General features: G+C 35.2%; 3 protein-coding genes across 4 annotated transcripts; 2 read left to right on the top strand and 1 right to left on the bottom strand.

Moving 5' to 3' along the window:
* Positions 1 to 16,969: 16,969 nt before the first annotated feature.
* LOC102610667 (hypothetical protein) lies at positions 16,970 to 21,255 on the top strand. Its single transcript, XM_006493203.4, has 4 exons — positions 16,970 to 17,288; positions 17,405 to 17,487; positions 20,786 to 20,841; positions 20,926 to 21,255. The coding sequence occupies exons 1-4, from the start codon at positions 17,117 to 17,119 to the stop codon at positions 21,002 to 21,004; spliced, it is 390 nt and encodes a 129-aa protein (XP_006493266.1). The 5' UTR covers positions 16,970 to 17,116; the 3' UTR covers positions 21,005 to 21,255.
* Positions 21,256 to 32,082: 10,827 nt separating this feature from the next.
* LOC102610369 (dihydropyrimidine dehydrogenase (NADP(+)), chloroplastic) lies at positions 32,083 to 36,072 on the top strand. Of its 2 annotated transcripts, XM_006493202.3 has the most exons (7): positions 32,093 to 32,517; positions 32,784 to 33,047; positions 33,141 to 33,311; positions 34,779 to 34,891; positions 34,979 to 35,165; positions 35,541 to 35,650; positions 35,758 to 36,072. In XM_006493202.3, the coding sequence occupies exons 1-7, from the start codon at positions 32,251 to 32,253 to the stop codon at positions 35,912 to 35,914; spliced, it is 1,269 nt and encodes a 422-aa protein (XP_006493265.2). In that variant the 5' UTR covers positions 32,093 to 32,250; the 3' UTR covers positions 35,915 to 36,072. The 2 variants fall into 2 exon arrangements, with proteins under 2 accessions (XP_024949210.2, XP_006493265.2); XM_025093442.2 differs by lacking the exon at positions 33,141 to 33,311 and having other exon boundaries at positions 32,083 to 32,517.
* Positions 36,073 to 58,823: 22,751 nt separating this feature from the next.
* Positions 58,824 to 60,860, bottom strand: LOC127901006 (uncharacterized; the record flags this gene model as incomplete). The annotated part of the gene is made up of 4 exons (XM_052436771.1): positions 58,824 to 59,050; positions 59,297 to 59,653; positions 59,855 to 60,050; positions 60,777 to 60,860. Coding segments are annotated over 4 exons (864 nt in total), but the record flags the coding sequence as incomplete, so codon positions are not given.
* Between the last annotated feature and the right edge of the window lie 11,229 nt (positions 60,861 to 72,089).

The raw sequence follows: 72,089 nt of genomic DNA, 5'->3' as shown, positions 1-72,089 counted from the left end.
GTTTATGTCTAGGGATCTATCTTGGAATTTGGATGATCATTGGTATTTGATCTGATTCTGCTAACACCATGAGGGCGTCAGAGTGGTGCTCAGGTGAAGGAAGATCTAAGGCATGATTCTGGAGCCTATAGACTAATTGATGGTGAAGAGTTGCAATTTTTACAGAAGAGATTTGTTCTGCACCTTGAATTTGCACTTGGACTTTCAAGGCAGTAGAGAGATTAGTGTCTTGAAGAGAAAGGTTGAAATTAGGATAGAAAGTGAGTAAAACACTTCCAACATGAAGAGTGGTTAAGACAATACCAATAATAACATCTTGGTAATGTGTGAACCTAGTATCCAGCATAGCAATTCTGGCTGTGACTGGTAATCCTTTCCTTCCATGTAAGGTTATGATTAGTCTGACTGCTCCGATATGGAGATGAGTATAACCTTCTCTTTGCCAATTAGAAATCAATTCTGGAGGAATTTCCAGAGTGACATATTGTTCAGCTGTGGTAGCCTGAAAGGAACACTGATCCAATCTGGATGACTGAATATATTCTTTTGGATGTTGTCTTTTGGTGGAAATAAAGGTTCGGATACTGCGAGTAAAGGAGTATGGACGCTTATAAAGGTGATAAGGACTAAGAAGAGGAAAAGAAGATTCATTGATTTGAGTAGATTCAGGGATATATGAATATTCAACTAAATTTTCTATCTTACTAGCAGTGTGTCTGGAGCAAGATTTGGGTAAAGGAGAGGGTGGAAGAAAGGGAAACTGGAGTAATGACAGAAGAAATAGAAGCGTCGTTGGAGGAAGTTGATGCCATCAGTAGGAAATTCTCTCTGTCGTTGAAGGCTCGAACGAAAAAAACAAAAAGCAAACTTTAATCATACTATTTTGAGAATTGAAGAGCAAAATTTTGAAAAGGATAAGTTTTCAAGGAAGAAGGATGGCTCCAAATAGTCACTTCCATGAAATAGGGAGTCGACTTAAACATTATGGCCGGAAAATATATTATTTTCCTTTTTCATATACTTTCCCGTTTCTTGAGGAGGCTATTAGGGAATCAAATCAGTTATTTCTCTTTTAATCGCCTAGTTTCCATTTAATTGATGTAAGACATTTAAGACAATTAGAATCCTGATTTAGTTTAAATTCTTTCCTATTTACTTAGATTAGGATTCTGATTTGATTTAGATTATTTCCTATTAGGGAAGATTTAGATTTAGATTTGATTTTTGGGTTAGGATTTATTTCCAAAAATTCTTTATATAGGATTTTTTACCCTATATAAAATACTCATATTCAATAAACAGAAAAAGAAGTTTTGATGCAATTGGTGAGAAAGTTAATTCTCTTTGGTTCTTTACGAACTCTTTAAACTTATTGGATTTCCATCGCATTCAAATTCTTGACTTATCAATCAGACCATCCATAACTTATTGTGGCGTCTTCACATACCAAGGTTCATGTTTTCAATAAGCATTGGGTCGAGGTTCCATTCCAGGTTTAGATTCGATCTTAGGAACTAAATTGATTAGGGTCGCGCCAGTTTTTGACGGGGTTCGTATCAAAACTGAGATGGAAACATAATTTTTAAGCCAGTGGATGACATTCCAACACAGAAATTCAAGAATCTGGCTTTAATTCCAAGGCTCTTAATGCCATTTCCAATGGCATTGACATCAATCAGCATGACATAATCTCTATATGTACGACTGCCAATGCGGTAAAATGTTCTAAACTTAATAAACTTGCAACTGAATTTGAGAATCTTAAGAGCATTTACATGAAGAAATTGTTGACTTTAAAGCTAAACTTCTTAAGATTGATAATAATTCATATTCTCTTGGTGAAAGAATTTCTGACGAAGAATTGGTTAGAAAAATTTTGATATCTTTGCTAAATAGATTTCTCATCAAAGTTACAGCTATTGATGAATATTTTGATATTAGCACCATGACTAGAAATCAAGTGATTAGCAAACTTCAAATTTTTGAGACAAATCACTTGAAGAAAAAGAAAGAAAGAGGTATTGATTTTCAAGCTGAAATGCCAAATTCAGAAAGTGATGCTGATAATGAAGCTAAAGACGTGCAAAAATCCCTAGCTTTGATCACCAATAAGGTTCAAAATTTGACTTAACAAAATCTGAAAACAAAAAGAAGAAGAAATTCTCATCAAAGCCACAACCTGCACAAAAGGGTAAATTGATATGAACCCCTCCAAGAACTGGCGCGACCCTAATTAATTTAGCCTCCAAGATAAAATCTAAACCTATAATTAAATGGAATCGCGACCCAATGCTTAATGAAAGCATGGACCTTGGTATGTGAGGGCGCCACAATAAGCTATGGATGTTCTGATTGATAAGTCAAGAGTTTGAACGCCACGGAAATCCAATAACTATTTCACCAATTGCATCAAAACTGATTTGTCTTTCTTATTGGATGGGAGTACATTATATAGGGCTAGTTATAAGAAATTCCACCCCATAATTGCCCTTGGTATTTTCAGAAATAAATCCTAAACCAAAATCAAATCACAGTCCTAATCTAAAGCAAATAAGGAAAGAATCTAAATCAAATTAGAATCATAATCTAAAGCAAATAAGAAATGAATCTAAATCAAATCAAAATCCTAAATTGGCTTAAATGCCTTACTTCAATTAAAATGGAAATTGGGCAACTAAAAGAGAAATAACTGATTTGTCTCGCCACTTGCCTCCTTAAGAAATGAGAAAGTATCCAAAACTTAAATAGAATCTAAATATGCCTCATCCCATGTGCTCATGATAGTTTTATCATCAATCTCATCATTCCCCTGACTCAAACAAAAAACATTAAAAATAACACTTATGTTGTACTCACAGGCAAATATAACTTATATGCATTGTCATTGATCCGCTTCAAGACTTGGAAATGACCATCCCCTCGAGGTAATAATTTAAATTTCCTTCGTTCTGGAAAATGTTCCTTGCGAATGTGTAACCACACCCAATCGCCCGGTTAAAAGACTAGCTTATGTCGCATTTTGTTGGCTTGTATAGCATATTGTTTAGGTTTCTGCTCGATGTTGAACTTCTCCATCTTGTGTATCTGTTTAACAATTTTAGCCTTTTTTTTTACGATCTAAGTTAACACGATTAGAAACAGGTAATAGAGTTAAATCCAATAGGGTTAAAGGATTAAAACCATAAACAATTTCAAATGGTGAATACTTAGTAACAGAATAAACTAAAAAATTATATGCAAACTCAACATCTAGCAAACAATCTTTCCCAGTTTTGATGTTCCTTTTAATGATAGCCCAAAACAGAGTAGATAAGTTTTATTTACGACTTCTGTTTGACCTCTAGTTTGAGGATACCATATATACAATAATATGATAGCTTTTTGCCCACAAGCTAGAATATTATTGTATATCGGCGGGAAACCAGTGACATATATTTTGATGGTTATCCCGAATAGGGACTAGATCAGTTTGCACCACTGGTATAATAAGCAATGTACAATTATTTTCTATCTTGAGCATAATGCTTTTTCCAAACGAAGTGGTAAATATGAGATCTGTTTGTTTTTAATAGGAAATAAAGGAAAACCTGAAACAAAATGGCATCCTCATCAAATAGTTCGGACAATCTTGCTCCTGTTACTCTTTCTTCAACTCTCTCACTTCCCAGATCTTGTTCTAAACACTTAGCTTCAAAAATAAAAAACCTTGTTGAGTATTCATATGTCCCAGAATCAGCACAAATCAATGAATCCTCCATGCCCCTAATTAGCCCATACAAGCTATACCAGAGATCTAATTCTTTCACCAGAAGTATTAGGACTCTAATCTCAACTAAGAGACCAGCCCTAAAAGAATATATCCAGTCATCTCAACTGGATCAGTGTGCTCTCCAGGCATCACAGGTAGAACAATATGTCACCCTGGAAATTCCAACTGATCTCCTTGCCCAGTGGAAGCGGGAATGATACACTCACCTCCATGTTGGAGGAGTCCGGTTGATACTTACTCTTCATGGAAGAAAAGGCTTACCTATCACGGCCAGGTTAGCACTACTGGACACCCGATTCAAGGAATATCAACATGCAGTCATAGGAACAGTCCTGACTACTCTACATGCAGAAAGTGTTCTCTTGACCTTTTACCCAAACTTTAACCTTTCCCTTGATAATCCAAACCTACCCACAACCCTAAAACTTAGATCCAAATCTAAGGAGCTGAACAAATTGTTTCTTCAAAACTGGCAACATTACACCATCAATTGGTGTATCGGTTACAAAACCATGCCCTTTATCTACCAACACCTCAAACCACATCAGATGCACTAATGATTCTTGCAGATTCTTCGGAAAATATCCCATCCATAGTCCAGATTCCCAGGCAGATCCAAAAGCAAGAGCTTCTTAAGCTCATGCCCCTATAATGGCTATCCAACTATGAAAAGTTTCACCAAAAATCCCAGCCAGTTCAAACATCTGATGCTCATTTTGAAAAAAGAGCAGATGGAGTTGTAAAATTAACTTTTCAATCACTATCCACTTCTCAAACATCCATTATTTCTTATCCACCCTCTGAACAATCCATACCTAGAAACTCCTTTTCATATTCCTCCATGATCACAGTCATATCTACGGCACAAGAAAATCTTCCCATTCACGGATTTTCCTCAGATGGCTATCCGATCTACCGAGACAAAGTCAATGGTCATTTTTTATGGGATGTTCTGGGATCCCCTATGTGTGATCCAGATTGTCCTTGCCTCGAAGAAAATGAAGACAATGATGATTTCAATAGACGTCCTAAGCAGCGTAGAAAGAAAAGTCACAAATTGGATCCATGTCACAAAAAACCTCCTCTGCCTCCAGATGAACCAGACAGTCTAACACCTTTGCTTATCTACAGGAAAGGTCTAAGACTTATACAAAAGGAGTACAGACAAAGATCATGCATATAAGAAACAAACCAGCCTGTGTTTCAATCTACACTCATTCAGTCTTGTATGATGTTTTCATCAAGCTCTTACCAAGAGCAGTTTCCTCCTTTGGAAAAACAGACTGATCCACAGACAAAGGTCACCACCAAACCTTTTGCCCACTCTCCTGTTACACCAAATGGCCACCTGGAAGAACCAAAACCTTTTGAAGCCATTCTAAACTGGCAAACTCAAAATGCCAGGGCTCAGAACTCAGCCTTCAGATCTCTTGATGAAAAATTAGAGAAAGTTGCTTCTCAAGTCAAGCAAACCGACACAAAGGTCGACAGAATAACAACCCAACTTAAGCAGATGTATTTCGATATGCAAAATCGAGTCTTCCAACTTGATTCAGATCTTCGATCCATGATTCAAAACAGATATTGGGGTCCCGAATTTAGGCAATTAAAGGCTAAACGTGCTAGGATTTGGTATCAGAGCCCAACGCAGAAGTGGTATCATTTTATAATTCTAAGTAATATTATTTGATCTCCTAGAAGAAGATTACACAAATATTGAAACATCTTCATCTTCAATCTCAACTCCTTCATCATCTTCCTCTCATATTTCTCTTTCCTCTACTCTATCTCTTCCAAAGTCATGTTCCAAACACAGAGCCTCCAAAATTAAAAACCTTGTTGAATATTCCTATATCCCCGAGTCTGCCCAAATTAATGATTCTCAGTTCCCCATCATGAGTCCTTATAATCTATACAAACAAAAAACTTCTTTCACCAGAAGTATCCGAACCATGATCTCCAACAAAAGACCACTCCCAAAAGAATATATTCAATCTTCTAGACTGGATCAGTGTGCTTTACAAGCCTCTCACAGTGAGCAGTATGTCACTTTAGAAATACCCCAAGATCTCATCGTCAACTGGAAACGAGAAGGGTATACGCATCTCCACCTTGGCGGTGTAAGATTGATCCTCACCCTCCATGGCAGAAAAAGGTTTACCTGTTACGGCCATGATTGCTCTGTTAGACACCAGGTTCAAACAGTACCAACATGCTGTTGTAGGAACCATCCTGACCACACTCCATGCTAGCAGTGTCTTGTTAACCTTTTACCCAAATTTCAACCTCTCTCTTGAGGATCCCAACCTCCCCACTACCCTTAAGATCCAAATCTAACTCCAAGGAGTAGAATAAACACCCACGTCAAAAATAGTGTATCGATTACAGAATCATGCACTCGATCTTCCCACACCACACACCACATCTGATGCCTTAATGATCCTAGCAGACACAGACACAATTCCAACCATCATCCAAATTCCTAAACAAATCCAGAAACAAGAATTACTCAAACTTATGCCTCTTGAATGGTTGACCAACTATGAGCATTTCCACCAAAACTTTGAACCAATTCAAACAACAGAAGCCACGTTTGAAAGACGACAAAATGGTCAAGTCAAACTATCTTTTCAAACACCTAAAACCAAGCTTGTTTTATACACGTTACAGCTTTCCTACACTGCTATGATAACAGTAGTTCAAACTGGTCAAGAAAAGAAACTTCCCATTTACGGTTTCTCATCAGAAGGGTATCCGGTATATCCTGACAAAATCAATGGTCATTTTCTATGGGATGACCCTGAAGCCCATATGTGCAATCTAGATTGTCCTTGCTTGGACGACACGGACGTTGATGATGAACTAGAAGTTATGAGGAGAAAGAAAAAAAAAGAAGAAAAAACCTTCTTATCCAAAAACATCTTGCAAATCATTTTCTCCACAACCTCCACCAAATCCCAAACCTCCTATTCACCAAATAAGATCATGCTTTAATGTTTTCAAGCCAATCTTATGAGGAATCATTTCCTCCGCTTGAAAAATAGACAGACACACAAACCAGAGTTATCTCAAAACCTTTTGTCCAATCCCCAGTTACAGCCTTTGGGCAGCCTGAAGAACCAAAACAGTATGAAACTATTTTAAATTGGCAAACCAAAAATGCCAATGCTCAGAATCAACCTCTTCAACAATTCGGAAAGAAAATTGATCGAGTTGCCAGTCAAGTCTCTCAGACTGAAACTAAAGTTGATTCAATCAGCAACCGTCTTGATCAGATGTACATCCATCTACAAGATCGTATCTCTGAGCTAGATACCGATCTCAGACGAATGATCAATAACCACATATGGGGTCCAGAGTTTAATAAAAAAGAAGTAGAGATCAGAAAGCTCAAAGCTGAATTGACAAGAATTGATGCTGAAAAGACTCGACCTTTTCTTTTTACTCAAACACAAACCCCACCAGTACCTCCTCCGATCTTTGAAACTTATGCACCTTTCTACACACCATCCAAACCTCAACAACCTGTTTATAATCAGTTCTTTGGATTCTCACACCTTCAACCAACTCCTCAACCAAAACCATCTTCACCTAAAAAATCAAAATCCAAAGTCAAGATCTCATAACCAAAGTCAAAGGCCACTTCATCTTCATCTGTTCCTCCGGTACCACCAGAAGATTCACCAAAAGCCACTTCTAAACCTCCCAAAAAAGACAAAGGTCCAATGGATTAGTATCATTATCATACTGTCCAAAACACATCTTTTGAGTCCTCTGACCCAGAAACAGTCTATGAGTCAAACCCATCAGAGTCCAACCCGTCTTCTTCTTTTTCATCTACAAACTCAGACGGTACCTCCACTGACTCTGAATCCGAATATACTGACATTACAAGCATATTAATGGCCACCAAAACTGAAGATCCAAGCACTTCAACTGCCACACCTATTGTTGAAGACAATTCTTCTGATACTGAAAATAAAGCATCTCCCACAGAACCAGAGCCATCAATGCCTCCACCGATTTCTGATCACTCAACAAAACCATCTTCAGCATCTTGGTTCACATTTGATGACATTCCCCGTCATAAATTGCATGCTCGACTTTAAGAATTTACTGCATGGATTGACCTCCAAGGAACCAAACCTAATGCTCAACCTCAAGCTGTTCTCCATGAATTCATGGCCCGATCAACGGGTTCTTTATGTGATTGGTTAGAAAGCTTGAGAGAATACCATTAGCTCCAATTTATGCAATCTCCAATTGGCACAACACTCAATATCATTCATGAACAATTCATCAGAGAAAAAACTGCTTCTACTGATGCAGACAGAAAAGAGTATCATCAGATGAAGTGCTGCTCGCTCAAAAGACACCTTTTGGAATCTCGTTACAAAAGGATGAGTATTATTTTTTATAAGCTGAATGGGTTCAATGAGCCATCTCTCAAACATATCTTCATAGCCTCACTTCCTTTTGAGTTACAACCTGATCTTCAAAGGAAACTCACAGCCATTAATCTCAGCATCGCTGATACCTCTCTGGGAAAGATTTTCCAAATGGCAATGCTATGTCTCGACAAGATCTGTGAGCAAAAAGAATTTTTCAAGGATCTCATAGAAGACAAAAAATCCTTTTCTGAAGCCTGTAAAAAACCCTATCTCAGGATAGAGTGCAAAGATGAAAAGAAGTGTATTTGTCCAACCAGAAAAAAGAAACATTTCCAAAAACACTTCCATAGAAAATCATCCTCCAAGAAACCTTTCCAATATTTCAAGAAAAAGGATGCTTCCCAGTATAGAAAGAAAAAACATAACCGTTGTTTCATCTGCGAGAAACGCGGTCACTTTGCTCGAAACTGTCCTCACAAGTCTGCCAAAGCTGTTCGTCTCATACAGCATCTTCAACATTCTTCACTGTTATCTGAGAATGAAGATGTTGAATTAAATTTTTCAGAACGGTCAAAACAAGACGATCAGACTGCTTTCATTATCGCAGAATCTTCTAATTCTGATGATATTTCAGTCGATGATATTTCAGTCATTTCTATAGTTCAAACTGTCAACCATGTTTCAGCCATTCCTAGACCTTCTCCAAAAATGTCAATTCTTCCTTCCAAATTTCATAAACATGTTTCTGTCATCGGGTTTATTGACACTGGTGCAGATACCAGTATGATCGATCCTTTTGTCATTCCCTCTGATTGTTGGGAAAACCACTTAAAACTTTTCCGAGCAGTTAATGGAGAAACTTTTAAAACCACTATGATTACAAAAAAACTCATTGGTATCCAATTCTTTCCGAATTCCATAATTTGGAAAAAGATTGTAGCATCTTCACTCCTAGACAAAGATTTACTCATAGATTTTGACATTCTTCATTTGGTTAAAAACCTATTCCTCACCAGTTGGTATCCAATTCTTTCCGAATTGCATAATTTGGAAAAAGATTGTAGCATCTTCACTCCTAGACAAAGATTTACTCATAGATTTCGACAAACCTATTCCTCACCAGTTCTAGAGTCCGCTACAAACAAATGTTCTTGCCTTATACAGATGCACTACGTCTGTATGCACTTTCAGAAACACCATCTCCATACCATCATATTTCACAAAAGTTCCTAGAGTTTTGTCCAGAAAACCATTCACAGTTCCACCATCCTTCACCTCTTTGGAAAAATGAACACTTCTTCATTTACCTTCTTTTCAAACTCAACGAAAACATAAATCCCATAAAAGCATCACACCCGGGTATGTCTCCTTCCGACCTCCTACTTGCTAAGCAAGAATGTTCTCAGTTGCTTCAGCAAGGTTTTATTAAACCTACTGATTCAAATTAGACTTGTCAAGCCTTCTATGTTGAAAAAATATCTGAATTAGTTCGCTGTAAAAAAAGGTTAGTTATTAATTACCAGCCACTTAATTCTTTCTTTAAGGATGATAAGTTCCCCATTCCAAAAATCCAAACCCTGTTTGTCCATCTTCAAGGGGCTCGTATCTTCTCTAAGTTTAATCTAAAAGCTGGTTTTTGGCAACTACATATTTCACCAGTTAACCGTCACAAAACTGCCTTCTGCATCCCTGATGCCCATTATCAGTGGACTGTTATGCCTTTCGGTCTTAAGGTTGCCCCTTCATTATTTCAAAAACCATGACAAAAATCTCCAGTCCTATCCTTCATCATGCTTTGGTATACATTGATGATATCTTATTATTTTCCTCTGACCATGAGAGCCACCAGAAGCTCCTTTTGGATTTCTTTCATATTGTGCAGGAACATGGAATCATGCTTTTTGAAAAGAAAAGTAGCATAGCAAAAGAATCAATTGAATTTCTTGGCATGGTGATTAAAGATGGCCATTATCAGCCTAGTCCACACATTGCAACTGAATTATTAAAGTTTCCGGACACACATCTCAACAAAAAATAGATCCAACAATTCCTCGGGATTGTTGATTATGTCCGTGATTTCATCCCTAAAGTTGCAATCCACACAAGCCAGTTGTCCTGCATGCTCAGAAAATAGTGCCCTCCATGGGGACCAGCACAAACAGAAGTTGTCCAACAACTAAAAGTGATAGCTCAGTCACCTCCTCCTTTTTGAATTCCCACAACTGGACAACGCATTCTACAGACCAATGCCAGTCATGATTACTGGAGTGCCATCCTTCTTGAAGAGATAAATAGTGTACGTCACTTCTGTGCACATGCAAGCGGAAAATTCAAAGACTCTGAAAAGAATTACCATGTGATCTACAAAGAGATTTTGCCGGTCAAGTATGGAATAAAAAAGTTTAAATTTCATCTAATCAGCCATAAATTCCTTATCAATATGGACAACTCCTCTTTTTCTTGAATCTTTGATTTCAAAAATAAGTTGCTCCCTAACAAACAGTTACTCAGCCTCAAAAACTGGTTTGCTAAATACAATTTTACTGTCCAATACATAAAAGGCAAACAGAACCTTATCCCAGACTTCCTTACACTTCCGGCTATAAATAAACCTTCATTTATTTCCTCCATTCACACCATCCCAGTTATAGCCATGAATCGTCAACTTCCTTTCAAAACTCTCAACCAGAGAACCTTTCCCATGAACATTCCTTTTCATTCAGCCTACCAGATCCAAGACTTTGCAAAGAAATTCCTTTACCGGTATTTCTTCAATGTTCAAAGTAAAAAGCCTGATCGCTTTCCTTCCCTCTGTATGGAAAACCTGTTTCTCACAGGTCTTACCATGTCTTCTCTAACCATTTGCGAAGATGAGTTATGGTACATGTGGTGTCTCGCTACCCTGTATGCTACCAAACTGGTTTTTCCTGTTAAGCCAGTCCTCACACACATCACTACTCCTGAGTTCTCATCAGATCTTCTCTGGACTCTTTTTGAATGGTATTCACCACTCCCATGGTGGCGAAAACAACTCAAAAATCTGTGTACTTTTCACGGATTAGACAAAATGCCAGAACAAAAAGCCAACATGTTCACTACAGTCTTCATCGTTCATAGACCTTACTTCCAGCACCTAGAAACAAGAGACTTCTAGACACAAGATATGGCCTATGAATAAAAAACTTATCTCCATCCTTATACCCTCATCCATGATACATTTGTTACCTCTACTCTCAAGTCATACCTCATGGAACTCAACAATGTTCAGCCACCTGCCATAAACATCCACCACACCTCTGTTGGACCATCACACACTTTAGAAATTGTCCCAAAGATACAAACTTGTACTCCAGATTCCAGTTCCAGTCCTCAAAGAATCCTTGTCATGGAACAACATCCTGATTACACTAACATCTTATTCCAAGACGCTCAGGATCTATGGGAAGATTTTAAGTCTCTTCTCTATACTGAAAATCCCCATTACACTGTCATAGACCCTCCTGCTACATCAGCCCCAAAAGAGATGACTAATGTTGATGAAGAAGCCTATCTGCAAGCTGGAGCTTATCTTGATCACAGACAGATCCATCGTGCCAAATGCCAATATGAGAAAGAAACTGGCGATGTGTCTCCATGACACTACCCATCCACTCCATGATTGCCGATACGCATGAGAATCTTTAGATTTTGCTTTTTTAAGTTTTCTTTAATAATTAGACAAGGGTCATGTCTTGTCTAAAGTGTCTTTTCTCCTTTTCCTTTTTATTTTTAGCGTGGTGTGCTTTAATCATTCTGCTTTTGTAAAAGATAAGAGTCTCATCTTACCTCTCATTCCTCGAGATCTCTATATAAGGATCTCTCTTTCCCTTTGTAAGGCATGAGTTAATTTGGAATAAAAATCAGTTTTCTTCACATCATATTTCTCTAAACCTTTTTCTCTCTTCTAGAAATCAAAGAAATTATTTGGGGTTAATAATGATACGCTCACTTCTAATTTTCTAAATTGAGTATGCTCTGCACTTGCCCTAAGCCTAAGGATCCTGTGCATCATAAAGGTCCTGTTTTATCCTCCAAAATCGATTTTTGTAAAATGAAATTGTTTTCTCACAACGTTCACCATCTTTGAAGACCAAGAGTGCAGTGTTTTCGGGTGGTATCGTGAAAAACTGTTTTAAAAAATGATTTTCGGATTTGGTATTTGATGGATAAGTGTATATTGGCTGGAAACCAGAACTTGCGGGCTATTGGCCCTAAGAACAGGCTTTGTTCTGTTATAGATCTGAGGTAGAAATTAGGCAATTAAAGGCTAAACTTGCCAGGATTGATGCTGACAGACAACAACCTTCATTGTTTGCAAAATCCCCTGCTTTACCTTTAAATACCCCAACTTTCAGTACTTACTAGCCTTTCTACACACTATCTACCTCACGACAGCCAGTAGACTATGCCAAGTTCTTTGGCCTATTTCATCTCACACATACTTCATCCCCTGCTCCGCCTAAACCACAACCTAGACCTGCCAAGCCTGAACCACCTCTAGCTTATCACCAACCTCCACCAGTCCCTGATCCACAGTCTACCCAAAAAGACAAATAACCTATGCACCAATACTCATCCCAAGTTCTACCACATATTTCAGAATCAGATGAAGCTTCCCCATCCCAAACAGAAGAAACCTCCACTAATGAGGAATCATTTTCTTCTTCAGACTCTGAAAAAGAATTAACTGATATCTCTAAGCTCCTTACGGTTCAACCTTCAACAGGGTCAAATAATCCCTCTCCCTTTTCACCTCCTCCAACACCAATTATTGAAGAGGCAGACTCAGACATAATTCTTACAGCTTCTCGTCAAGAAAATTATTCTCCCAAACCCTCAAACAACCCATGGTTTACTTTTGATGACATTCCAAAAGTAAAATGGCCAGCTAGATTTCAAGAATTTTTTGCCTGGATTGATGTTCAAATGCTCAAGGCTGGAGCAATAACCCAAACAGTTCTTAAAAAGTTCAGTTCTCATTTTACTGGATCTTTAAAAGATTGGTTTGAAAGTCTAGGTCCATACAGACAATTCCAGGTGATTCAAGCCCAGATTTCAGAGGTCCTGGGAATAATTTATGAGCAGTTCCTTGGAGAAGCAACAGCTGCTAACGAACAAACAAGAAGAGAGTTCCATCTAATGAAGTGTTGTTCTCTCCAGATAAAGATCTGGATTTTCACTACAAGAGGATGTCTACAATGTATTACAAACTCAATGGCTTTAATGATCCATCGTTGAAGCATGTCTTTGTGATACGAAAATCCCACAATGAAACTTTGAAACTCACACTTAAATTGTAGTTTCAACTTCCCAAGAGAAAGTTCTAAACAGATTTGTGACAAACAAAGCCTTGACCCAATGCTTAAGAAAAGCATGAACCAAAGGTATAGAGAATGATATTGACGCCACACTCAAGAAATAGATGAGAATGTGAGTAATAAGTCTAAATTTGGAACGCCACAATAATGCAAATTCTTGATAAGTTCACTAGTTCTCAAAAGAACTAAAGAAAGAATAATCTTTCAAATTCAAATAACATTAATCTCTTAATTGTCATACATAGCAAGGTTGTTGAGTTTAAATAGGCTAAAAGAAACCCAAGATCCTAAAATATAAATGGAAACATTGGAACAACCCTCCAAGTATAGGTTTGACAAAGGGTGTTTTAAAAGCCTTCACCAACCCACCACTATTAATGTTAGCATTGACAAACATAATGCTAGCCCACCATCATCAATGGTAGACTTACCTAATATATTGATAAACTTGCCAAGCCTTAATAAGCTGTAATAAATTGATCATAACTCCTTCTAGAGAACTCCAAATCCAGTTCTGTAAAATGCATTGGAAAGCTAACTTAATTATCTTTCCAACTGTATATAGCTTGCACATTAATTCTAGCTCAATCAATACCAGATTTATTCCGAATTTGCCCTTTCTACATTTGATCCAAATTGTGTATTTGGCTGCCCAATAGCTTGAATAATGCCCACAATGCCTTGTCTTCTCTCCAAGCCCAATTCATGATGTCTTGCATCTTTTTTGCTCTAGCTCTTGTAATTGGGCCTCTATGAATGTGCAAAAGATCACTTGAAGCTTTAATGGTATTCCTTTGATAGTTCTCATCATTCCCCCTCTCTTCAAAAGGATTCGTCCTCAAATCTTCACCTACATCGAAAGGAGAAAGATAAGAAACATTAAAAGTAGCACTTACATTATACTCACCAGGAAGATCCAATTTGTAGGCATTGTCATTGATCCGTGAAACCACTTGAAATGGACCATCTCCCCTTGGAAGCAACTTGGAACGCCTTTGTGCTGGGAACCTCTTCTTTCTCATATGCACCCACACCCAATCTCCAGGCTAAAAAACCACTTGCTTACGTCCTTTGTTGGCTTGAGTAGCATATTGTTCAGTTCTCCTTTCTCTGTGTTGTCGCGTTCTCTCATGCAATTGCTTGACAAATTCAGCTTTCTTTTTACCATCCATAATAGCACGCTCATCAATAGGTAAAGGTAATAAATCCAAAGGAGTTAATGGATTAAAACCATATACAATCTCAAATGGTGAAAATTTAGCAGCTGAATGGACAGTTCTATTGTAAGCAAATTCAACATGTGGCAGACATTCTTCCTAAGTTTTCAAGTTCTTTTGAATAATGGCACGCAACAAAGTAGACAGAGTTGATTGTTACACCACTACATCGAGACATATCTTTAACTTTGAAAAAATCCTCAATTTTTCAATGGCTGCACCAAAGCTGATCAAATGGTTGTATAAAGGAAATCTTCCACATTGTTGCGGTCTGTAAACATTAGAAGTACTTAGGGCAGCCATCTATAATAGGAAGAAACAAGAGAACCTTTTTCGATATTAGCAAAGTTTTTAGTTGGTAGCATCAAAATCTTTTCCAATAAGGGCTAGGATGTCTTTATGAAGGCTGTTGCTCAAGTCATTCAAGCCTATACCATGGGTGTATTTAATATTCCAATGGGATTGTATGATAATTTCTAAAAGGGAATAGCTAAGTTTTGGAGAGGCTCTAAAGACGAAAGTAGAGGTGCAATGAAATTTAAAGATTTCTCATGTTTTAATCAAGCCCTGGTAGCTAATTCTATAGTTTATAGATTCTCTTATATCTAAAGTTTTGCAAGCAAGATAGTTTAAGTAATCAAATTTCTTGCGTACTAAACTAGCGTTTAACTCTTATTCATTTGAAGAAGCATTCTGTAGGGAAAGCAAGTTATTCACAAAGGCTAGATATAGAATTGGGACTGGTGATAAGAGTGCAAGTTTATAATAGCAATTGAATCCCAAGATACTGTTGTATTTGAGTAAAATTAGGTTCAGTAATAAGTGGAATAAGTCAGAGATTTACTAGTATTTCATAAGGGATGATGCAGATTTGATTGTGACTATTCTTCTTCCAAGAAATCCTAAAGTGGACCAAGTGTTTTGGCATTGCAATAGGCCAAGTGGTTATTCAGTAAAAAGAAGCAATTAGATTACTCAAAAGATTAACTTTCATAATTCTCCTAGTTGTTTTGATAATACATCAGATGCCTGGACCCTTGTCTTACAATCCAAAGTTAAAAACTTTGCGTGGAGTTGTTCAAAATCTACTATCAATAACTAAAAATCTTGAGTACAAGAAAGTGCTCCCAGATCTATATGCTAGTCATATGCCAGCTATGTAAAAGAAAGATGGAAAACAATGCTTTATTGGATTGTCAGTTATCTCATGAGATTTGGAAGATGGTTCCTTTTGGTAATAAGATTCAAAATCTTGCAGAGCAATTATGTTAATTGTGTTGCAGGCTAAGTCTAAGAATTTGAGGATGGTAGAAATTGAACTATTAGTTGTTTTTTGGTCATCTTGGCATGCAAGGAACCTTTTTCTTTTTGAAAGCAAGAAGGTGAACCCTATGACTTTTGTGGCAAAAGATGAAGCTATCTTAAATTCTTTTAAGGGAGTTAAAATTCCAAGTTCAAATCACTTGGAGAATTAAACGGTGATACAACAATAGGTGTGACATTCTCCTCTAAGAGATTGGTTTGAAGTCAATGTGGATGATGCAACCAATTTAGGAAAACAACTTGCTGTTTTGGGAGTTGTTGCGAGAGATTCTGAGGGGATTATATAGATACTGGCAATAGACTTTAAAGTTCTATGGGAATATAATTTGTAGAGGCTAAAGTATTGATTCCCAAGGGATCTCCAAGGGATCTCAGATTTAGTTAACAATGGAAAAGGCAACAGAACAACAATTATTTTTGAAAATGCAAGATGAACTAAAAGTTTTTGATGATTTAAAGTCTAATATTCTCATAAACTTGGTAATATTAATGCCAACTCTTTTGCATTAATTGCTTGAGTATGAAAGTCTGCTATGTGGGCCAATGAATGATTTTGTTTTTATTTAAAATTTAAATAATAAATTTAATTAAAAATAAATAAATAATATATAAAATGTTAATAATTATAAAAAATTAATTTTAATATAAATAATAATGTAAATGTTATTATAACTAATACAATGGGCACTTCACCAAATAAGATATTGCATTATAACTTAATGTAATATAATGCTATATAATCCAAATACACCATAATATAATATAATATAATTTTAAAGCAATAAGTCCTAATACAATTAGGTGTGCCAAATAGCAAATACACGGCACTCGCCGGTAAACATCCTATACTAATAACGCTGTTTTCCGCAAATTGTGTATATTTTACATTTACTTGTAAATACCCCATACCCGGAGGGCGCGGTCTTAAATGTTACCCTCACAAATCTATAGGGTAGTGCATTTACCTTCGGCAATAAGCCAAGTATCCGATCAGAGTGAAAAAGGAAAGCGAAAATACAGAACCCATTCATTGATCATTTCACAAAACCAACGGGACGAATGGCGCTGCAGTGGTTAATACTTGCTTATGCGGTGGCAGCAGAGGCCGCGATAGCCATTCTCTTGACAATTCCCTCACCTAAGCTCTTAAAGAATCGTTTGGTTTCCCTTGTCTCTCTCATTCTCCAACCAGCCCTCTTTATAGTTCCCTTTGCCGGTTTCCAGCTCCTCGGTACCCAGTTGTTTTTCCTTTGTTTTTTAATATAATTTTCTATTATTTTTTTCATTTTTATTCAGGGTTGACGATTTTCTTGATTTGAGGACTTGGTTATGGCTGTATTTGTGCAGATATCTATTGGAAGAGCGAGCATCGCTTGATGTGCACTTCTGAGATCTGCACGGCTGCTGAGAGAGATCGATATGAGAAGTCCGTAAGTGTTTCTCTAATTTGCTTATTTATGATTTTATTTTAAAAAATAAAAATTTATGGAATTATCAATTTATGCAGTTGGATGTAATTGCTATGATTTTTCCCTTATTAAAAATGCTAAAAATTCCTAAAATTTGCTAGGATGTGAGTAGCTTGCAAAAGCTTTTTTTTTTTCATTTTAATAATTTGTCTTGAAGAACAATTGATTAATAGTTGTCAAGAGACTTCTTGTTTTTCTATGAGAGCAGGTTTTGTAAGAAATTGTGTCAGGAAATATGTGAATACAATATCTTGGTGAACTTTGGTTCTATTTTAGTAGTAATTGAACCATTCACTCTTCTATGTTTTCGACCTTTTTATTCCTTTCCTTTATCGAAACCAGAAAGCCATACACTCTATAACACTGTAAGTTTCTTTGATAATCCGTCAATCAATCAAAGATTTTGAAGGAAGTGAGTTGATTGGCAAAGTCTAGGAGTGTCCCCAAATGTGCTTCAGAAGCAGGAAAGAGGCAAGCGAGGCCCTACACATATGCTAGCATGAATGGAGGATTTATTTTCATCAATATTCATTTTTTTATTATCTTCCCTTTTATTTTTTATTATCTCTTCTCTTTCTTCATTTTCCCCTTCTTTTCTCATTAAGTCATGGATTTGCTGTCGTGAAAGCAACAAAATTGTGTGTATGTTTGTGCATAGGAGGAATATAAATGAAAATTATGGTCTCAAGGATGTTTTGTTGAAAAATGTGTTTTTTCTTTTAGTTGTTTCATCTCTATTGATGCTTTGGATTAATAGTCAAATAAGAAATTCTTTTGCTATGGCTGTTCTCCTATACTCACTTTGTAATAAACCAAAAGTGAATTGAGAGAACTTGATCGCCAGATCTTACATATGGGTAAGAATCTTTTATGTGTTCAAATTTAATTAAGATTCATCCTTTTGTGAGTCAATTAACGTAAGACACTTTAAGGTCACACAAAGTAAAATCATGTTATAAGGTTTAGGTGCGGTGAATAGCTCACCTGATGGAAGGAGCCGCTTAATGTAAAAGTGATCAATTTTTGCACTTCCCTTCAATCAGTTTTAGCAACTTAATTGGTCAGGAGTTTTTTCTCAGAAGCAATGATTGCAGTATCAAAACATAGGCTCATCATATAAACTTTGGAAATATTTTAAATTTGGGAGTGTACAGATATTATATTGATTAATTGTGTTTTCAATTTGCAGTTCCAGATCTGAAAACACATCTAGTAGCACTCTTATCTAGACAGTTTTTATGTTATTTATTTGAAGTAGATTTCTAGTTTCCCTATACATATGTTTTGATACGTACTAATTAGAACTTAAGTTATGTTTCTGTCATAGATCAATTAAAGAAATAGTATAACAATTTCTTTTTCAGAATTGTTTCTACCTTCTGGCTTTGCCAAATTTCTGTCATATGTCTATGTACTTTATATTCTTTTCTCCAAAAAATGCTCTTTCTTCTTTTTTTTATACTTATTTATTATTTTTCTTCCCTTTCACTTTCTTCTCCATTATAGATCATTTACTCTTTGGGTGGGGGTTTATGCCCTCTAAATTTCATTCTGAACGCTTATACTTTGTACACTCATTTAATAACTTTAAAATATCAATTTTTATTCTAAACACTCTTTCGAATGTCATAATAGTCCTCATTAAACACGTTCTTTAAGATGCTTTGTTTCGTTTTTACACCTATAAAAATGGTCCTCTATTTTAAATGTGTTGGCTTCTTCTTTTTCTATTTCTTTCCCTCATTCATTGTTCTTGCTTTATTTGTATTGTTTCCTTTATTCAATGACATATGTTGTGACTTCAAGCCTAGTATTATTTTTGTTTTCAAGATGACCATTGCCATGAATCATGAATGTCTGTGAAGATCTTTTGAATTGGGAATGCCAATATGACTTTCTTCTTGCTTTTTCACATTGGTTCTTCCTTTACTTCATTTTCCTCCCTCAATTATTCATGTACGTATTTCAATGATGTTATCACAGGGGAGACAATGAACATTGATTTGATTTTTCATGGGCGATATTTGTTAAAACTAAGTAATAATTTTACGGTACATTAGATTTGATGTTGAAGAGGATTAGGGTATAAGATAAAATAATTGTGCAGATAATGGGTGTATTGGATGGGGTGCAGATAGTAATAAAAAAATAAATAAATTATGTATTAAATTTTCCATAATAGTAAATAACATTAAGGATATTATAGTAATATAAACATTTATTAAAATGTGAGTGTTCAGATTAAATTGAAGAGTGCAAGTAGCCGGGGCACCCTTAGTCCTTTAGGAGTCTAGCATCAAGAAAACTGTTATTGTGGTGTTTGTTTTGTTCTCAATAACTGTTACTATATTTATATACAATATTTGATATCAGTATTCAATTGTTTAAATATATTAGTTGCAATACTTGTGTTTCTTAAGGATGAGCTATATGTGGTGTGAATTCAATTGCTTGAAGAATTAAATGTTGAAAAATTCCTGACATTGTGATTTATGGATTAAAAATAAAGGGAAAAAATATAGAAACCTTATGTTTATCTCGTCAATTCTATTTGATTCGTGGTCAAAAAATGAAATGATAAATTTTATTGATGATCAGAAGCTTTATTGTTACGTATTGGTTTGCTTTATCCAAAGAAAGTTGTAGAAGCTTTATTGTTATGTATTGGTTTGCTTTATCCAAAGAAAGTTGTCTATCATATATGATTTTTGACATATAAAAGGCCAGTTTAGTATTTTAGTGCCTTAAATAGTTATTATTATCCGTGCAAATTAGTTGTGAAATAATTAGGCATTTAATAATTAGTTAAACTTTGAGTTAGTGCTTATTGAAGGATTTGCTGCAGAAGGAAATGAATGATGATGATTTCAAATCATTGATTTGTAGAAAAATGAGATGGCATTATGATTATAAAGAGTTTTCTGTGAGAATCTGTGTAATCTCTTGGTGATTGAATGAACAGAGAAGCAGCAGAAAAGCACAGAGAGCCCAGTTTCTACATGTGTTGCAATTTAAGTGTGTACTTTATAAAGCATCACTGGATAAGGAAGCCTTGATTCTTTCATTGATTGCACCATTGATTTTTCTGTCTGAGAATTGTGCTCTTACATGTAGTTCTTGGCAAAGGGCACAGCCATCCTATCCCATGATCCAATTTCATCAAAGCATTTACATTTTCTTTTCGAAGTTTCTTTATTACCGTATATCTGTTCTGATAAGGTTATTTTTATTATACTTACTGTTGAGGTGATTTCTGCAGATCTACAAGGCTCAAAGGAATGTTATTCTCTGTGCTGCAGCATGCCTTCTGTACTGGTATTAAGCAGTAGTCTGTTAGTTTCATCTTCAGAAACTTCCTTTCAAGATTTATACTTAAATAATATTTGTTCATGGTTACAGGTCTATCTTCCGTATTTGTAAGTATTACAAGGACGTTCAAAGATTGGAGGAAGTAGAAAAGAGATACAAGGAAGAGTAACTTTTGTCATTCTGCCATTTGGGGCAACGGCCAAATAGTAGGAATTCAGTTTAGATAAATGAGTTGATTTACATAGTATTGGCCATTAGGTATGGAAACTTGACTTTCCATTTCCGCATTATCTTAAATTAGATGTATTTGCTAGTGTGTTAACTGGTTTGTTAATCTTTCTTCCGCTAGAAACATATACTTGTCTTTGCATTAACACTGCTGCAATTTGTGAGAAATAAATTGTGTTAAATTTAAGCAAACACAGATATGATTTATTTATTAATTGTATCGAAACATCAAAATATGGATACAATCTGTTTATTATTTGTGTTGACTCATTTTAACTTATTTAATATAAAAATAATAAATTAATTTAAAAATAATAAATATGTGAATATTATTCCTAAAAATAAGTCATAAATAAACTAATATGATATAAATATCATATGACTAAATTTATAACACAATATTGATATGATACGGAAAATTAATTTAGTGTTTAGTATGTATGTTAGTTAATTTTTTCAATAGTATTATTACATATTAAATATTAATTGATATTTGTGTTATAAATGTGTAATCATGTAGAGGTAGTTTAACATGGATACGATACAATTATTTATTATTTCTTGTTAATGTTTGTTTTTCTTCCTATCTATACATGTTTCTCGTGTGAATGTTTTTGTTTTATTTATTATTGTTATTAATCTTTTAACTATGAGCAAGAGTTTGGGGAAGGTAGTTAACAATACCTAAACAGCCAACACACGACCCACGTATAGCTATTATTTTAAAATGATAGATATTTCTTATAATATCCTTTTTAATGACAAATTTAACTTTAATTAAAGTCAATCCTCATGAAATACTAATCGTTCCCAATATCCATGAGTTTTTCGATTCTTAAGTGGGGCAAAAAAAATTGGAAGATGTCTTACAAAACAATCACTTGTATTAAAAAAAAAAAAGAAAGAAAACTTTTGTAGACTTTTTTTAATTTATATAAAAATATTTTTTTTATTTGCTCACTCTTGGTTTAAAATAATGCAGAGATATACATGTAATTTTTGGCTTAAAAATAAAATGGGGTTTATAATAAGAGTGTAAACGTATTTAACATGTGGTTTAGTTAGGTATATTGCGTCAATAAATGCAATTTCAACAAAAGGTAAATTTTATAAATATTTAAAATGAATTTGAGAGAATTTTGGAAGGGTGACAAGAATTGAACTCTAAAATTAAAGGTATGTACAATGGTACTAACAATAATTCTGCTCCACTAGAAAAAAGATCCCAAGGATAATTGCATTGGGATAAAAAAAACAAAAAAAGTAGTTTGGACAATCACTCCACTTTTTTTTTTTTTTTAAAGTCTCTTGACCATCTTTGGTTGGTTAGGTAGTGTAGCTTAAATGTTTTAGTTTTAAAATGTTTGATAAAAAAATTATAGTTGTAATTTAGAAGATAAGTTAATTTTATTTTACACTTGTATAATGAAAAATATATAATATTTTTACTATTATTTTCATAATTATTATTTAAAATCATATTGGTCCCACAATATCAACTTTATATTACAGTTGCAATCTTTTTTTTTTTTTTGGCACAGCACCTCAATACTATACAGGGCTTGAGATTGCCTTAACATTAGTCAAAATTTAGACAATTTTACCCTTACAATAAATGGCCATGTATCATAATTTATTAATTATTAGGTATTTACTTTATGACTTATATAACACTTTTAAATGAAACATAATATTTTTAGTACCCCCCACGTATAATCACAGGAAGTAAATTATAAGAGATATATTGATATGAAACCCGCCAAAAACTGATGCGGCCCTAATCAATTTAGTCTCCAAGATCGAATTTAAACCTAGAATTGAATGGAACCACAACCCAATGCTCAATGAAAGCATGGATCATTTATGAGGATGCCACAATCAGTTATGGATGATCTTATTGATAAGTCAAGAATTTGAATGCCATGGAAATCCGATACGTTGAAAGAGTTAGTTTAAGAACTAAAGAGAATTAACTCTCTCACTAATTGTATTAAAACTAATCTATCTTTCTTATTGGATGTGAGTACATTATATATGACTGGTTACAAGAAATTCCGCCCCATAATTACCCTTAGTATTTTCATAAATAAATTTTAAACCAAAATCAAATCAGAATCCTAATCTAAAGCAAATAAGGAAAGACTCTAAATCAAATCAGAATCCTAATCAGCTTAAATGTCTTACATCAATTAAAATGGAAACTAGGCAATTAAAACAGAAATAACTAATTTGTTTCGCCATTCGCCATTTGCCTCCTCAAGAAATAGGAAAGTATCCAAAAAGAAAAGTAGTATATTCTCGTAACATGAAAGTATCCAACACTATAAAAAAACTTGCAATAGATGACAGACACTTTGTGATAGATTCTAAGAAAAATGGCATAAGTCATAAAAGCATGATAGATTCATGATAAATTTTGTCTATCAAGTATTCATGACGGACTCGTGATAGAAATAAATTATGTCAAGAATATATGACAACTTTGTGGTAGAATATATTATATCAAGAATTCATGATAAAATTTTAGTGTTGACTTGATTTTGATGATTTTTTGACTGAAATTTTTGGTATTATTTAAAATAAAATATTATATGAATCAAGAAACGTTATCGTTTCACATAAGTTGGAACGATGATATTTTGCTTATAAATTTAAAATATTAAATATTTAAAATTTTTATTATAAAATAAAAATAAACTATTAAAATAAAAATTAAAAGTTAAAATTAAAAAGAAACCCTCGATTTTTTATTTCTAAGTGTTGAGGCTTCCACCTATTGTCTCACCAAACTCTTCTCTCATAAAACCCCCTGAAACCCTAGCCTCCTCACAACCTCTCTCAATCGACATAGGTAGATGCTCACATCCATAGCAACCATGGTAGAAGCATTATAATCGGGCTACGTTTCTTGATGCAGCGTAAGCGTGGGGGTGCTCATGGCCACTGCTAGTCGCATGTGGTGACCACAAAAAGAAGCAATAAAGTTGTAGCAAAGCCTATTTCATGTTGGTTGCAGTTGTAGCAGACTAGGGGGTGACCTTCTAATGGCCATTTCTGGCACAAATCAGTTGCTGGTGGTGGCGATGGTCATGCAGCATAATGGAGGCTCTCTCCTTGTGCCGACGACAACATAGAAAAGCACTAGTGTAAGTTGTTGTTTGAAATGGCTGCAATGGACGCAAAGCAATTGGCAGCTACGGGGAAAAGGAAAAATGAAATTAGGTCCTTCATCGTGCTAAGCGTAACAATGTAATGTTCACATAACATCATCAAATATCATAATGATAAGGAGGTTTGTCCAAACTTTGAATGATATCATCCATTCTGTCATTCTATATGTATCCCCACTTCAATTTCATTTGTGGGAAATCTATTTGTGTTCTTAAGCTGACCTATTAGATTTGATAGTTGCTTAAAGAATATTAATTTTTTCTATATATCTTATGGTTTAATTTTTATTTTTTTGTCTTAGAACTTATTCTTTCAGCCTTAGGACTTCATCTTTCCCAATTTCACATCTGCAACTTCTCTCGATTTCTTGTCTCTTCAGATTGGTATGATTTCAATTGATTTATTGTCTCTTCAAAACCTTGGATATTGTAATGTGCCTGGATTGTTTATCGGTTTGTCTAGTGGAAATTGAATTTGCTATAGGGCTTTCAAATTTCACTATAAACTACCAATTTTAAATATTTGTTCTTTAATTCTCTTTAGTTCTTATACAATCTCTTTGAACTTATTAGATTTATGTGGTGTTCAAACTCTTGACTTATCAATCAGATCATCCGTAACTGATTGTGGCGTCCTCACATACCAAGTTTCATGCTTTCCTTGAGCATCGGCTCGAGGTTCCATTCTAGATTTAGATTTGATCTTGGAGACTAAATTGATTAGGGTCGCGTCAGTTCTTGGTGGGGTTCATATCACTAATAATCTTCTTCACTTTGTCACTATTAGTAAATGTCTTTCGTAGTGCTCCTAGAGAATTCATGATATTGGTGAATTTAGTGTACATATCATGAACACTCTCATATGACTCCATTTGAAGCATCTCATATTGTCTAGTGAATTTTAGACTCTTTTACTTGATTAGTTCCCTAATAGACAACTTTAAGTTTTCTCCAAATTTTATAAGCATTAGAGCAACCTGAGGCCTATGAAATTCCTTTTTATCTAACGCACAAAATAAAACATTCATGGCTTTAGAATTTAAAGACATCTTTCTTTAATCCAACTCACTCCACTCACTTGAAGGTTTTGGAATTTCTGCTCCATTTTTATAATTCTTCTTAAGAATGAAAGGACCATTACAAACCATTTCCTACATTTTATAGTCTATGGCTTGTAAATAGATTCTCATCCTAGTCTTGCAATAAGGATAGTCATTACCATTAAAAAAATAGAGGTCTAGTGGTGGATGGACCTTTCATGAAGGTTGAGCTACTTTGGCTTGCTATGGATCTTTGACTCTAGATAGTTAAGTCTTAGCAACAGAACCTCACTCTGATATCAATCCAAATTCTAGCTAGGCAACCCAAGAAAGGGGTGAATTGGGTTTTTAAAAAAATCTTCAAAAAACAATACCACAAATCAATACCAAGAATTACCACAACCAATAATAATAATAATTTCAACGACAAGTAAATTTAAAGAGTCAAGGGTAGAGAAAATGAACACGATAATTTTGCATGGTTCGGCAACCCACCTACATTCACGCCTCCAAGCAAACCAAGCTTGAGGATTTCACTAATCAAGCCTTACAACCCAAGGCTTCAAGAAGTTTACAATTGATTTCTAAGGTGTCAATGTAACTTTACAATTCGAGATGATCCCATACATCTTCTCCAAAGTTCCCAACACTTACGATAATCACTCAACTTTTGATGTTAAAATGAAGATTACAAAGGTCACACTCCTTACAAGAGTGAGCTAATGAATCAATGTATATGAATAAGCAGATGAAAGCTCAAGATGATTTGTATGAAGAAGTTTAAACTTGAAAAAGATTGAAGAACACATTTGAAATGAGTTTGATTTGACTTTTTATAGTTGTAACAAGAAAACTGGTTGTTATTCACTTTCTAAGCGTTATCAGATTGTCGTTAATTATGAAAAGGATCGTCGTTTGGCTTATGTGGCAAGTTATCGTTATGAAACAATTTGAAAATTTTTCACAATTGGTCATCGCCTACGGGTTGTCGGTTTACCATTTAATTTGAGAGTCCACTGATTGGAGCCAACTTGCTGCTTGCAATTTAATCAGTTTGCCGTTTGATTCCAGAAACTCTTTTGTCCAAAGTCGGCTTGCTGCTTGTTAGTAAACGATTTGTTGTTTGATTCCAAAAACTGCTAGAAAATTATCAGTTAGCTGCTATAATAAAACGGTTATGCCGCTAATTTTCTAAAATTATAATTGGCCCTAAACTTTTGTAAAATTACATCATGGCCCAAAAAGTTATAGAACTTTTCAAATAGGTCCATGTCCAGAATTTCAAAGTAATACTGTTGATTTAAAAGTTCTTAAAATATTTTCAATTTATTCCATAAACTTGAAAGCAATTAATTTCATAAAATCATTTTTTCCTTTAAGTATAGAACCTTTTATATTACGAAAATAATGATTTGTTTAAAATGTCATGAAAATTAATTTGACATTTTAAATACTTAATCATGCATAAATTTAATCATACTTGCTTTACAAGAAATGTAATAAAAGAAATCACCTAAGCTAGTATCTTTTATGCTTGTCCTTGACTTGATTTGCTTTTTGTCCTTTTTCCATTGAGTACCTTGAACTTGATCTCACATGTATGATTTTGTCCTTCAAAAGCTAGTGAGATTTGAAACATATATATATATATATATATATATATATATATATATATATATACAAACACACACACCAATATACCCTTAATGCATTGTTTGTTATCATGAAAATCAAAGACCATATAACTGTTTAGGCCAACAGCATCCTTACTTTGTTAAAGTGAGGGTGCTCTCACTAGAGAAAGACTCTCTCTCTCTCTCTCTCTCTCTTCATACATACATACATATACATTTGCTTTTCCAGGGTGATAGTTTATTTCACAATTGTAATCCTTGACAAGCTCTAGCCAACACCGTTGTCGCATATTCAACTCCTTCTGTGTAAAGAAGTATTTGAGGCTCTTATGATCAGTGTAAATCTTACAATCTGCCCTCATTAAATAATGACGCCATATTTTTAATGCGTGTACCACCGCTGCCAACTCCAAATCATGCGTTGGATAATTTTTCTCTTATTCCTTCAATTGTCTAGAAGCATACACAATGGTTTTTCCATTTGCATGAGGACGCACCCTATGCCATTTGTGGAGGCATCGCCATAAATGAAAAAATCCTCAGAGCTATTAGGAATGGCTAGGATTGGAGTAGTGACCAGTTGTCATTTTAGTTCTTCAAAACTTTTCTCTCATTCTGAGGTCCATACAAACTTGGCATTTTTCTTTGTCAACTGGGTTAATGGCATCGCGATCTTCGAGAATCCTTCCACAAATCTTCGGTAGTATCTAGCCAAACCTAAGAAGCTTCTGACTTCTTTGGGATTAGTTGGTTGGGACCATTGGCTTTCGACTTTCACCTTTGAGGGGTCTAGTGAAATTCCATCCTTAGACACGACGTGTCCTAGGAATATAACTTTTTCAAGCCAAAATTCACATTTCTTGAGTTTTGTATAAAGTTGCTTCTCCTTCAAGGTCTGAAGAGCGATCTGTAAATGCTCAACATGCTCTTCATTTGTTTGTGAGTAGATCAAAATGTCGTCAATGAACACCACTATGAATTTGTCTAGGAAATCTTTAAATACTTTGTTCATGAGGTCCATGAAGGCTGTTGGGGCATTAGTTAGTCCAAATGACATAACAACAAAGTCATAATATCCATAACATGTTCTGAATGCTGTTTTAAGAATATCTTCTTCCCTAATTCTCAACTGGTGATATCCTGATCGAAGATCAATCTTTAAAAATACTGATGCTCCTTGCAAATGATCAAACAAGTCATTTATGCGTGGAAGTGGGTATTTGTTCTTGATAGTTACCTTATTTAGCTCTCGATAGTCAATGCACATTCGCATGGATCCATCCTTTTTTTTTACGAATAATACTGGTGCTTCCCATGGTGAATGACTTGGGCGTATGTAGCCTTTGTCCAGTAACTCCTATAATTGACTCTTTAACACCTTTAATTCTGATGGGGCCATCCTATAGGGCGCCTTTGAAATTAGAGCAGTTCTTGATATTACTGCGGGGTTCCTTCCGCATCCGTCTTGTTGAGTGTGAATACTCGAGCATTAGCCTTTTCTTGTTGCATACCATTTTCTGGGCAGTCCCTGATGAATTTTCCTTCCTTTCCACATTTGAAACATGTTATAGTATTTGCTCAACATTCTCCAGGGTGAGTTCTGCTGCTTTGATTGCACTTTGACTTTCGTGGGACTTCCTTCTGATGATTCTTTGGGCATTTGCTTTTACTCTGATCCTGGACCACTGGCATTCCCTTTCTCTTATTATTAATTGAGCGTTGTCTTTCTACAAAGTTCCCCTATTCCACACTTCCTTTGTTTCTTCGTTTTTTTTTCCTTTTTTTCTTCATCTGCTTGCTCAATTACCAAGGCTCCATCGATGAGTTCGTTGAAGGAAGCATCACGAACTCCTGCCACCTTTAAATCCTTTGCGAGATCTTTGCATAATCCTTGTATAAAGTGGTCCTTTTTCAAGTCTTCTGTTGCATCCATATGTGGGGCATATCGAGAGAGCTCATCAAATTTTCGGATGTACTCTAGCACATACATCCTTCCTTGTTGTAAATAAATAAACTCTCTTCTTTTAGATGACTGAGCCGTCTCTGAAAAGTATTTGTTATAGAAGTGTTCTTTAAATTCCACCAATTGCATCAATGCTTCATTAGGGATTCGTTTGATAAAGTCCCACCAATATTCTGCCGCTCCTCGTAGAATAAAGGAGACACAAGTGACTTTTTCTTCTTCTGGCACTTTGGTTACTTCTATCATTATGTCCATGGTTCGCAACCATTGGTCTACTACGATAGGATCTACATCGCCTTCAAATGTGGTGGATTTAATCTTCTAAATTCGCTTCCGGCGTTGTTCATTGCATGAGCATGTTCATCCCTTCTAACTTCTCTTTCCAAGAGTCGTGCCACAATGTTTGTAAGTCGATCAATTGCAGATTGCTCCCCTGCAGTTCCTTTCGCCCTTCTTCTTCTATTACCCCTAGCGCTTGACATCTCAACGAGTTTTTAATCTAATTTCTATGTGTCAAACAAAGCAAATGTAAGATTTCTAACTAACCTAATTCTATGTTTTTACTAAAAAGCCGAGCCTTGTCCTTCCCCTTGACTTGTGCCTATGGACGGTCTACAGAATCGCTTTAAACCTTGGGCTCTGATACCAATTTGCAACAGTCCACTTAAATATCTATTTTTAAAATATTTAAAACATAGTTACTTTTAATACGATTTCTAAAAGTTTAACACAACAAACAAAATTTTCTTCATAAAGTAAAAGTCATACAGAGATTCCATAATTTATTTCAAAACTTGATTATTACATAAAGCTAAGATGTTTATTTTTTTTATTTAAACAAAGTTGAGCCCTCTTAAAATCGCAAGGTCTGTTATGCTCATATGCACTTCATCTTGGTTAGGACTTGGCGCGAACTTGCCCTACTCATTGTTACCTGCAATGTAAGGACTTTATGAGAGAATGCCCAGTAAGATAACACTTTTATGCATGTATAAATTATTATGAATATGGATGACCATCTTAAGCTTTTAAAAGAAACTTAGAAAATACAAAACAACTTCATTAGGGCCCTAGGTATGTTGCACTACAAGGTTGTCACTTTTACTCTTTAAACAATATGCCCTTGGGCCTCATTAGTTGATCCTTTGGGCGTTACGTATCGCCGTCCCCAAAAGATTTCTTTTCACTTAGCTTTGAGGGCTTGCCCTCCTTGGAAACTTTGCCACTAAGTAGTACAACAACCTATATTTCATAAATTCTTTTTCTAAAATGTCTTCTTCATAATGTAATCCATGATATGCATGCATTTAATGCAACTTATGCCATAACATTTAAAGTTCCTAGATGCATAACAGAATTAATACACAACACTATTTAAGAACAAGATTCTTTAATACAGGCGGCATAACCGACCATAGCATAATTAAGTATAAGTATCACAGATTAGGCGGCAGAGCCGACCATAACATAACTAAGTATCATAGATTAGGCGGCAGAGCCAATCATAATGTAACAAAGTATCATAACTTAGGCGGCAGAGCCGACCATAACGTAACTAAGTAACATAGATTATAACTAATCACATCATAATAGCCATCACAACATATAGGAATGGTTAAAACTGAAGTTAAGTATGAAAAATTTTTTGTCCTTACATTGCAGTTGAAGTGTTACTTACCTCTTGACCTTGACTTCTCTAGACCTTTCTAAATTAAGGATTTCTCTACACTTGATATTATGACTTAGAATAGAAGAAAATGAACTTTCTAGGTTGGATTGAAAATGAAAGGAGTTAGGGGGTATTTATAGGATTTCTTAAGGCTAATGGATGGCTAGGATTTTGCCACCATAACTCTTGATCAATGGTTGAGATTAATCTTCATAAATACTTTACTAAATTCTAAAATTCTTAACTTTCTCTACACACTTCCCTTACATCATTGCTTATCTCATTACTTATGTTATTATTACTTATCTCATTGCTTATGTCATCATAACTTAGAATTAAATATTTTATATAATAATAATAATAATAATAATATTATTATTATTATTAATAATACTTAAAATAAATTCTATTATATTTAAGTGAGAAAATTGTACCTCACATTTTTTTTTTAAACTATATTTGTAGCAGTCTAAGTTCCATGTAAATTTTTTTAGAATAACACAAAGAATTAAATAAATAAACAACAAATGAACATATTATTTTTTGATACCTTTTCAATTATTTGGAGAGTTATCTAGAGTAAAATATTTCAAACATGTCTTGATCAAAATGGGTCAAGAAAAAATATAAACAATAATATTTTATATAAAATTTAGCAATATGTGCACCCACTTAGTTTTCAAAATTTAAAAATATGTAATTTGATAATTATTTAGACATAATTTCAAAGATTTTTTTTAATGCAATGAAAAAAGACCAAATAACTTAATAAATTGTGTAATATAACTATTAAACAAATACACAACCTTTTACTACATACAACGACTCAAATCATCTAAAAATTATTAACATTAAATCATTTTTAATTTTAAATTAAAATTCACCGGTGTACATAATTCATGTGATATTGTGAAATATATATTTAATAAAAAGAGTAAAAACTAAAACAAATTTGGCCTTTTATAGAGAACTTGGTGAACGATATTTTGAAACAAAAATTTTATTCCAAAAATAAAAAATCTCTGCATTCATGTGGCTTCTCTTAAGATTGAGGAGAAACAATTGAGAATTAAAAGTGTTCAAGAAAGTTTATAGTTGAAGGGGTAATGTTGTAAAATTAAAATAGTATAATGTAATTATTGTGAAAGTTTTGGGTGATGTTTAAGTCAAATAAAATAATGATACAAGAGAAAAAAATACATATATGCTGTCAGTAAATATAAAAAGGATATGTTGTGAGACACCTGTCAAATCTAAAATAAGCGACTGAGGTAGTGAGCGACTGACCCAGAAACTCTTAAAAAAAATGTGTTATGAGACATCTGTGAAATTTAAAATAAGCGAGACAGCCGCTCATATCTAGCATTCCTCACGGTAACAAATGAATGAAATTATGGCAGTTATTTCCCTTTTAAAAAACAATAATAACATAAATAATTATTAAAAAAAGTCTGCAATCTAAGTCAACTCCAGAGTTACACGCAAAATGAGTCCAGCGCGACATTTCGTAATAATAATCTATATCCACATCTACTCCATATCCAACCGCTATCTCTCCCTTATAAATTATAGATATTAAATTATTTAATTGAGCTGTAGCTGTTATCGTAAATTATTATTAAGTCGAATTCATAAAGCTTCTCTCTGATCCCAAAAGAATCTTTAGAACTGAGTGAGATTCAATCTTGTTCATTTCCTTTTATCTCCATCCATGGCATCATTGAATTTGAATCAGATCATAAGCAACAGCAACACCTCCTTTGCTGTGAATCGTCGGCCAGGATTGCGCTTGCCTAGTCGAATTGGGTTGAGGGTTTTGGCTTCTGATTCAGCTTCAGCAGAGCCAGACTTGAGTATTACAGTAAATGGACTGCAGATGCCGAACCCGTTTGTTATCGGATCGGGTCCACCTGGCACCAACTACACTGTCATGAAGCGAGCCTTTGATGAAGGCTGGGGTGCTGTTGTTGCTAAAACTGTAAGTTCTTTATCATTTTTTTAAATTTGATTAAATTTACTTGACTTCTTGAACTTAATAATTCTCATGCATGTTGCTTATGATATTTGGGTTATCCAGTTTTAAATAAATTAGAATGAATTGCTTAAGAGTATGTTCAGTTGGCACTTTTCAAATTGAGACCAATTCAAGAATTCTTCTGATTTGATATAAATTAATCTAGGAATTTGCAATTCTACATGTTTTGATATTGAGAATATATTACTGTTCTTAAATTGTTCTGCTAGGTATCATTAGATGCAGCAAAAGTTATAAACGTAACTCCTCGATATGCCCGCCTGCGAGCAGGTGCGAATGGATCAGCCAAAGGGCAAATTATTGGGTGGGAGAACATAGAACTCATTAGCGATCGGCCGCTTGAAACAATGTTGAAAGAATTTAAACAATTAAAAGCATTGTATCCGGATAAGATTCTCATCGCTTCAATTATGGAAGAGTATAACAAAGCTGCATGGGAGGAGCTTATTGATCGAGTGGAAGAAACAGGAATTGTAAGATATCTTTACCTAGTGTTCTATGTTTCTTCATGCATCTTTCTGTTAAAAGTGTTAGCGTCATTTTTTTTTTCCTGCATTATTTTATAGGATGCAATAGAAGTTAATTTTTCATGTCCACATGGCATGCCGGAACGTAAAATGGGGGCTGCTGTTGGCCAAGATTGTAGGCTGTTGGAAGAAGTTTGTGGTTGGATAAATGCAAAAGCTACTGTTCCTGTGTGGGCAAAGATGACTCCTAACATTACTGACATTACAGAGGTGAGCTCTGCGTATGATGAAACTTTGTGTTGACTTCTAACTTTTAGGTTCAAATAAGGTAAGCATATATGTGAAACTTTTGTGCACGCCACATTGTTCAGTAATATGCATTCTAATTAGCTTTAGAGGTGATACTACTTATAATTAGCTTTAGATGTGATAATTCTTTTTAATTTTACACTATTATCTATTCAATTCCATTAATCTAGTGGCTGATGAGTCATCTCTGCTCATGAGTCTTTATGAAACATTGCATCATGCCGTGCATTGCTTTAATTTTCTGATTTTATTGGTGACATTGTACTAGAACTGAGTATAATTTTGGATTGAGATACTTTTATATGTCAATCTATTTGTGAAGGAACATAAGAGATCAGTGGGGATGCCTATGAGTTTTATGATGTATGCTTTTTATGAACCTTGGATATTAAATTTGGTATTTTTCTCGAATATTTTTTCATGAAAATAGGGATGAAATTATAGATGATATGAATTCTCCTGTTAATTCCTAGACGTGCATACATGAATATTATCATCTATTTTGAAATATATAATCATGCATTCTAGTATGGGAAAGACTTGTTATGAGAGTACTGAGCTGTTTTTAAGTCAAAATTAGCTGTTGGAGAGACTGGTTACTTTGGAAGGTCTTTTGTATTTTAGAATATTTAAGTTATATTTTATATATGACTTTCGATCAGGTCATGACTGTGCGAGGGGTGATACATAATTGGTGGAGTTATGTTGTGGGGCCCGTAGCTCCACCAATGAATACCCGCCACACGTGCAGACGCGCACTAGATCTGGTCTCTTTAATATTTATAATATCAAAGGCTTATTTGATAGTTTGTGTAAACCAGCAGACCACTTTACTAAGGGCACTCGTCATATCATATATATTTAAGTGATACGGTGGTTAAAAATTTACTAACAGCATGTAGCAGCAGGGACATAGATAATGACCCATTGCAAATGTTGTCTTTACCAATAAGATATGAAAACTCTGGACCTGGATGACTATCTATAATTGAAAACCTATTCTTTTACTTGATTTCACAATTCTGTTTACGATTGTCCACCTGAACAGATTCTTGTGCTAAAATTATGTTAAAGAAGGGAAAATCTTGTTTATGCTTTGTGTAATTACTGAATTCTTTTCTTTTAGTTAATATTTACTGGTGTAGATTCGCAGACTCTTGTTCGAGTTGAAAAGTCCACAGGAAAAAATTCCTTTGAACTTTCTAAATGATCATCAAATTTCAATTAGCAGTATTGTGTATGTGGTTCTTGTATTAATTTTCTTTTTCTTAGAGTTCTAATTTAAAGTTCATTGTTATTCTTATAATTACTTGTGCAGTTTTATCATGTGAACACAAAAAATTCTGTTGATATTTTTCGATATTTAATTTTCAAGATGCATATTTCATTATTTTAGTGATAACTGATCTTATCCTCCATTGTATATAGCCAGCTAGGGTGGCTCTCAGATCAGGAAGTGAGGGAGTATCTGCTATTAACACAATCATGAGCGTCATGGGAATTGATCTGAAAACTTTGCGTCCTGAACCTTGTGTCGAGGGGTTTGCATTCTCAGATTCAGTAATATGTGAGTTTTCCATTGGCTTAGCATTGATCTAAGAAAATTGTGTTTTGAAATTTGTCATCAGATACTCTACACCTGGGGGCTATTCTTGCAAGGCAGTCCATCCTATTGCATTAGGAAAAGTAATGAGTATAGCCAAAATGATGAAGTCGGAATTCAATGACAAGGATTACTCACTTTCTGGCATTGGAGGTGTAGAAACTGGTGGCGATGCTGCCGAATTTATTCTTCTTGGTGCAAATACTGTTCAGGTAGGCCTCAAACCTGTTCCTTGTTATTAGTTTTCTTTTGCAACATCAATTTGTTTTTCCTTTTTTTTTTCTGAGTGAACCTCATCAGACAAAGGCAATGCAAATCGACATTCATGCCTGCCTGATACATATTAATTTGCTTGAGCTTGTTCTCTATTACTGCTGCTGCTATGTTTGCCCGACATCAAAACATCGGGATATCCTTGACATTTACCTTAAAATTTAGCATGAAATATGATATGTGGAATTAACTGTCATTGCAATCATATGAGTCAAAATATTCAAGCCCATGTATTTATTTCTTTTTTTTCTAATGAAGATTTTTCAATATGTACATGTAATTGCAAAGTTTCATGTGCCATTTCCTTTCTGTAGGTCTGCACGGGGGTTATGATGCATGGATACGGTCTCGTGAAGAGACTTTGCGAGGAGTTGAAGGACTTCATGAAAATGCACAATTTTTCCTCCATAGAAGATTTCAGAGGGTAAGCAGTATTTACTAGATCATATTATCCATAAAAACGGTAAGTTTTAAGAATTGTTGGGTATACTGAATTTTTTTCCTTCCTTTTCCTTGTTTGGTTTTTGCCAGGGCCTCTATTGAGTATTTTACCACACACACAGAATTAGTAAGGATGCAACAAGAAGCAATCCAACAAAGGAAAGCAGTCAGGAAAGGACTGCAGTCTGATAAAGATTGGACAGGTGATGGCTTTGTCAAAGAGACTTTGAGCATGGTTTCTAACTGAATTTTACATTTGCATTGACGCGCCTGGTTTTGTTGTTTCATTCAAGTATAACATTGTTGATATGTTTTCTTAGGTTGTTGGACTTGTAAATTATGTCATTTGTGCTATGAATTATAAAGAAAAAATAAATAAATTCGCAAATGCATAGCTTTGGTTTCCTTCAATACAATCTTTACAATAAGGCGAACATTCTGGCTTAGCCTCCGAGTTTGGACTAATTATTTACTTGGTTAGGGATGGCAAAATCTTCCATGGATTTAGGGTCCTATGGAACTCCACCACAAATGGGGTGAATTTTCAATAATTTTTGGGAAATGACGTGGGGAATGAGGATAAATAATCTCTAAATTCTTAATGGGGTGAGGTTTGGTTTTGTACTCCCCACCCCACCCCACCTTCCATTAAATATAAATATTTTTTTAATTTTTATTTAGTCTCGGGATAACCACTACCACCCAAAAGGGAAGCCACTCCTTGGCTGCTGGATAGGATGAACTGTGGTTGGAACGTTGGAATTCTTAGCCTAAAACTTTCTGATGCACAAGATCCTACAAAGAGGCGAGTGTAGAGTATACTCATTATAGGATCGAAATGAACTATTATGAGAGTCTATTGTTTTCTAAGGAGAATAGAGGAAGAAGGAGGGACTTAAGTTGCCATGTTATGAAAGCACGATTTTTTTTTTCTTAAACGTCATCTGAATACAAACTGAGATAAGTTCTTCTTATATAGAAGAACTCTTGGAGAGAGGATAAGACATGACCCTTATCCTTTTGTAAAAGTAAAAACATAATGCGAAAGTAAAAACATAATTATGAAAGGGATAGGATAGGACCGTATCCTACTTTTCTTAAAGAAAAAGCAAACAACATGATTACAAAACAAAAATAAAAGCAAGCTTTTAGAAAAGTAGATGCTTTGTTTTTTGTAAAAGTAAAAGCAATTATTACAAGCAAATAAAAGCTTAAAGAGGCAGCAATCATGAGACTCATAGATAGGATCATCATTGGCTATGAGAGGAGGATAATTTGTCAACATTGCTATCGACTTCTGCGAAAGGTTCTTTCCACCAAGGTAGAGGGGAATTGTATTGGTGAGTTGGAAAATCAGTTGGCGGCACTGAACTGGTTGAAGGTGCATCAAATGTTTTTGTAGGATGCAGGATTGAAGTGAATTCTTCCCAAGGATCTTGGGAATCTTGGAAAAGAGTGTTGGTATAGTCTGGCCTTTCTTCCTTAATCAGTATTCCAGTGAATGGAGAATTACTGGGTGAGGAAATTTTAGCAGTGGGAATGACCATAAGTTCATGGTGTGAACCGATGGAGGTATGTTGAATGTCAGTTGGTGTGGGCTGAACATGATTTAGTTCAAGGAGGTAATTTTTCAGGGTAGAGACAATGTTAGGGTCATGTGTCAGGGAAAAACTATGAGGGATGATTTTTCACTCATAGGCTTGGTCCTGTGTCCAGAAGAGTTTGGTGACAGGGTGTTGAAAGTAGGGACGGTGGACAAGGAAGATTGAGGTGAATTGTTCACCTTCTTGATCAAGGAGAAGATCGAGGTGATGGTGATTTATGATAAGGTTGAGTTGTTTTCTCCACCAGGGGAGAGGAGAGAACCATTCAAAGAGAGTCCACCATAATAAGGAATGAGCTTTGGTTGGGTCGGTGAGATGTCTGAATATTGCCTGTACAGGAAAGATGAGCTTAGCAACATATAAAACAGTGAGGCACCATAGATACCACAATTCATCTTCTGTGATATCTCTAGAGGGATCAATGGTAAGTCCTATGAGAAAAAGGTGATCAGGGTGAAAACTAGGAAAATCAGATGACTGAATATGATATATGTTCATGAAGTACTGGAAAATAAATTTCTTAGCAAAGTCTTGGATTTGATTGGGACTGAAAAACGTGAGATTACAAGAGAAATATTTTCTTGTAAGGGCTGAGTTTGGTAAAGAAGAATTCATGAAGATCACTGGTACTGTAACGGAGGAGGAGATGAGAGTAAGAGTGGCTGAAGATAGAGGTCTAGATAGCAAATCAGGAATGAGATTTTGATCTCCCTTGATATGTTGGACTGAAAAATCATATTTAGAAAACCATGTCTTAAGACGGAGAAGGTGTTTATCTGGAAGTGTCTTATTTTTTAAATCTATAATCTTCGGAAAAGAGGAGTTGTCCAATTTGACAAGACAATTATGGCCAATGAGATGAAATTCAAACTTTTGAATTCCATATTTTACGGCTAAGATCTCCTTGTAGATTACGTGATAATGTTTTTCCGATTCTTTGAACTGACCACTGACATGAGCACAATAAGCTTCTTTTCCGTCAAGCTTTTCCAAAAGTACTGCACTCCAATACTCATCACTTGCATCTGTTTGGAGAATATGCTGTCCTTCAGTGGGAATCTTTAGTGGAAAAGGGTGTTGGGTAATCTTCTTTAAGTGTTGAACTGCAGCAATTTGAGAGGGTCACCATGATGGGGCAGATGTTTCAACCATACACTGATGTCTTGAGACTGTTCTCCATCTCAAACTCTCCCTCTTCATATGACTTCTTCAAAACCCGGTTTCTTCCCTTCTGTCCTGAAAACCATAGTCAATTTTCACATCCATCTCCATTATGGAAAAATAAAGACTTCTTCATTAAGCTTCCCTTTAAGCTTAACGAAGACATCAATCCTACCAAAGCTACCTATCCTGGTATGACACCATCTAATCTTAAATTAGCCCAACAAGAATGCTCTCAATTGCTTCAACAAGGGCTTATTGAACCCACAAATTCAGATTGGGCTTGTCAAGCCTTCTATGTGGAAAAACGGTCCGAAAAAGTCCGAGGCAAAAAATGCCTTGTCATAGATTATCAACCTCTTAACTATTTTCTCCGTGATGATAAATTCCCTTTGCCAAAAATTCAATCTTTGTTTGTCCATATTCTTGATGCTAAGGTCTTTTCCAAATTTGACTTTAAAGTTGGATTCTGGCAACTAGGAATTCATCCTGTTGACCGTCACAAAACTGCTTTTTGCATTCCAAATGGCCACTATCAGTGGAAGGTAATGTCATTTGGCCTTAAAGTAGCACCCTCACTTTTTCAAAAGGCCATGATCAAAATCTTTGAACCCATACTCTGAAGGACAACATTTGTCCATGAGGTTTCTAAAAACGCAACTTTTGTGCAGTAAAATTAAAACGGATGGCGGAAGCTCTAGAAACCTCGGATCGGCTTCATTCAAAAACGAAAATCAAGAGGAAAGATTGAAGTTTAATTACCTCACTTGTAGTTTCAAAAACGACTTCGTGAAGTAGGAGAAAATGACTGAAAACAGCTAGCTACGAATACTGTCCAGAAAATAGAGCTCTGCACGAACAACTTCTGTTTTGTCACGATCTGAGATCCTTAAAGCACCCCAATTATGATGCCTTTAGCCAGTCCACACTTAGAAATGTTATAGGAATTCATAGGATTTGGAATCTAGAAATTTAGTTTAGAAATGAGAGAGATAATGAAGAAACATGAATGCTAGTTCATGATGATTCATTCCACCAAATAAAGCCACCATTATCTCCAATAATGGCACCAAACATTATCATGTGCTAGACCTACCCACTTAGTCATTATTTATTGAAAGTGATCTTATCACTTCAATAAATTATTTAATCAAATAAATAAATAGCTAAATTAATTAATTTCGTAATTAATTAATTAATCCCATTTTGATCAAATCAAATGGTTAAATATGGGCTTCTTTTGTGACATGTTCTAATGCTTTCTCTTAATCCATATTAGATCCAATAAAAGCCCAAAATTCTAAACCCAAAATTGGTCTAGAAGTCCATAATCATCTATGAACCGGAACATGTCCAAAATGGTCATTTTACGTGCTCGATATTACATAATGTTTAATTGAGGATTTATGAAATTTATTTTGTTCCTTAAACTATTTATGGAACATCTAAATTTCTATCTTAAATCATATTTAAGATGTATTTATATATATATTCATTCTCAATGAATTATAATATAAATATTGATTTTCCTAAAATTAGGAAATTTAACTTCTCATTTTCTAGTAACTCCTTTTTCATTTCTATTTGTTGTGTGACCTTTTAGGTTCTTAGTTATAAGGTAGTAGAACTATTTTAATGATAACTCTTTATTCATTAAATGATGCTAAACTCTTTAGTCATAAATTAAAACTTTTCTAATGACCTTAAGATGCATTGCTAATATGTTTTACTAATATTAATCTTAAGGTTTTTACAAGTCATGAGTGACACCTAGCAGTATATCACAACTATCCAAATAACAAGAATTGTTGAATTTATAGAACCTATTCCATTGTATCTCTATGTCTTGGTCTCTTCATCATCCATGTCCAGAGAAAAGCACGGCTTATGGTTTATTATGTTAAGCAGTTATGCTTTATCTCAAAATAAATCTAAATGAACTTGACATGAAAATATAATTTAAACTCCTTCAAATATATTTCACCTTGGCCAAGGATTTCTCATGCCAATTCATATTATCTCATAGGGACATCCTTTTTGTATATTACAAAGTGATGAATTCCATATTGGCCATACACTTGTCTTCATACATAGCCAACCATGACAGCTATTGTTAGATCTCTTCCTTGATTAGAAATCAATCATTATGCTTTCACATATCAGAGATGTCTATGTATAAGACATCTGTTATGCCTCAGGTCTAAAGACCATTACTAAACATAGTGTCTATTACAATGTATAATAAGCCATTAACACTCAAAACCATATGGCTTACTATATTTGGTCAAGTTCATTAAACTCGTTCTCTCAACAAGTACATATGTGTTTGACTTGACATCTCATATCAATGATATGAAACTCACCATCCATTTTAGTATCACATACCATAAGAAGTCATAACACATACTAGTGTTTATAGGAATTTATAATGTCCAATCATAAATCCACCACTAGGAACTATTTTAGAAGTATAGTACAAATGATGCACGTTTCATATTCTCAACAAACTCGAGAATGTGTTCCTTAACTATTTTACTTCTTGGACTATATTCATTAAATTAAATTTATGAATGTTGATAACTTTGCCATTTTATAAATATCAAAATGCTATTCAAATACAATAATTCCCTAAACAAACAAACACCATTCGATTGGCCTTTAGGGCATATTACTAACATACTCTACCATGCACTTATCTACATAGATGATGTGCTCTTGTTTTCTAAAGACCATGACTCCCATCAAGATTTACTTTCCCACTTTCTCAAGATTGTGGATTCACATGGCATCACGCTTTCTGACAAAAAGAGCATCCTAGGCCAGGATTCTGTAGAATTTCTTGGAATGGTCATTAAAGATGGCCATTACCGCCCTGGTCCACACATAGCTCAAGAGCTAGTCCATTTTCCTGGTGAACACCTATCCAGAAAACAGATTTAGCAGTTTCTAGGCATTGTAAATTATCTTCGGGATTTTTTCCCTCATGTGACAATCCACACCAGCCAGTTGTCAAAAATGCTACAGTTCAACACCTAAAGAAGATTACCCAGCACCCTTTTCCACTAAAGATTCCCACTGAAGGACAGTGCATTCTTCAAATAGATGCAAGTGATGAGTACTGGAGTGCAGTATTTTTGAAAAAGCTTGACGGAAAAGAAGCTTATTGTGCTCATGCCAGTGGTCAGTTCAAAGAATCGGAAAAACATTATCACTTAATGTACAAGGAGATCTTAGCCGTAAAATATGGAATTCAAAAGTTTGAATTTCATCTCATTGCCCATAATTTTCTTGTCAGATTGGACAACTCCTCTTTTTCGAAGATTCTAGATTTCAAAAATAAGACACTTCCAGATAAACACATTCTACGTCTTAAGACATGATTTTCTAAATATGATTTTTCAATCCAGCATATCAAGGGAGATCAAAATCTCATTACTGATTTGCTATCCAGGCCTCCATCTTCAGCCACTCTTACTCTCATCTTCTCTTCCGTTACAGTACCGGTGATCTTCATGAATTCTTCTTTGCTAAACTCTACCCTTACAAGAAAATATTTCCCTTGTAATCTCACATTTTCCAGTCCCAATCAAATCCAAGACTTTGCTAAGAAATTTATTTTCTGGTACTTCATGAACATATATCATACTCAGCCATCTGGTTTTCCTAGTTTTCACCCTGATCACCTTTTTCTCACAGGACTTACCATTGATCCCTTCAGAGATATTACAAAAGATGAACTGTGGTACCTATGGTGCCTCATTGTTTTATATGCTACTAAGCTCATCTTTCTTGTATAGGCAATATTCAGACATCTCATCGATCCAACCAAAGCTCATTCCTTGTTATGGACTCTCTTTGAATGGTTCTCTCCTCTCCCCTGGTGGAGAAAACGACTCAGCCTTATCATAAATCACTATCACCTCAATCTTCTCCTTGATCAAGAAGGTGAACAATTCACCTCAATCTTTATTGTCCACCGTCCCTACTTTCAACATCCTGTCACTAAACTCTTCTGGACACAGGACCAAGCCTATAAGTGGAAAATCATTCCTCATAGTTTTCCCCTGACACATGACCCTAACATTGTCTCTACCCTGAAAAATTACCTCCTTGAACTAAATCATGTTCAGCCCACACCAACTGACATTCAACATACCTCCATCGGTCCACACCATGAACTTATGGTCATTCCCACTGCTAAAATTTCCTCACCCAGTAATTCTCCATCCACTGGAATACTGATTAAGGAAGAAAGGTCAGACTATACCAACATTCTTTTCTAAGATTCCCAAGATCCTTGGGAAGAATTCACTTCAATCCTGCATCCTACAGAAGCATCTGATGCACTTTCAACCAGTTCAGTGCTGCCAATAGATTCTCCAACTCACTAATACTATTCTCATCTACCTTGGTGGAAAGAACCTTTTGCAGAAGTAGATGGCAATGTTGACAAACGATCCCCCTCTCATAGCCAATGATGATCCTATCTATGAGTCTCATGATTGCTGCCTCTTTAAGCTTTTGTTTGCTTGTAATAATTGCTTTTACAAAAAACAAAGCATTTACTTTTCTAAAAGCTTGCTTTTATTTTTATTTTGTAATCATGCTGTTTGCTTTTTCTTTAAGAAAAGTAGGATATGGGTCCTGTCCTATCCCTTTCATAATTATGTTTTTACTTTTACAAAAAGATAAGGGTCCTGTCTTATCCTCTCTCCAGGAGTGGCTTCCCTTTTTGGGTGGTAGTGGTTGTCCCGAGTTGCAATTACAATGTTAATTAATAAAATTTTCTTTTTATTTTTATCGAATATAAATGGCCTATAATTAAAAAAAAACTCTACAACATAATTTTTATTCAATCCTAAAATATTATTATTTTTCTCTCTTAAGATACCGCTCTCTTCAAATATTTTTTAATTTTGATATCATTTTAAGATATTCAAACATTTAGAGATTGTTTTAAATAATTGAAATACTTTATAATATGGTCACAATTTTATTTAAGTTTTTAATTTATAATTTATTGAAATTATATATTTATATTTATTATAAAATAAATAAATAAAAAAATGGGATCGGGATAGGAAAATCATTCCCCATCCATCCCCACCTCACTAAATTTATTGGGGAATGAGATGGGGAATGAAGGCGAAATTTTTAATGTGGTGGGGAATGGGTTAGACCTCCTCACCCCAACCCTACCACATTGCCTTCCCTATATTTGGTCTATGTATTTAGAAAAATTATCGAAAATATTTCATTTCTTACTTTTATAATAGTTAAATTTGACATATTTATCTTATATAAATTAAAACCAATATGATAACTAATAGGAGAAAAATATAAAATAATTGAGTAGATTTTAAAAGATGTGTGGATAATTTTAAAATATAAGAATGAATTGAATAATTGACTTAAAAACTTACGGACAAAATGAGCTTCTAATGTTTAAAGCAATAAAAATCAGATTAGCCTACTATGATTTGATTATCTTCTTTCCAAAATTATATACCTTAGTCACAGTTTTTAATAGCCTAGATAGTTTCTCTTCTTGTGAAAGCTAGAGGTCAAAATTTCAATTCTCTTCGCGTCAACTTTGGAGGCGATTAAATTAACTTGAGGAGATAGGATGGATTGGGCGATGACCGAAAAGGAGAAAAATGGATCTTCCCTTTTTAATAAAGATAAAATAAATGTAGACAGCAAGTATAGATTCATTATACTCATTTTTTAAATTAAAATACAATCAAAAGCAACATAATTCAATGGATTATCGAATAGCGCTGAAAGTTCTTCAAATCGTCTCACTAAAAATCTTAGCCAATAAAACTAAGTGTGATAAAATCTGATCAATCGAACAAAAGAAAAAAATCATATCAAATAAAACCATGTGATATAAAATCTGATCAATCGAACAAAAGAAGAGTACATTATGTATTGATGATAATTTATTGATCAGTCGGCACATGTTAATATCATATACATCTTCTCAAATATTGATGTGAAAAGAGCTTAGTAAATCTATAATACTGCCAATATAAACGTATCCTATTTGCAAGAAACCTACATAAGCACGACCAGCAAAAATGAATTTTCTTCAATTCATTAGTTACAACAATCTCATGAAAATAATGAAAATTATATTTTAATGTCATTTGGCTCATAGAGAAATCTTACTTTTTTATTAAACAAAAGGGGGATTGCCACTTTCCCCCTTATAGTAATCAATATATACTATTTACCCTCTGTTATTTTTATAATGGCCAAAAACCTCACTGACAGTATAAGTTTATAATATTACCCTTATTTTTAATTACTCTTTTATTTACATTTATTATAAATTAAATAAATTACATGAATATAAACTAAATAAAAAAATTAAGTATTAAAAACAAGAAATATATGTTTTGATATGAGAAAAAAATTAATAATAATTTTTTTTCTTGTAATTATTTATTTTGTAAACATTTTCTTATAATAAACATTTTGTAATATTTTAAAATTAAACGTAAAAAGTATAGGCAAAATATTTTATTATTTATCTTATAATAAATTTTATCTGTCATTCAAATTTTCTTATAATAATTTTTTTATCATTTTATAATAACTTTCTTATATATTTATTATAAGAAAAGTTTTACAAAATAAGTACAAGAAAAAAATTTATTATTAATTTTTTTCTCATATCAAAACATATATTTTTTATTTTTAATGCTTAATTTTTTATTTAGTTTCTATTTATGTCATTTATTTAATTTATAATAAATATAAATAAAAGAGTGGTTAAAAATAAATGTAATATTATAAACTTATACTATTAGGGAGGTTTTTCGCCATTATAAAAGCAGTAGGGGAGAAAATAGTTTATGTTAATTACTGTAGGGGAGAAATTGGCAATCTCCCTAAACAAAATAATTCTCATTAAATCAGGAAAAAATTAAAAGACAACAACCTATAGACTATGGAAAGTCTTCGAGTAGTACAAATGATGAACATGATCGAAGAGCATATTTAGCTAGAGCATCCGCAGCTTGGTTACCACTCCTTGAAATATGCCGAATCCTGAAGTCCTGCTTTGGTTGCATAAGTTGCTGCACATCAGAAATTATCCACAAAAGCTCTGTACGAGTATGTTGCTTTTCTTGGATCAATTGAATAACAAACAACGAGTCCGACTCAATCATTAACGGAGACAAACCAGTCTCCTTAGCAAGTAGAATACCAAAGCGAATGGCCTCTGCTTTAGTAATAGCCACATCCTCAGAATAATTCCCAAAATCGGTTCCAGCCAACATAACCAATACCTCGTGATTTCTAATAACAACTCCATAACTGACCTTACCATTTTGAACATCCACTGCCACATCGGTATTTAATTTAAACCAACCCAACTGTGGAGGCTCCCAAATCACAACATTTTGGACAATACACATAGTATTTATATCCCGGCAATTTCTCCTTACACAACTATCCCATATTCCTTGGGCGGAAGCCACCACACAGTTAGGAGATGGCTTAGCCCCATCACATAAAATCCTATTTCTCGCCCTCCAAATCCCCCACATAATGAAGACAAAGAGTTGAATTTCATTAAAAGCAACTTTAGAATAAACAATATCCCACACACCCCATAAACATGCAACTCGGTCAAAAAAATTTCGTAACAGTAAATGAAGTAAGCTCCCACACATCATGAGCATGTTGACAGACAAATAGACCATGCAAAATTGACTCACCAGCCTCACCACAAATCCTACGCCGCGAATTAGCCACCACCCTATTCAGTTCCAAATTTTCCAATAGATGGAAGCAATCCTGAAAGTCCACGCCACAGAAAATATCTTAACCTTGGAAGGAACAATTAACTTCCAAATGGTTGCCCACTGCATTTATGAAACACTAGAAGATGCAACACTATCAAGGTTCTTCCATATTCTCGCAATATGATACCCAGACCTCACTGTGTACTCGCCACAACGATCATAGTGCCATATTACGCTGTCATGAGAACTCTGTGAAGGGAGCTTAATCTTCATAATAGAATGGATATCCTATGACAAGAAATATTTCTGTAGCAAAGTCATGTTCCATGAATTCCCATTCTCTATCAAGTCAGCAACCCTTGCTTCTTTGCCCAAAATTTTTGGCGAAATAAGTCGGAACAACAACGGCCTAAGCACCCAATTATCACCATAAATACAAATATGTTGCCCTAACCCCACATACCATCAAAATCCCCCCGTAATAGCTCACGGCCCCAAAGAATACTTCGCCAAATAAAGGAAGGATTATTACCAATAGTAGCATCAATAAACGATCATCGTCAAAAATATCTTGCCTTTAATACTCGCGAAGCAAGTGTCTCCCCATAAATAAGCAAATGTCATCCTTGTTTTGCCAACATAGCCTGGTTAAAACACCCTAAGTATCAAAAACCCAAAGCACCCTTCTCCTTAGTACGGCTCATACTAGTCCATCATATCCAGTGTATTTTCCACTTATTTTCCGAAGACCCCCACTAGAAAGCTATAAACCTCCGCTGAATATCTTCGAACATAGTCGCCGGTAAGCGAAACACACTCATACCATATGAAGGGACTGCTTGTGCTACTGCTTTGATAAGAATCTCTTTTCCTCCACGACAGAAATTTTTATCGCCATTTACTCAATTTTCTCAGCACCTTAAATTTCAGTTCGTGGAAAAACTCTGTCTTCTTCCTCCCAATCATCGCTGGCAAGCCTAAGCATTTCTTATATGCGGAGACTTCAGAAAAGCCAAAGACCTCTGTAATACTCTTGCATGTATCAGGCTTCACATTTGGACTAAACAAAACATTTTCAAGGTTTTTATGAAAAGACACTGAACTTGTCTTATTATTTTTGTTATATTACAAAAATCGTTTACATGAAGGATATTTATAGTGATTCTAAAACACATAACCCTACCATAGTTTTAGGAAACAGAATAATAACAAATCAGCTAAATATTCTACTTCTTAATTTAGGTTATTCTCTTTAAATTAAATGCAAAAGATCTTCCTCAATTATGGACATCAAATCTTCGACACCCCCCCTCAAGTTGGTGCGTATATATTCATCATGCCCAACTTGCTTGTGAGAAGTTCAAAATTCTGTCTGAAGAGTCCCTTGGTGAGAATGTCAGCTATTTGTTGTGCTGATGGAATGAATGGCATGCAGATAATGCCTCCTTCAAGTTTCTCTTTAATGAAGTGGCGGTCGATTTCAACATGTTTAGTTCTATCATGCTGTACCAGATTGTGAGCTATACTAATTGCTGCCTTGTTATCACAATAAAGCCTCATGGGAACTTCAATTGGCCACGCTTTAGCCATAACATTTCACACACACCATGTGCCATAGCTCGGTACTCGGCCTCTGCACTGCTACGTGCTACAACACTTTGTTTTTTGCTTCTCCAAGTAACTAAGTTACCCCATACAAAGGTACAATAACCTGAAGTTGATCTTCTATTAGTACGTGACCCTACTTAGTCAGCATCTGTGTAAGCTTCAATGGTCCTCTGAACTCCTTTTTTAAAACACAATCCCTTGCCTGGAGTACCCTTTAAGTACCTCAAAATTCTATAAACTGCTTTAAGGTGCCCTTTATACGGAGAGTGCATAAATTGGCTCACAACACTCACTGAGAAAGCTATACCAGGACGAGTATGAGCCAAGTAAATAAGCATGCCCACTAATTTTTGATATCTAGCAGTATCAACTAGACTTCCATCTTTAATTTCTGCTAGCTTGTGATTTGGGTCCATAGGAGTATCCGCAGGTCGGCATCCAATTATCCCTGTTTCCTTTAGAAGATCTAAGACATACTTACATTGGGGCACAACTAAACCTTTCCTAGATCGAGCTACCTCCATTCCTAGGAAATATCGAAGTGTTCCCAAGTCTTTGATTTCAAACCTAGAAGCAAGATTCTTCTTTAATCGTTCCATCTCTATCAAGTCATCCCCTGTGAGAATGATATCATCCACATACACAATAAGTATTGCTATCTTTCCATCTTTGGAGTGTCTAAAAAACATGGTGTGATCACTTTGAGCTTGAGTATAACCCTGCCCTTTGACCGACCTAGTAAATTTTTTAAACCAAGCCCTAGGAGATTGCTTGAGGCCATATAATGATTTCTTCAGCCTGCAAATTCTAGACTAAAATTTTCCTTCAAATCCAGGGGGAGAGTCCATGTACACTTCTTCCTCTAGATCACCATTCAAAAATGCGTTCTTTACATCAAGTTGTTGTAGTGGCCAATCAAGATTTACCGCCATTGAGAGAAGTACCCTTACAATATTTAATTTTGCCACTGGAGCAAAAGTTTCAAGATAGTCGATGCCGTAGGTTTGAGTAAATCCCTTAGCCACCAACTGAGCTTTGTACCGTTCCAGTGTCCCGTTGGAATTATACTTGATAGTAAAGACCCATTTACACCCTACTGTCTTTTTTCCCTTTGGTAAGTCCATTACTTCCCATGTTTGATTCTTCTCAAGAGCCCGCATCTCCTCTTCGATAGCCTTTCTCCACTCTGGAACTCTCAATGCTTCCTGTACATTCTTCGAAATTTCCACAGAAGAAAGTTGAGAAGTAAAAGCCAAAAAATTGGGAGATAATTTATCAAAAGAGACATAGTTAGACATAGGATATTTGGTACAAGAACGCACCCCTTTTCGTGATGCAATAGGAAGATCCAAATCATCAAACTTTGGATTAGATGAATTTTTACTTGAAGACTCAGACACAATAGGTTCTGCCCTCGGTTCGGATTCTTGATTGTGAAGAGAAGGGAGAACTATATCCTTTGCTCGATAATTTCTTCTGATGTAGGTTTGTAGAGTTTTTTCAGTCACGTTCTTGTCTCTTTCACTAGGAGAATTTGACTCTATTATTGGCACTAAAGACAAGGAATCCAAATTCGTATTATGCTCAATATTTATTTGTTTTTTGGATTCCTTTTGACTAGTAGATTGGATAGAGGCATATGATTTTTCTGGATTGTTATTTTGGAAAGATTCTTTTTGAGGAAAATCTGCTGTAATAGAAATCAGATATTCCTCTATCCCATTAATGCCTCTATCTGCAATCTTTTGATCAGTCTTTTGATCTACAATACGGAAAACATAATCTTCTACTAGTTTTTCCTCATGCCTTATCCCTGGAAGATATTTTTCAAAAAAAGGTTTGTCTTCAAAAAATGTTACATCCATGGTTATAAACATTTTTTTGGAAATAGGATCAAAACACTTATACCCTTTTTGAGTGGGTGCATATCCAACAAAAATGCATTTTCTTCCTCGAGGATCTAACTTACCCCGGCCGTGTTCATGATTATGTACAAAAGCAATGCACCCAAAAATTTTTAGTGCAATTCGTGATATTAATCAAGAATTAGGATAGAGTGTTTTGAAGAAATCCATAGGAGTTTGAAAATTCAAAACTCTTGAGGGCATTCTGTTTATAAGGTAAGTAGCAGTTAAAATTGCTTCACCCCATATATATTTAGGAACATTTTTTGAAAAAAAATAATGCCCTTGCCACTTCCAGAAGATGTTTATTCTTTCTTTCAGCTACCCCGTTCTGTTGAGGGGTATCATTACAAGAACTTTGATGCACAATTCCCTTTTCAAGAAAAAATTTTCCCAAAATTTTATTAAAAAATTCTTTTTCATTGTCACTTTGAATGATTTTAATTTTTCTTGAAATTGTGTTAGAACCATGGTGCAAAAATTTTGAAAGACACTTTCAACCTCTGATTTTTCTTTTCATAGATAAACCCAACAAACTCTAGTGTGATCGTCAATGAATGTAACAAACTATCTTTTTCCTGACAGAGTAGGAATTCTATTTGGTCCTCATACATCAGTATGTAATAGTAAAAATGGTTTTGAGGGTTGATAAGACTGTATAGAAAATGTAGATCGATGATGTTTAGCTAATTGATAGATTTCACATTGAAAAAGAGGTGGATCTTTATTATTAAACAAGTTTGGAAATAGATATCTTAAATAATGAAAATTAGGATGGCCTAGTCTAAAGTGCCATAGCATAATCTTTTTATCATTAGTAATTGAGACTGAACCGTAACATGTATTTTGAATTGGCCTTATCATACTTGATCCGTCTTCAAAGAAGTAAAGTCCTCCACTTTCTCTAGCACATCCAATCATCCTCCCCGTGGTCAGTTCCTAAAACTCACAGAAAGAGGAGAAAAAATTAACTCAATACTTAAGATCACTAGTTATTTTACTTATAGACAGTAAATTGCAAGATAAGTTTGGAACGTGAAGAACTTTATGGAGTGTTAAAGTAGGAGAAATAACAATAGAACCCACGCCAGCTATTATGGATAATGTCCATCGGCAATCTTGATCTTTTTATTCCATGCACATGGACTATAAGACGAGAATAATTGTGATGAGCCAGTCATGTGGTCAGTGGCCCCAGAATCAATAATCCATGAACAAGATGGATTTGATGTTTTACATGAAAGAGCAGTAAGAAGATTACCATTTTGAGCAAAGGAACAAGAAGGAGTTACTGAGAATTGTGGAGACTTAAAAAGTTTGTACATTTGGCTTAATTGTTCCTTCGTGAAAGCCGGTGTCTCAGAGTTGATTGATTGCTTTTGAGAGTCCTCGCTCACAGTTTGCAATACCCTGCTATCAGCCCCATTCTTCTTCTTGAAATTCGGTGGTTTTCCATGTAATTTTCAGCAAGTATCCTTGGTGTGCCACGACTTCTTACAGTGTTCACACTAGGGCTTTTTCCGTCTCTCTCCATCTGGTTCTATCTTAGAAACCAATGCTGAACTTTCAGCTTCGAGTTCTGTCTTGGACTCAGCTTTCTTTAGCATCACTTTACGCCTCGTTTCTTCCTTACGAACTTCTGAAAAAATGTCATGAATTGAGGGAAGAGGCTTCCTGCCAAAATACGTCCTCGTACTTCATCGAATTCTTGATTGAGTCCAACGAGAAAGACATAGACCCTATCGTTCTCCTCCTTCTTTTTGTGTCGAACACTGTCTGTAGGGCAATCCCATTCATCCTCGTAACAAAGATCTAACTCCTGCCATAAAGTTACAATCTCATTATAGTAGGTAGTCACATCTATATTTCCCTGCCTTGATTTCCACAATTTTGTCTTAAGTTCGAAAATTTGAGAAAAGTTCTCTACATCAGAATACATATCCTTAACAGCTTCCCACACATCTTTGGCTGTGGGAAAAAATAAATGTGGTTTCCCAATTGCTGGTTCCATGGAGTTTATCAGCCAAGCAATCACTAGAGAATTCTCTGAACGCCATCTCTTCAAATTAGGATCTCCAGCGGCTGGCTGCTTCACTTCTCCTGTAAGGTGGCCGAGTTTACCACTGCCATCGATGGCAAGCTTTATAGACTGAGCCCATTCCAGATAATTGGAACCATTCAGTTTATGAACGGTTAACTGCAGGGAAGGATTCGAAGCAAATGAATCTGTGCTAGCTGTAGAAATCGCAGATTTGGACTCGGATTGGGTAACTTCTGAAGACAAAGAAGGATGTCCACTTGTGTGGGTAGTAGATTCCTTGGATCCAGTCATGGCAGCACGGTAATTCATGATCTGGATTTGGTAAAGAGACAAGGCTCTGATACCATGAAGGTTTTTATGAAAAGACATTGAACTTGTGTTATTTTTTTTGTTATATTACAAAGACCGTTTACAGGGAGGATAGTTATAGTGATTCTAAAACACATAACCCTACCACAGTTTTAGGAAACAGAATAATAACAAATCAGCTAAATATTCTACTTCTTAATTTAGGTTATTCTCTTTAAATTAAATGCAAAAGATCTTCCTCAATTATGGGCATCAAATCTTCGACACATTTGATTTTTCAAAATTAAAAATCTATCCTGAGGCCTTAGTATATATATATCAAATATATTCTTCAAGTAATGAAAATATGCCAAAACAGCCATACAAAAAATTAAGCTATCATCCGAAAATAGAAAATGAGACACCAATAAATCAGATGCAAATTTGACCCTACAAATTAGATTAGATTTTTCAGCAGCAGTCAGCATAGCAGAGAAAGCCTCAGCACAAAGGATAAATAAATAGGGAGAGAGTGGACAGCCCTACCTAATTCCTCAACTTGGAAAAATCCGACCCCGAACTTCACCATTAATAAAGAAGGATAACTTTGAGGTTGTCACAAAACTCATAATAAGTCGAATCCATTTTGAAGAAAAACCTAGCTGCACCATTACTTGTTCCAGAAATCCCCAATCCATTCGATCATATGCCTTGCTGACATCAAGCTTCAATGCCACCAAACCATTCTTCCCTTTTTTACATGATTGTAATTTATGCAAACATTCATAACCCACTATGACATTATCAGTTATAAGACGGTTGGGGATGAAAGCACTTTGATTGCCAGAGATAACATCATCTAACAGCCCTGTTGTGCAAATTTTAATGTACTCGGAAGCGCACGAATCTATTGTAGTATAGATCAATGGTGACGAGTGTCGATCCCACGAGGAGGTGGATTTTAATTATGTAGAATTAATTTTGTAAATGGGTGATTGGATTTGTGATGGAAATGATTTGGAATATGCTAAAACTTAAATTAAAATGGCGAGAATAAATTCTAAAATTGGAATTGAAATGGCAAGAATAAATTGAAGAGAAATCTATTGAAATGACGTACTTGGGTATCTGGATCCGTATCAACATGCGTCATGGGCTAAATAATCCGTATTAATGCCAATTAAATCATGAGGGGGAATCCACACCTCATGAATCACGCTCTAATCAATATGGTGCTAAGGGCTTATCGTGCCAAATAATAATAACCTTGTACTAGAGGGCCGGTGAAACCAAAGCGGTACTAGACAAGATTAGTATTATTTGTCGACGAGAAGTCAAAACATCCACAAAAACTAGAGGGGAAGAGAAAATAAATTTACCAAATAAAGCCCATGACACATGTTGAGACTTCACATTCAACCCAAGCTTGAAAGGAAATTAGCTACTCATAATTGAATTAGGGGCAAAATGGGAATTTATTAAAATACGAAGAAAATACAAGATGGAGAGAGAATTACAAAAAATGGAGTCCAAAAATGGATTCAGAGATATCAAATTAGGGGGGAGAGGCCCTCTTTTTATAGATACATGGAGTAAATCATGGCCATCAGATTAAAAACAGTTTGGACGCTCAGGATTGCGCCACGTCATCAGTCAACAGTACGCGGTTTCACCACGCGGATGAACAGTAACACGGTTTGACTCGGATGAAGAGTAACACGGTTTGGTTGAAAATAATCCTGTGTGATGCATGTACCGTACGCGAGATTTTTCATCCACTGATATGCTGCCACATCACCATCAACAGTACATAAGAATTTTAGCCCAACAGGATCGTGACACCTCATCAGTCAATGCCACATCATCGGTCAATGCCACGTCATCGTCCGTCTATGTGAACAGTGTCGTGAACAGTAACGTATACAATACCGTACACGTGAATAGTACCGTACATGTGAACAATGTCATTTTTCCTTTTATGCTCCTCTTAAGGTTTTCGACCGTCTTGAGTTTAAAAGTGATGTCCGTTTTGCCATCTGATTTCTCGTTTATTGTGAAATGACTATGATGCGCCTAAAATACATAAAATACTTAATTAAAATAAAACAAACAAAATTAAATCAAAAGAATGTTAAATTCATAAAAGTAAAGGTGTTAGTAAGACTTAAAATATAAAATGACAGTTTTCTCCTTTATAAATATGCATTTTTTAACACTCAACACACCCCCCAACCAGCTTATTGCTAGTCCCTAGCAAATGAAGCGAAAACAAAATTCAAATTCAAAATGATTTTTTTATTTTATTTAGAAACACTCGTGTTTATTCAATCAGATTAATGATAGCAATCAAATAAAAGTATAAGCATTATCTCCAGTCTAAAGCAACATCACACCCAAATCAACCATCCACATGAATCAGCCCAGTAGACTTTGTTATAGCTACTTTCAAGAATTACGTGTCAAACCCCAAAATCTCACTGGAAGTAGTGACACTCTCACAAAGAAATTAAACCCAATAAAAATAGTCACTCCAATGAATGGTAATTGAGAGAAAATAATAAAGAAGTGATATCACATGCTCTCACCAAGATGAAATAAATATGCCCTCAGCTTAGAAATAATACGATCTCAAGTCAAACAAAAATGCTAGTCAACCTAATTTATTTATCTTTTTTTATTTATTTATTTTTATTATGCACCACTACATCTTTTTAGCCCATATAACTAGCTTCTACTTCAGACTATAGTTCCCTAAAATCAAGAAGGACTTTTATTAGGACGTAACGTAGGCTAGGGACATGGTTAACAAAGAAGGGAAATAAGGAAAGCAAAGTGTATATTTGAGAAAAAAATGCAGGGATTTTTTTTTTTTTTGGAAGTTGCAAGGTGGATTTCACCTATTGTTGTTATTTTTATTCTTTTGAAACAACAGCTTTTGTTTTTTTGTTTTTTTGCTTTTATTTGGCATAACTTCACTGAACAACATAATTATTTACATTTTCTCAAACATAAATAGGTGATGGAACTTATAAGACATTGGGTAATACTCCAAATTGGAGTGAGTCAAGATGATAAGTTGACAAAGAAAAGGATTTTCTTTTTCTTTTTTTTTAAAGGCTCAAAAGGGTTAACTATGGATATTTAATAAAGGGATGGCTAGAAAGGCTCAAACGGATCAAAGATGACCTTTCCATCGTTTTTTAGGGCTCTAAATAATCATCCATATCTACTAGTTAGATGGGCCTCCCAATGTAGCAACACACATTTTTTTTATTTTACCATTTTTTTAAGGGTTAACTCAAAAGAAATCTAGAGATCGTGTATAAAATAATAAACTGCTAAGCTGTATAGAGAATGGGCAAAAGGGTTACTCTCCAAGAAAATGATAGGCTCAACAACTCACTTGGCACTTATTTATGACATGTTCATTCCTTCAAGCAACTCATATTTGTCTCCGACATCAACATGTAAAGTAGCAAACATAGCGTAACATCACTTAAGACCAAAGATAATACAAATACTAAAATTTGAAATTAATCATGTCATCCAATGTTAAAACAAATCACACAATTTTTTTTTTAAACAACATTCTACCCCCCAACTTATTCTAAACATGAAAGGAAAATATGCATGCAGAAATGTGAAGATGATGCATAAAAACTAATTAGAAAAGTTACACGTAAAATGATAGAAAAAAAATGGTTTTTTTTTTAAGAAGATGCGTTTCTAGAGGCACTACACTCCATATTCAGCCATCTTCGACTCACAAGTTGGAAAATGTATATTTATAGAGGAGAAATTAAAAAGAAGAAAAATAAACATAAAAACATAATAAAGAAAAAGAAAATGTCTGAATTTTTTTTTTTAGTTTTTAATTTTTTTTAAACGATAAAGATGCGTTTCTAGAGTCACTACACTCCATATTCAGCCATCTTCAACACAAAAAGTTAGCAACAGTTAGTTTCTACAATAAAAAATTAGTAAAAACTTAACCAAAATTCCACAATTGTCGACTATTCCCTCCCCCCAACCAGAACGAAACATTGTCCTCAATGTTTGAAAGGAAAGAAGTAGAGTTGAGAAGACATCACCTGGGTGGTGCAACACAGAAGAAAATATTTACAAGTGGAGAGTTAAATCTAATTTGTACTTCTTACTGCGGCTACTATTACCATCATTATTTGGGCGCTCCAACACAAAGGTCCAGGGGTCTGGCTCCGCTTTATAAGCTTGTAACAGATCAAGTAGCTCGTTAGCAGTGTGAGCACAAATAAAAAGTTTTTTCACATTAGCAGGAATGAAATAGTTTTTTATTGCATGGTTAAGAAATGCGATAAAGTTATCATAAAAGTTATTGACATTTAACAAACCGATGGGTTTCTGGTGGATGTGCAGATGGGCCCAAGATGCTAGTGTGATAAGTGCCTCTAGTGTTGCAAGATCTCCTGGAAGGAAAATAAAAGCATCAGCATGATTAAGCATTTCAGTTATTCTTTTTTGCATACCTGAGACGACTAACTCTTCTCCAGTTGATGAGTCAGACGAATTGCCCAATGGTTTTAGGACTCTTGGGATGATGCCTAACACTTGACTTCCTTTGAAAAAAACTACTTCTGAGACCATTTTTGATAACCCTCGGTTACCTTCTTCATTCACCAAGTGTAATTTTCTCGCTGCTATGCTTCGACCAAGATCTATAGCTGCCTCAACGAACTCTTTATGTTTGCCATAGGTAAATCCAGAAAGCACACAAATGTTCTTGAATTGTCTATTGGGAGTAGCTGCCATTGTGATACTTCTCAAAAATAATTTGTGAGTGCTTGACAAAAAGGAAATCACATTTAAGAATCTTGGTGACAGTGGATCACAGTTGTGTATGAGGTAACATGTCAGTGTCAAATAACGCGTAAAGCACGTGGCTCGCTAGTAAAAAAGGAAACAGTAAAAGGGAAAAAGAAAACAGTAATAAGGAAAAAGCAAACAGTAATAAAATTATTAAAGACAATAATTCACACAATAAAACAATAGTGAAATAAAATAACAGTAAAGTGAAAGGATATTTACAGGTAGTTGCGACTGTGGTTCACATCTTCCTCTGGTTTTACGTCCAGAAACGACTTGAACGCCCTCTATGGGTCGAGGATAGGCTTCCTATCCAGTTTTCTTATAAACTGGAAAACAGGGTCGTTTATAGTCAAATTCCCGAGACTATATCGTGCATGCTCTTTCTGGAATAATGGCTATAACTGGAGAATCGCTCCTTGCACATATCCACTGGGATGCGTTTCAAGAGACAAAAGGATATCATCCAATGACTCCTTATTCAAGCCATCCCTAATGAATTGAATCTTATCTTCCCTGTTATCAGACACCATTCCTAAAGAACATGGGTTTTTATTGCAACTCATTCTGGCACACTTATGACAAGCAATAGAAATTCTTCGAGCTCGTCTTTTTCTTGCATAATTTCCTTTACCACAACCAGGCATGTAAGCAATAAATTTTGGAGGTAACTCACCTGCTGATCATACTTTTGCCTCAATTAACCAACGAATATCAGCAGGTATGTTATTCCTCATGAGCAATCGCATGCGTTCGGATCGAGCTTTATAGATCGTAAGGAGGGCATTCTGAGGAAGTGAAGGGAATCGCTTGTGAAGCTTTGCTAGAATCTCGTTTCTATCCATACTTTCGCCTCAGAATATCAGTTATTATGGGAAACTGAAGTAACCGACTTGATTGTCACGGAGTACCATTATCCGCCACTTCACCGGGGTAACAAACTAAAGCACACAAACAGAAAAACAAATTAAAACACATAAAGAAAATTAAAATTGTCCTCTTATTGAATTCACCTCAAGCTCCAACTGGATGTCGTAAACACTTCTCTCAATATCTCTGAGTTGGCTTTCTAGACCCTCAACATAGGCTACTAACTCTGGTGGCTGTAGAGCCCAAATGCGATGTGTTTTACAAAATTGAATCTGCCTTTTGAGATGAGTTTTGACACGTTGAAGTGGTTTAAGAATGTTCAGGAGGAACAGTCTAAGTAAGGTACTCATGATTAAAAACGATAAGAGAAAACTTAATAGTTAAACAAACACACTTATGCAAAAATAATTTCAATTAGCAAAAGAATAATATAAAGAAAGAAAAAAAAATCAAATCACCGAAAAAAAAAATCAATTCAAATCTGGTGGGTCACTCAAATTTATTTCGGTGTTTTCTCCATGTGGTTGGTATTCTAGATATGGCTTTAATCTTTGACCATTAACTTTAAATGTGACACCGTTCTTTGGGTCCTTAATTTCAATTGCCCCATGTGGAAAAATAGTATAAATGGGCCAGACCAACGAGAGCGTAACTTACCTGGGAATAGGTGCAAGTGAGAATTGAATAAAAGCACTTTCTGACCTGGAGTGAACGATTTTATCATAATTTGCTTATCATGGAAGACTTTCATTCGTTGCTTGTAAATCTTGGCATTTTCGTATGCATCATTGCGAATTTCTTCAAGTTCTGGCAGTTGTAATCTTCTTTCTGAGCTGGCTTGCTGCATGTCAAAATTGAATTTCTTGATGGCCCAATATGCACGATGCTCGAGTTCCACAGGTAGGTGGCAAGCTTTTCCATACACTAGCCTGTAGGGTAACATCCCAATCGGAGTCTTGAAAGCCGTTCTATATGCCCATAATGCATCATCAAGTCTTAATAACCAATCTTTTCTGTCTCGCCTCACCATTTTTTCTAATATGTGCTTTATTTCTCGATTGGATATCTCAACTTGGCCACTAGTTTGCGGATGATACGGAGTCGCCACTTTGTGTGTGATTGAATACTTTGTCAAAAGAGCTTTGAATGCTTTGTTACAAAAGTGGGCACCACCATCACTAGTTATTGCTCGAGGGAATCCAAAGCGTGAAACAATGTTGCTTTTCAAAAATCCTATCACCACCTTGTGATCATTGGTTCTACATGGAATTGCTTCTACCCATTTCGATACATAGTCAACAGCAACTAATATGTATTGATGGCCAAAAGAAGGGGGAAAGGGTCCCATGAAGTCGATACCCCATACATCAAAAATCTCAACCACTAAAATTGGATTTAGTGGCATCATGTTCCTTCGTGTAATGCTCCCCATACGTTGACACCTATCACATGAAGAACAAAAAGTGTAAGCATCTCGAAATATAGTTGGCCAATAAAAACCACATTGTAAAACTTTAGTTGCTGTTTTCTTAGCATTGAAAGGGCCTCCACAAGCTTGTTCATGGCAGAATGAAAGAATATTCTGAATTTCATTTTCTGGGACACATCGTCTAACAATTTGGTCTGCACAATACTTGAACAAATACGGGTCATCCCAAAAGAAATTCTTTATCTCTGCAAAGAATTTAGCCTTATCTTGCTTGGTCCAATGCTCTGGAAGTTTACCTGTAACAAGATAATTAACTATATCAGCATACCATGGTAATACTTCCACACTCATTAATTGTTCATCTGGAAATGACTCATTCAATATTAATGGCTCTGTAATTGTGTCAAAATGGAGACGAGAGAGGTGGTCCGCCATAACATTTTTTGTCCCTTTCTTATCTTTGAATTCCAAGTCAAATTCCTGCAAAAGTAACACCTAACAAATTAGTCTAGCTTTTGCATCTTTTTTTGTGAGAAGATATTTAAGAGCAGCATGATCCGTGATTATAATTATTTTACAACCAATGAGATAAGATCGAAATTTTTCCAATGCAAACACTACTGCTAGCATTTCTTTTTCAGTAGTTGAATAGTTCAATTGTGCATCATTCAATGTCATACTAGCATAGTAAATAACGTGGGGAATTCGATCAACTCTTTGTCCTAAAACTGCTTCTACTGCATAATCAGATGCATCACACATTAGCTCAAATGGTAAGCTCCAGTTTGGGGCCTGAATGATGGGTGATGATGTCAATAATTGCTTTAGTTTTTCAAACGCCATAAGACATGAATCAGTAAAGATAAAAGGTACATCCTTAGCAAGTAGATATCATAAGGGTCTAGAAACTTTGCTAAAATCTTTAATGAAACGTCTATAGAAACCAGCATGCCCAAGGAAAGATCTTACTTCTCTGACTGTTTTGGGTGGAGGAAGATTAGAAATGAGATCCACCTTGGCTTTGTCAACCTCAATACCTTTGCTCGAAATGATGTGACCGAGAACAATACCTTGTTTTACCATAAAATGGCATTTCTCCCAATTTAAGACCAAGTTCTTCTCGATACATCTCTGCAGAACTAGTGTTAGATGATGTAAACATTGATCAAACGAGTCACCAAAGACAGAAAAATCATCCATAAAGACTTCAAGGAATCGTTCCATCATATCAGAAAAAATGCTCAACATGCATCGTTGAAATGTAGCAGGTGCATTACATAATCCAAATGGCATTCTCCTATATGCAAATGTGCCAAAAGGGCAAGTGAAAGTAGTTTTCTCTTGATCTTTTGGTGCTATAGGAATCTGATTATATCCTGAGTAGCCATCTAGAAAGCAATAAAATTCATGGCCTGCTAATCTATCAAGCATTTGATCAATAAATGGTAAAGGAAAATGGTCTTTACGTGTGACAGAATTCAATTTCCTATAATCAATGCATACACGCCATCCTGTAGTCACTCTAGTGGGTATCAATTCATTATCGGCATTGATAACTACAGTGACTCCTGACTTTTTGGGGACAACTTGCACATGACTGACCCATGAACTATCAGAAATTGAGTAAATGATACCTGCATCTAATAGCTTAAGCACTTCAGTTCTAACAACTTCTTTCATGTTAGGATTTAACCGACGTTGCATCTCCCTAGTAGTTTTAGCATTTTCATCAAGGTGAATGTAATGCATGCAGTCTACTGGGTTTATACCTTTTATGTCTGCTATGGTCCATCCTAATGCTCCTTTGTGCTCTTTTAAAACATCCAACAACTTACCTTTTTGTTCGTCATTGAGGGATGCTGAGATGATTACCGGTAGAGTACTTTCTTCTCCCAAAAATGCATATTCCAATGTCTTGGGTAATGGTTTGAGTTCGAGTTTCGATGATGATTTTGATGATGGGATGAGTTTCTTCTCTGATGGTGCTAGTTGTTCAACTCTTGACTTCCATTTATTAGTCTCCATGGATGGTGCTGAATCAAGTAGGGCATTGACCTCATCGACCGATCTGTCAATATCAAAATCCAAACTAAAGTGAGTTAAACATGTTTGTAAAGGATCATCACTAAGGTTTGAAAGAAAAGTGTTATCAATTATTGTTTATATTAAATCCACATCAACAATTCCATCATCTGCATTGTGAGGTTGTTTGGCAATGTTGAAGATGTTCAGCTCCATAGTCATGTTGCCGAAGGACAACTGCATATTTCCAATCCTGCATTGAATGTGAGCATTCGCAGTTGCCAAGAAAGGTCGGCCTAGAATAATGGGGATGTGCTTCCTTGAATCCTGTATTGGTTGAGTGTCAATTACAATGAAATCAACAGGAAAATAAAACTTGTCTACTTGGATAAGCACGTCCTCCACAATGCCACGAGGTATTTTGGTGGACCGATCTGCAAGCTGTAACACCACTGGAGTTGGGTGTAATTCTCCCAGTCCAAGTTTCACAAATACAGAGTAAGGCAACAAATTTACACTAGCTCCTAAATCCAACAAAGCATTCTCAATTGTGTGGTTCCCTATACTACATGAGATAGTGGGGGAGCCTGGGTCTTTGCATTTTAAAGGAATTTTATGTTGGAGTATAGAACTAACGTTTTCTGTTAAAAATGCCTTCTTTTGAACATGCATATTTCTCTTTTTAGTACAAAGGTCTTTAAGAAACTTGGCATAAGATGGAACTTGTTTAATAGCATCAAGTAAAGGGATGTTAACACTTACCTGTTTGAAGATTTCGAGAATCTCACCTGTGGATTTTCCCTTTTTGCCTTTTACTAACCTCTGAGGAAATGGAGCTTTAGGAACATATTCTCGTGGGTTGGTTTCTTCTTTTTCCTTCGGTGGTGAGTCCTCAACATTCACAGGTACAATTTGATTTTCTTTTGTCACCGGCATCTCTACTTTGTTGTCGACTTCTTTTCCTTTTCGTAAGGTCATTACTGCTTTGACCTCTCCATACTGCTATGGTGAACTGGTACTTGCTTCATGTACTCATTTAGGATTAGGCACTGGTTGACTTGGAAATTTACCTTTCTCAACAGTCATTGCCAAGGTCTGGACTGAAGAAGCAAGCTGTCCCACCATCTTCTCGAGGCTTGAAACTGATTGAGCTTGTGAGTTGAAGCCTGCTCTCAACTCATTTCGTAATCCATCAATGGTGCGGTTCTGTTGCTCAATCGTGGAGTGAGTAACATTCCTGAAATTCTGGAATGCATCCTCCCATGGTCTAGGTTGAGAGTGGTTTTGGTTCTAATTGTATGGTCTGAATGGTGGCTGAGAGGCTTGAGGAATTTGAGGAATTGCTGGAGCTGGAGCTACTGGTCCATTTTGTTGGAATCCTTGAGACCATGAAAAATTAGGGTGGTCTCTCCATCTAGGGTTATATGTGTTGGAGTATGGGTTGTAATTTGATGGCTTTCTCATTACACCTATGGCATTGGCTTGATCGGAGTATGAGTCAGGGTCATGTGGTTCTGTTGATTTAGCAGTCGATAACGATGCTATTTGTCGAGCAAGACCTTCAACCATCTCCTTGACTTTTTTGATTCCCGAAGTTGACTCGCCAATGTGAACCTCATTTACTCCTTTAATTATTCTAGTATTCCGGAGTGATCGACTCCATTGTTGGGAATTATCCGCTTGTCGCTGAAAGAATTCCCAAATCTCTGATGCACTTTTTGACATTAGCTCTCCTCCACTTGTTGCCATTAGCCATTCTTGCACATTCGGCAATAATCCCTCCAAAAAGTATTGGCATTAGTGCCATTTCTCATACCCATGATGTGGACACTTCAAGAGTAGCCCATTAAATCGCTCCCATGTTTCGAAAAATTGCTCGTCCTCTCTCTAGGTAAACTCCGAGATTTCCCTGCGAATAGCATTGGTTTTATGCACTGGGAAATATTTATTCAAAAATTTAGTTACCATTTGTTCCCATGATGAAATGCTATTGGCAGGCAATGTATTAAGCCATGAACGAGCTCTATCCTTTAAAGAAAATGGGAATAATCTGAGTTTAACATCATCGTTTGAAAGTTTTTCATATTTAAAAGTTTGACAAATGGCATGAAAATCATTCAGATGATTATATAGGTCCTCATTTTCTAGGCCATAAAATATGGGGAGACAATTTAGCACACTAGATTTTAATTCAAAGCTCCTAGTAGCTACATTTGGGTATCTTATATATGATGTACTCAAATTTGCTAAAGGACTGAAATAATCTTTAAATGGCCTCTCCTGTGGTTGCAAATCCATTTTATTTTTTACTTGTTTGTGTGTGCGAAGTGTTTTCTTAAGTTCAAGGTCTATAGGTTCAAGATTGGGTAATAATGACCTTCGACCATGCATGCAAAACAAATAAAATAAAAAATAAAGATGGGAACAAAATAAATAAAAATAAAGAAGAGGGAGAAAGTACGATACTAACCTTATTGCGCTATTAAAACCTTTCTATAAAAATACACAAAAACAAATACGTGAAATAAATTAACTAAAAATAAATTAATAAGATAAACAAAAAAAAATTACAAAGAAAAATAAATTGAAAATTAAATTACAGAATTTTAAAGAAGAGAAAAAGAAAAGAAATTCTAACCTTTAAATGTAGATTCACTTTTTTTTCTTTTTCTTTTTTTAATAAAAAATACAAGAAAACAAATAAAAGAAATTATTCACAAAAATTAATTCTATGAATTAAAATTACTTACCTCCCCGGCAACGGCACCAAAAACTTGTTCTGCAAATTTTAATGTACTCGCAAGCGCACGAATCTATTGTAGTATAGATCAATGGTGACGAGTGTCGATCCCACGAGGAGGTGGATTTTAATTATGTAGAATTAATTTTGTAAATGGGTGATTGGATTTGTTGTGGAAATGATTTGGAATATGCTAAAACTTAAATTAAAATGGCGAGAATAAATTCTAAAATTGGAATTGAAATGGCAAGAATAAATTGAAGAGAAATCTATTGAAATGACGTACTTGGGTATTTGGATCCGTATCAACATGCGTCATGGGCTAAATAATCTGTATTAATGCCAATTAAATCATGAGGGGGGAATCCACACCTCATGAACCACGCTCTAATCAATATGGTGCTAAGGGCTTATCGTGCCAAATAATAATAACCTTGTACTAGAGGGCTGGTGAAACCAAGGCGGTACTAGACAAGATTAGTATTATTTGTCGACGAGAAGTCAAAACATCCACAAAAACTAGAGGGGAAGAGAAACTAAATTTACCAAATAAAGCCCATGACACATGTTGAGACTTCACCTTCAACCCAAGCTTGAAAGGAAATTAGCTACTCATAATTGAATTAGGGGCAAAATGGGAATTTATTAAAATACGAAGAAAATACAAGATGGAGAGAGAATTACAAAAAATGGAATCCAAAAATGGATTCAGAGATATCAAATTAGGGGGGAGAGGCCCCCCTTTTATAGATACATGGAGTAAATCATGGCCATCAGATTAAAAACAGTTTGGACGCTCAGGATTACGCCACGTCATCAGTCTACAGTACGCGGTTTCACCATGCAGATGAACAGTAACACGGTTTGACTCGGATGAAGAGTAACACGGTTTGGTTGAAAATAATCCTGTGTGATGCATGTACCGTACGCGAGATTTTTCATCCACTGATATGCTGCCACGTCACCATCAACAGTACATAAGAATTTTAGCCCAACAGGATCGGGACACCTCATCAGTCAATGCCACATCATCGGTCAATGCCACGTCATCGTCCGTTTATGTGAACAGTGTCGTGAACAGTAACGTATACAATACCGTACACGTGAATAATACCGTACATGTGAACAATGTCATTTTTCCTTTTATGCTCCTCCTAAGGTTTTCGACCGTCCTGAGTTCAAAAGTGATGTCCGTTTTGCCATCTGATTTCTCGTTTATTGTGAAATGACTATGATGCCCCTAAAATACATAAAATACTTAATTAAAATAAAACAAACAGAATTAAATCAAAAGAATGTTAAATTCATAAAAGTAAAGGTATTAGTAAGACTTGAAATGTAAAATGACGGTTTTCTCCTTTATAAATATGCATTTTCTAACACTCAACAAGCCCCTTCAGCCGATTAGCCAAAACTTTAGCGATGATCCAGTAAATAACATTACACAAACTTATTGGGCGAAATTCTGTAATCTTCCTTTTGGAATCAGAACAACAACTGTTTGGTTCAAAGCAGAAAGATTAGCCTCCCCATTCAAGATAGCCAAACAAGTTTGAGTAACCTGCTTACCAACAATACCCCAATGATCTTGGAAAAAAGCTAGTGGAAAACCATCCGACCCAGGTGCTTTAGTAGGATGCATTTGCATAATTGCACTTTTTACTTCATCACTAGAAAAAACAACATCCAATTCCTGATTCATTTCGTCTATAACTTTAGCTTGCAAAAAGAACATATTTAATTCTCTCTATTTCATATCTGTATTTAAAGTGGAAAAAAGAGAGGAAAATAATCACCAACAATATCTTCAATTCCACTCACAGAAGTAACCCAAGTTCCTTCGTTATTCAGCAAACCCTCGATTTTATTCTTTCTCTGCTGAGCATATGCATATGCATGGAAACAAATGTGTGCTCATGTCCCCCTATTTAAGCCACAAAACTCTAGCTTGTTGTTGCAAGTATTGTTCCTTTTCACGTAGTAGACCATCAATCTCACCTTCTAGCCTCCAAAGTTTTCCCCCATCCAGATACTGACCCCCTTGGTTTTGCACCTCTTTAAGCTCTGCAGTCTTATCATCCACCTTTTTCTACCACCCTTTAAACTCCCTTTACTCCATTGAGATAGGGCTATTGTAGTGCGACTAATATTCTGCTGAAAAATACTGACATGATCCTCACCCCTATCAACTAATTCTTTCCAGCAATCCATGATAATATCTCGACACTCAGCATAATCTTTCCAAAAAAGCTCATAATGAAAATGTGTATTAAAGCTGGATTGCAGCTCATCTGTCATTGAAGTTTTACACGTTAACAATATCGGACAATGGTCAGAACACCAACTAACTAAATGGGATACATAAGAGAAAAAACCCAAACTCTCCCATCTGCGACTGAACATGAAACGATCCAAGCGCTCCTGCACTAAATATCTACCAATGCGCTTATTACTCCAGGTATACAGATACCCTGAAAAACCCATATCCAACAACTCACACTCTTGCAGAATATTCTGAAATTCTCCATCTATATATTCCGTCGCAAACCCCCAAGTTTCTCATTCAGTTTTAAAATCTCATTAAAATCTCCCACAATTACCCATGGCAGCAAAGATAATGAATGTAGTCGACGAATTAACTCCCACATCTGTAGTTCCATGACAGCCGCTGGATGCCCATACACACCAGTAAAACACCGCCATAACCCCTCATCCATTTTAACAGTGACATTAATATAATGCATACTATAGGAATTCACATCAACCTGAATTTTCTCCTACCAAAGCAAAGCTAAATCGCCCCTAGAACCAACCCAATCAATAGCTAAATATTAGCATACCCCATTTCCCTACTAACACAATTCATTCTTGCCACCCTAATCTAGTTTCACATAAAAAGACAATAAAAGGTCTAACCTCACGGAGAATTTTACGGAGAGCACGGGATGTCTAAGGATTCCCTAAACCTTGGACATTCCAAGTTAAGATATTTATGGCGACTGGTGGGGTTGAGCATCATCAATCCCCACAGTTGAATTTGGCAAATCCACAGTCCACACAGGCAAGCTAGTCTCTGCACCAACACCATAATCTTCGACCTCTGTTTCTGTTGGAAATATATATGTAAATATATATTAATATATTTATGTATAGGGTTCTATCACTTTGAGGTCACCCATGAGGGATGCATGACGCCATGACCAAGAGCAAGTGGTTATTTTAAGTTAGAACTCTATGATATCTTACAATATTATATTGAAAGAAAATGTTCACTCCAACAATTGTTTAAGTTTATTAAGTGATCATTAAGAAGATGATCACTACTCTTGGAATGTTATAAATAGAGGGCAAATCCATAGAGAAAATAACTTAAGTGAAGTTAAGCAAAAGTGCAATTTAGAGAAAATTCAGGACAATGGAAGCTTAGAGGGTTCTTCCAATGTGAATAGAGATGATCTTCCGACTTTGTAATCATCCTCCGACCATAAATCAGTAGCACAATCTTGGTTTATCAGTTTTCCGCATATAATCCGGGTATGTGTTTAAATTCAAATTTTCAAGTTTTTATGTTGATTCTTGCTCGAAAATCAACATTGGTATCAGAGCTAAATAGGTTGTGTTCTGATTTAAGCATGTAAAGCATGAGACCCAGCATGTTCTTTAAGAAATTTGATTTTTTCATCAAGAACACATATTAATGGCATGTGATAATTTACTTGTTTTTGATGCCATGCAACTGGATTAATAAACATATTAAGGTGTATAGATTAATTCCTAGTTGCCATGAGGATTAATATGATCCATGTAATGAGTAAAACAAAAACCTAGGATATGAAACCGTAAGTTTATTTTATGCATATCTTTCATGATACATAACGTATGAATATGAAATTAGTATCATTAGAAAGACCATGAAAAACTATTTCCAACTGTATATCATATGCAAAATTCCGACATATAGTAAGAGAGAACGGAGCATTTAAAGTTCTGGTTAAAAATCTGGAAAAATATGGGAGGTTGAAGATGATGAACAGTGATTTCACTGTTCATACCCACTTGCGGCGGTGGAGAGTGTAATACACGCGCCGCCTTCCCGATTGAATTTTGAGGCGCCGTTTGCGGCGACTATTTCAATTTTTATTCTCTATTTTACTAAAATTTAAAAAATTAATTTATAACATAGTTAGATATTTAATTTGAATTTTAGTCAAATAAATGCTTTAAAATTAGAGAATAATATTTTTGTAAGTATCAAAAATATGAAAAATATTTTTTGCATATGATAATACATCCTTAAGAGGGTCGTGCTTCAGTGGGAGCATAACAAAACTACTTGAAACATAAAATGAGAATAATCCTGGCGTAGTAATATGGACAAATTGCATGTCTAGGAAAATTCTGACAAAAGGGCATGAGTTTAAGGAACTTTGGTACTTAGAGGGATTTTTTAAATCTCCACCATCTTCCTGGAAATTTTCCTGGTGCACTATCCACGTGAACAGATGCATGATGGATGTATTCTTATGACATGTTTTAGAAAATGAGAGTTTTATTATTGTTAAAATTCTGAGGGAATAAACAATAAATGAATTAATATTTTGTACAATATACTAAAATTATGTTAACTTAATGTTTGGAAATGGCGATGATTGGAAGCCTCGACGAATTTTCGAATCAAATCTTTACATTAAACTTATCATATTTTCAGTTAGTTGTTTGCAGCAAAATAATTAAATATGTGTAAGTAAAATCAAGAAGTTTTTCTTATCTCCGTGTTTTGTGTTTTTCTTAGAAGAAATGACAACAAACAATGTCGTGGCTGAATTAAACAAAGGAATTAAACTGAACGGTAACAATTATGACATTTGGTACCATAAAGTTCAAAACCTCCTTGAATTACAAGACTCACTAGAGGTAATTACAAACATTATGACTGAGCCACCAAAGGGTAACACTACTCAACATAAAAAAGATCATGAAGCTTATGGAGCTTGGAAAATAAAAAATCGTAGTGCGCGCATTTTGTTGTTGAGCACTATGGAAGATGATTTTATGTGTGAGTATGAAGAATACCATATGGCTCACCAAATATGGAATGCCTTGAAAGAAAAATATGGTGGTACTTCTACCACCAAACTTAGAAGACTCACTATTAAATTTGATACTTATAAATTGCGCCCCAATACTTTGATGGAGCAGCATTTGAGAGAAATGTCACTTTTAATAAGAGAGTTAAAAAATGCTAATAGCATTATAACTGATGAACAACAAGTTCAGGTAGTTATTCGATCTCTTCCAGACAGTTGGGAGCATATGAAAGTTAACATGACACACAATGAGAGTGTCAAGATGTTTAAAGATATTCAACGTCACTTGGAGTTAGAAGATGAGCGCCTAGAGGCAGCTAAATCTTCTGCTCAACTTTATACGGCTGATACCAACTCGCGAAAATCTTCGGGTTTTCAACGCAAAAGAGGAGGTAAAATCTCCTCTCAAAGTAGGAAGAAATCTGATCAAGGGCAATTCAGTTTGGGTAAGTGCAAAAGAGGCAAACGTACTGGTAAGAAGAAGGACATGAGCAAAGTGACATGCTACAATTGTAGCAAACTTGGCCATTTCGCTCGTGATTGCACTGAGCCAAAAAAGGTACATACCAAATCCACAAATTTACATAATATGTATGTAATAGGCTCCGTTTATATGACTGAAACTCATCCTTTGTGGATTGTAGATTCAAGAGCAACGGAACACGTAGCCAATGAACGTGGAGCCTATGTGGAATATCGTCGATTTAATCAAGGGACTAAGTGGATATACGTGGGGAATAGCTCAAGGGTTGAAGTTAAAGGAATTGGCACTTGCAAATTACAATTGCATGGTGGCCAAATACTTTATCTCCACAATATATGCACCGGAGATCCGACGAAACTTAGTATCTGTCACTGTACTTCTGAACATGGGATATCATGTGATATTCCGTGATGTTTGTATGCAATTAGTTCTTAATAAAACTCTAATTGGAACTGGTTATTTACTTAATGGTTTTATGATTTTGAATGTAATTAATCAGAATTGATTAATCACATCTTCTGATTCTGTGGATGTTAATATATGGCATGCCAGACTAGGATATATAGGGCAAGACAGAATGCATCGATTATCTAGAGAGGGCTATTTGGGCTCACTCGATAAAATAGAATTGCCTATATGTGAGAGTTGTCTAGCTAGAAAAACAACAAGAAAACCATTTGGTAAAGGAACTAGAGCTGAAAGTTTTTTGCAAATTATTCATTCTGACATCTGTGGTCTAATGAGTGTAAGAGCCAGACATGGCGCCTCATGCTTTATTACATTCATTGATGATTACTCACGTTTTGGTCATGTCTATTTGATTTCTCACAAATCTGAAGCATTAGATTGCTTTAAAAAAATTTTAAAATTAGTTGAAAATCAATTAGACAAAACGATCAAAGTCTTAAGAACAGATCGTGGACGTGAATATCTTTCTGAACAGTTCAAGGAATTGTGTCAAGAGAAAGGTATTGAGAGACAATTAACTATTTCTAGGACTCCACAACAAAATGGTGTAGCGGAAAGGAGAAATAGGACATTACTTGATATGGTTACGTCTATGATGGCGCAAGCAAATCTCCCAATATCCTATTGGGGGGATGCATTGCTAACTACTACCTACATGCTTAATCGAGTCCCAAGTAAGTCAATTAGTTCCACTTCATATGAGCAATGGACAGGCAGAAAACCTGTTCTAACTCATTTACGACCTTGGGGGTCTGTGACTTATGTTCACTATCCTTCCCATACACATGGAAAATTGGGTGCAAGAGGAAAAAAATGTATTTTCATAAGATATCTTGAGCACTCAAAAGAGTATGTATTGATTAGTGAACGTAATGATGGAACTATAACTGAACTAGAATCATGAGATGTCATATTCTTAGAGAATGAATTTCTTAGCATAACATATGTTGACAAAGATATTCGTTTATATGAAATTAATGATCCACTGAGTATTGTCAATCGAATTGAGGAAAACCCAGATTTTCCTAGGATTTCTGATCCTAGTGGGAGTCAACCATTTTATGGAATGACTTTACAGGATACCTCAATTCAAAGGAGTAATTGTATTTCCATCCCACGTCGTCGTTTTGAGATTGAGGGGGAGGCATTTATGGTTTCTTTACACGATAGCAATGAGCCAAGAACTTTTAGTGAGGCCATTGCGTCATCTGCTAAGGAATTATGGATGAAAGCAATGAATGAAGAGATGGAGTCCATGAAATCAAATCAGGGCTGGGACTTGGTTGATTTACCGCTTGAACGAAGAACCATTGGAAATAAATGGGTTCTACGTATAAAACGAAAGGCGGATGGCACAATTGAGAGATATAAGGCACACTTAGTAGCAAAAGGATATACCCAACAAGAAGGTATAGACTATGAAGAAACATTTTCCCCAGTGGTAAGGTTTGCCATAATACGATTGATTCTAGCAATCGTTGCACATATGGATTTTAAATTACATCAAATGGATGTTAAAACAACATTTCTCAATGGAGAACTGGAGGAAGAAATATACATGGATCAGCCTGAGGGTTATATATTGAAAAACCAAAAGCGCAAAGTTTGCAAGCTTAAGAGGTCAATATATGGGCTGAAAAAATCCTCCAGACAATGGTATCTTAGGTTTCATGAAGCCATAATTTCTTATGGATTCTTGATGACCGAAGAAGACCATTGTGTATATGTTAAAAAATCAGAAGATAACTTTTTTATCTTATCTCTATATGTGGACGATATTTTGTTGGCTGGAAACAATCTACAGTTTGTCAAAATCATTAAAGAATGGTTATCCTCAAATTTTGAAATGAAAGATATGAGCGAAGCAGCTTATATTTTAGGAGTTAAAATTCATAGGGATCGTTCAAAAAGACTTTTATCTCTTTCACAAGAGACATACATTAAGAGAATTCTTGAACGATTCAATATGTCAGATTGTAAACCTATGGATTTGGCATCTGAGAAAGGCAGAGAAAATCACAGAGAATTTTGAGAGAAAATGAAGAGCTTAAGATTGATAGTTGTATTTGTTACAGGAGTATTTATACTAAGCTCTTGAATATTCTGGAATCAAT

Source organism: Citrus sinensis, chromosome 3 (genome assembly GCF_022201045.2).
Source record: "Citrus sinensis cultivar Valencia sweet orange chromosome 3, DVS_A1.0, whole genome shotgun sequence".
NCBI classification, from domain to species: Eukaryota; Viridiplantae; Streptophyta; class Magnoliopsida; order Sapindales; family Rutaceae; genus Citrus; species Citrus sinensis.
Note: the sequence above shows the minus strand (reverse complement) of the source record. Positions and strands in the feature narration are given on the sequence as shown.

Excerpts from the sequence above, each read along its gene's own strand:
- LOC102610667 (XM_006493203.4), top strand. The coding sequence starts at position 17,117 with ATGGCGCTGCAGTGGTTAATACTTGCTTATGCGGTGGCAGCAGAGGCC. Across the intron at positions 17,488-20,785 it reads GAGATCGATATGAGAAGTCC|ATCTACAAGGCTCAAAGGAA; the intron begins GTAAGTGTTTCT and ends TGATTTCTGCAG. Across the intron at positions 20,842-20,925 it reads GCAGCATGCCTTCTGTACTG|GTCTATCTTCCGTATTTGTA; the intron begins GTATTAAGCAGT and ends TCATGGTTACAG.
- LOC102610369 (XM_006493202.3), top strand. The coding sequence starts at position 32,251 with ATGGCATCATTGAATTTGAATCAGATCATAAGCAACAGCAACACCTCC. Across the intron at positions 32,518-32,783 it reads GTGCTGTTGTTGCTAAAACT|GTATCATTAGATGCAGCAAA; the intron begins GTAAGTTCTTTA and ends TTGTTCTGCTAG. Across the intron at positions 34,892-34,978 it reads CCTGAACCTTGTGTCGAGGG|ATACTCTACACCTGGGGGCT; the intron begins GTTTGCATTCTC and ends ATTTGTCATCAG.